The sequence below is a fragment of the Petromyzon marinus genome, unplaced genomic scaffold (assembly GCF_048934315.1).
Source record: "Petromyzon marinus isolate PM22_M1 ecotype Great Lakes invasive population unplaced genomic scaffold, UKy_Petmar_22M1.pri1.0 PM_Scaffold_22, whole genome shotgun sequence".
NCBI classification, from domain to species: domain Eukaryota; kingdom Metazoa; phylum Chordata; class Hyperoartia; order Petromyzontiformes; family Petromyzontidae; genus Petromyzon; species Petromyzon marinus.
This window is the reverse complement of record NW_027423191.1, coordinates 1,336,808-1,408,081: the sequence shown is the minus strand read 5'-3', so window position 1 is coordinate 1,408,081 and position 71,274 is coordinate 1,336,808. Positions and strand designations below refer to the sequence as shown.

The following is a 71,274-nucleotide window of genomic DNA, read 5'->3' as shown; positions in this document are numbered from 1 at the left end:
TGGTGAGTGAGTGAGTGGTGGTGATGGTGGTAGTGGTGATGGTGAGTGAGTGGTGGTGGTGCTGGTGGTGTGGTGGTAGTGGTGATGGTGAGTGAATCAGTGGTGTTGATGGCGGTAGTGGTGATGGTGAGTGAGTGGTGATGGTGGTGATGGTGAGTGAGTGGTGGTGGTGGTCATGGTGGTATTGGTGATGGTGAGTGAGTGAGTGGTGGTGGTGCTAGTGGTAGTGGTGATGGTGAGTGAGTTAGTGGTGGTGGTGATGGTGAGTGAGTGGTGGTGATGGCGGTAGTGGTAGTGGTGATGGTGAGTGAGTGAGTTGTGGTGGTGCTGGTGGTGTGGTGGTAGTGGTGATGGTGAGTGAGTGGTGGTGGTGCTGGTGGTGTGGTGGTAGTGGTGATAGTGAGTAAGTGAGTGGTGGTGATGGTGGTAGTGGTGATGGTGAGTGAGTGGTGGTGGTGATGGTGAGTGAGTGGTGATGGTGAGTGGTTGTGGTGTTGGTGGTAGTGGTGATGGTGAGTGAGTGGTGGTGGTGGTGATAGTGAGTGGTTGTGGTGGTGGTGATGGTGGTCTGGTGGCAGTGGTGATGGTGAGTGAGTGGTGGTGATGGTGGTAGTGGAGATGGTGAGTTAGTGGTGGTGGTGGTGCGGTGGTAGTGGTGATGGTGAGTGAGTGAGTGGTGGTGATGGTGGTAGTGGTGATGGTGAGTGAGTGGTGGTAGTGGTGATGGTGGTAGTGGTGATGGTGAGTGAGTGGTGGTGGTGGTGATGGTGGTGATGGTGAGTGAGTGGTGGTAGTGGTGATGGTGAGTGGTGGTGGTGATGGTGGTGATGGTGAGTGAGTGGTGGTGATGGTGATGGTGAGTGAGTGGTGATGGTGGTAGTGGTGATGGTGAGTGAGTGGTTGTGGTGATGGTGGTGTTGGTGAGTGAGTGGTGGTGGTGGTGGTAGTGATGGTGAGTGGTTGTGGTGGTGATGGTGGTGTGGTAGTAGTGGTGATGGTGAGTGAGTGGTTTTGGTGATGGTGGTGATGGTGGTAGTGGTGATGGTGAGTGAGTGAGTGAGTGGTGGTGATGGTGGTAGTGGCGATGGTGAGTGAGTGGTGGTGGTGATGGTGAGTGGTTGTGGTGGTGTTGATGGTGGTAGTGGTGATGGTGAGTGAGTGGTGTTGGTGCTGGTGGTGGTAGTGGTGATGGTGAGTGAGTGAGTGGTGGTGGTGCTGGTGGTAGTGGTGCTGGTGAGTGAGTGCGTGGTGGTGGTGATGGTGAGTGAGTGATGGTGATGGCGGTAGTGGTGATGGTGAGTGAGTGAGTGGTGGTGATGGTGGTAGTGGTGATGATGAGTGAGTGGTGGTGGTGCTGGTGGTGTGGTGGTAGTGGTGATAGCGAGTAAGTGAGTGGTGGTGATGGTGGTAGTGGTGATGGTGAGTGAGTGGTGGTGGTGATGGTGAGTGAGTGGTGATGGTGGTAGTGGTGATGGTGAGTGAGTGGTTGTGGTGATGGTGTTGATGGTGGTAGTGGTGATGGTGAGTGAGTGGTGGTGGTGGTGGTGATGGTGAGTTTTTGTGGTGGTGATGGTGGTCTGGTGGCAGTGGTGATGGTGAGTGAGTGGTGGTAGTGGTGATGGTGAGTGAGTGAGTGAGTGGTGGTCGATGGTGGTAGTGGTGATGGTGAGTGAGTGAGTGGTGGTGGTGCTGGTGGTGTGGTGGTAGTGGTGATGGTGAGTGAGTGAGTGAATGCTGGAGGTGATGGCGGTAGTGGTGATGGTGAGTGAGTGGTGGTGGTGGTGATGGTGGTGGTGAGTGAGTGAGTGGTGGTGGTGCTGGTGGTGATGGTGAGTGAGTGGTGGTGATGGTGGTAGTGGTGATGGTGAGTGAGTGGTGGTGGTGCTGGTGGTGTGGTGGTATTGGTGATAGTGAGTGAATGAGTGGTGGTGATGGTGGTAGTGGTGATGGTGAGTGAGTGGTGGTGGTGGTGATGGTGAGTGAGTGGTGATGGTGAGTGAGTGGTGGTGGTGGTCATGGTGGTATTGGTGATGGTGATTGAGTGAGTGGTGGTGGTGATGGTGAGTGAGTGGTGGTGATGGCGGTAGTGGTGATGGTGAGTGAGTGAGTTATGGTGGTGCTGGTGGTGTAGTGGTAGTGGTGATGGTGAGTGAGTGAGTGGTGGTGATGGTGGTAGTGGTGATGGTGAGTGAGTGGTGGTGGTGCTGGTGGTGGTGTGGTGGTAGTGGTGATAGTGAGTAAGTGAGTGGTGGTGATGGTGGTAGTGGTGATGGTGAGTGAGTGGTGGTGGTGATGGTGAGTGAGTGGTGATGGTGGTAGTGGTGATGGTGAGTGAGTGGTTGTGGTGATGGTGGTGTTGGTGGTAGTGGTGATGGTGAGTGAGTGGTGGTGGTGGTGGTGGTGATAGTGAGTGGTTGTGGTGGTGGTGTGGTGGTAGTGGTGATGGTGAGTGAGTGGTGGTGAGTTAGTGGTGGTGGTGGTGCTGGTGTGGTGGTAGTGGTGATGGTGAGTGAGTGAGTGGTGGTGATGGTGGTAGTGGTGATGGGGAGTGTGTGGTGGTGGTGCTGGTGGTGTGGTGGTAGTGGTGATAGTGAGTAAGTGAGTGGTGGTGATGGTGGTAGTGGTGATGGTGAGTGAGTGGTGGTGGTGGTGATGGTGAGTGAGTGGTGATGGTGGTAGTGGTGATGGTGAGTGAGTGGTTGTGGTGATGGTGGTGATGGTGGTAGTGGTGATGGTGATTGAGTGGTGGTGGTGGTGGTGATGGTGAGTTTTTGTGGTGGTGGTGATGGTGGTCTGTGCCAGTGGTGATGGTGAGTGAGTGGTGGTGATGGTGGTATTGGTGATGGTGAGTGAGTGGTGGTGGTGGTGCTGGTGTGGTGGTAGTGGTGATGGTGAGTGAGTGGTGGTGGTGATGGTGGTATTGGTGATGGTGAGTGAGTGGTGGTGGTGATGGTGAGTGAGTGAGTGAGTGGTGGTGATGGTGGTACTGGTGATGGTGAGTGAGTGGTGGTGGTGGTGGTAGTGGTGATGGTGAGTGAGTGAGTGTTGGTGATGGTGGTAGTGGTGAGTGAGTGGTGGTGGTGCTGGTGGGTGTGGTGTTTGTGGTGATAGTGAGTAAGTGAGTGGTGGTGATGGTGGTAGTGGTGATGGTGAGTGAGTGAGTGAGTGGTGGTGATGGTGGTAGTGGTGATGGTGAGTGAGTTGTGGTGGTGCTGGTGGTGTGGTGGTAGTGGTGATAGCGAGTAAGTGAGTGGTGGTGATGGTGGTAGTGGTGATGGTGAGTGAGTGGTGGTGGTGATGGTGAGTGAGTGGTGATGGTGGTAGTGGTGATGGTGAGTGAGTGGTTGTGGTGATGGTGTTGATGGTGGTAGTGGTGATGGTGAGTGAGTGGTGGTGGTGGTGGTGATGGTGAGTTTTTGTGGTGGTGGTGATGGTGGTCTGGTGGCAGTGGTGATGGTGAGTGAGTGGTGGTAGTGGTGATGGTGAGTGAGTGAGTGAGTGGTGGTCGATGGTGGTAGTGGTGATGGTGAGTGAGTGAGTGGTGGTGGTGCTGGTGGTGTGGTGGTAGTGGTGATGGTGAGTGAGTGAGTGAATGCTGGAGGTGATGGCGGTAGTGGTGATGGTGAGTGAGTGGTGGTGGTGGTGATGGTGGTGGTGAGTGAGTGAGTGGTGGTGGTGCTGGTGGTGATGGTGAGTGAGTGGTGGTGATGGTGGTAGTGGTGATGGTGAGTGAGTGGTGGTGGTGCTGGTGGTGTGGTGGTATTGGTGATAGTGAGTGAATGAGTGGTGGTGATGGTGGTAGTGGTGATGGTGAGTGAGTGGTGGTGGTGGTGATGGTGAGTGAGTGGTGATGGTGAGTGAGTGGTGGTGGTGGTCATGGTGGTATTGGTGATGGTGATTGAGTGAGTGGTGGTGGTGATGGTGAGTGAGTGGTGGTGATGGCGGTAGTGGTGATGGTGAGTGAGTGAGTTATGGTGGTGCTGGTGGTGTAGTGGTAGTGGTGATGGTGAGTGAGTGAGTGGTGGTGATGGTGGTAGTGGTGATGGTGAGTGAGTGGTGGTGGTGCTGGTGGTGGTGTGGTGGTAGTGGTGATAGTGAGTAAGTGAGTGGTGGTGATGGTGGTAGTGGTGATGGTGAGTGAGTGGTGGTGGTGATGGTGAGTGAGTGGTGATGGTGGTAGTGGTGATGGTGAGTGAGTGGTTGTGGTGATGGTGGTGTTGGTGGTAGTGGTGATGGTGAGTGAGTGGTGGTGGTGGTGGTGGTGATAGTGAGTGGTTGTGGTGGTGGTGTGGTGGTAGTGGTGATGGTGAGTGAGTGGTGGTGAGTTAGTGGTGGTGGTGGTGCTGGTGTGGTGGTAGTGGTGATGGTGAGTGAGTGAGTGGTGGTGATGGTGGTAGTGGTGATGGGGAGTGTGTGGTGGTGGTGCTGGTGGTGTGGTGGTAGTGGTGATAGTGAGTAAGTGAGTGGTGGTGATGGTGGTAGTGGTGATGGTGAGTGAGTGGTGGTGGTGGTGATGGTGAGTGAGTGGTGATGGTGGTAGTGGTGATGGTGAGTGAGTGGTTGTGGTGATGGTGGTGATGGTGGTAGTGGTGATGGTGATTGAGTGGTGGTGGTGGTGGTGATGGTGAGTTTTGTGGTGGTGGTGATGGTGGTCTGGTGCCAGTGGTGATGGTGAGTGAGTGGTGGTGATGGTGGTATTGGTGATGGTGAGTGAGTGGTGGTGGTGGTGCTGGTGTGGTGGTAGTGGTGATGGTGAGTGAGTGGTGGTGGTGATGGTGGTATTGGTGATGGTGAGTGAGTGGTGGTGGTGATGGTGAGTGAGTGAGTGAGTGGTGGTGATGGTGGTACTGGTGATGGTGAGTGAGTGGTGGTGGTGGTGGTAGTGGTGATGGTGAGTGAGTGAGTGTTGGTGATGGTGGTAGTGGTGAGTGAGTGGTGGTGGTGCTGGTGGTGTGGTGTTTGTGGTGATAGTGAGTAAGTGAGTGGTGGTGATGGTGGTAGTGGTGATGGTGAGTGAGTGGTGGTGATGGCGGTAGTGGTGATGGTGAGTGAGTGGTGGTGGTGGTGGTGGTAGTGGTGATGTTGAGTGAGTGAGTGAGTGGTGGTGGTTCTGGTTGTAGTGGTGATGGTGAGTGAGTGGTGGTGGTGATGGTGAGTGAGTGGTGGTGATGGCGGTAGTGTTGATGGTGAGTGAGTGAGTTGTGGTGGTGCTGGTGGTGTGGTGGTAGTGGTGATGGTGAGTGAGTGAGTGAGTGGTGGTGATGGTGGTAGTGGTGATGGTGAGTGTGTGAGTGAGTGGTGGTGGTGCTGGTGGTAGTGGTGATGGTGAGTGAGTGAGTGGTGGTGGTGAGTGAGTGGTGGTGATGGCGGGTAGTTGGTGATGGTGAGTGAGTGAGTTGTGGTGGTGCTGGTGGTGTGGTGGTAGTGGTGATGGTGAGTGAGTGAGTGGTGGTGATGGTGGTAGTGGTGATGGTGAGTGAGTGGTGGTGGTGCTGGTGGTGTGGTGGTAGTGGTGATAGTGAGTAAGTGAGTGGTGGTGATGGTGGTGATGGTGAGTGAGTGGTGGTGGTGATGGTGAGTGAGTGGTGATGGTGGTAGTGGTGATGGTGAGTGAGTGGTTGTGGTGATGGTGGTGATGGTGGTAGTGGTGATGGTGAGTGAGTGGTGGTGGTGGTGATGGTGAGTTTTTGTGGTGGTGGTGATGGTGGTCTGGTGGCAGTGGTGATGGTGAGTGAGTGGTGGTGATGGTGGTAGTGGTGATGGTGAGTGAGTGGTGGTGGTGGTGCTGGTGTGGTGGTAGTGGTGATGGTGAGTGAGTGAGTGGTGGTCGATGGTGGTAGTGGTGATGGTGAGTGAGTGGTGGTGGTGATGGTGGTATTGGTGATGGTGAGTGAGTGGTGGTGGTGGTGGTGATGGTGAGTGAGTGAGTGGTGGTGATGGTGAGTGTGTGGTGGTGGTGGTGGTAGTGGTGATGGTGAGTGAGTGGCTGGTGTTGCTGGTGGTGTGGTGGTGGTGGTGGTAGTGGTGATGGTGAGTGAGTGGTGGTGGTGGTGGTGATGGTGAGTGAGTGAGTGGTGGTGGTGCTGGTGGTGTGGTGGTAGTGGTGATGGTGAGTGAGTGAGTGAATGGTGGTGGTGGTGGTGGTGATGGCGGTAGTGGCGATGGTGAGTGAGTTGTGGTGGTGGTGATGGTGGTAGTGGTGATGGTTAGTGAGTGAGTTGTGGTGGTGCTGGTGGTGTGGTGGTAGTGGTGTTGGTGAGTGAGTGAGTGGTGGTGATGGTGGTAGTGGTGATGGTGAGTGAGTGGTGGTGGTGCTGGTGGTGTGGTGGTAGTGGTGATGGTGAGTGAATGATAGGTGGTGATGGTGGTAGTGGTGATGGTGAGTGAGTGGTGATGGTGGTGATGGTGAGTGAGTGGTGGTGGTGGTCATGGTGGTATTGGTGATGGTGAGTGAGTGAGTGGTGGTGATGATGGTAGTGGTGATGGTGAGTGAGTGGTGGTGATGGTGGTAGTGGTGATGGTGAGTGAGTGAGTGGTGGTGATGGTGGTAGTGGTGATGGTGAGTGAGTGGTGGTGGTGCTGGTGGTGTGGTGGTAGTGGTGATGGTGAGTGAATGAGTGGTGGTGATGGTGGTAGTGGTGATGGTGAGTGAGTGGTGATGGTGGTGATGGTGAGTGAGTGGTGGTGGTGGTCATGGTGGTATTGGTGATGGTGAGTGAGTGAGTGGTGGTGGTGATGGTGAGTGAGTGGTGGTGATGGCGGTAGTGGTGATGGTGAGTGAGTTGTGGTGGTTCTGGTGGTGTGGTGGTAGTGGTGATGGTGAGTGAGTGAGTGGTGGTGATGGTGGTAGTGGTGATGGTGAGTGAGTGGTGGTGGTGCTGGTGGTGTGGTGGTAGTGGTGATAGTGAGTAAGTGAGTGGTGGTGATGGTGGTGATGGTGAGTGAGTGGTGGTGGCGATGGTGAGTGAGTGGTGATGGTGGTAGTGGTGATGGTGAGTGAGGGGTTGTGGTGATGGTGGTGATGGTGGTAGTGGTGAAGGTGAGTGAGTGGTGGTGGTGGTGGTGATGGTGAGTTTTTGTGGTGGTGGTGATGGTGGTCTGGTGGCAGTGGTGATGGTGAGTGAGTGGTGGTGGTGGTGCTGGTGTGGTGGTAGTGGTGATGGTGAGTGAGTGAGTGGTGGTCGATGGTGGTAGTGGTGATGGTGAGTGAGTGGTGGTGGTGATGGTGGTATTGGTGATGGTGAGTGAGTGGTGGTGGTGGTGATGGTGGTGATGGTGAGTGAGTGAGTGAGTGGTGGTGATGGTGGTACTGGTGATGGTGAGTGTGTGGTGGTGGTGGTGGTAGTGGTGATGGTGAGTGAGTGGCTGGTGTTGCTGGTGGTGTGGTGGTGGTGGTAGTGGTGATGGTGAGTGAGTGAGTGGTGGTGGTGGTGGTGATGGTGAGTGAGTGAGTGGTGGTGGTGCTGGTGGTGTGGTGGTAGTGGTGATGGTGAGTGAGTGAGTGAATGGTGGTGGTGGTGGTGATGGCGGTAGTGGTGATGGTGAGTGAGTGGTGGTGGTGGTGATGGTGGTAGTGGTGATGGTGAGTGAGTGAGTGGTGGTGGTGCTGGTGGTAGTGATGATGGTGAGTGAGTGGTGGTGATGATGGTAGTGGTGATGGTTAGTGAGTGAGTTGTGGTGGTGCTGGTGGTGTGGTGGTAGTGGTGTTGGTGAGTGAGTGAGTGAGTTGTGGTGATGGTGGTAGTGGTGATGGTGAGTGAGTGAGTGGTGGTGATGGTGGTAGTGGTGATGGTGAGTGAGTGGTGGTGGTGCTGGTGGTGTGGTGGTAGTGGTGATGGTGAGTGAGTGAGTGAGTGGTGGTGATGGTGGTAGTGGTGATGGTGAGTGAGTTGTGGTGGTGCTGGTGGTGTGGTGGTAGTGGTGTTGGTGAGTGAGTGAGTGAGTTGTGGTGATGGTGGTATTGGTGATGGTGAGTGAGTGAGTGAGTGGTGGTGGTGCTAGTGGTAGTGGTGATGGTGAGTGAGTGAGTGGTGGTGGTGATGGTGAGTGAGTGGTGGTGATGGCGGTAGTGGTGATGGTGATAGTGAGTGAGTTGTGGTGGTTCTGGTGGTGTGGTGGTAGTGGTGATGGTGAGTGAGTGAGTGGTGGTGATGGTGGTAGTGGTGATGGTGAGTGAGTGGTGGTGGTTCTGGTGGTGTGGTGGTAGTGGTGATAGTGAGTAAGTGAGTGGTGGTGATGGTGGTAGTGGTGATGGTGAGTGAGTGGTGGTGGTGATGGTGAGTGAGTGGTGATGGTGGTAGTGGTGATGGTGAGTGAGTGGTTGTGGTGATGGTGGTGTTGGTGGTAGTGGTGATGGTGAGTGAGTGGTGGTGGTGGTGATAGTGAGTGGTTGTGGTGGTGGTGATGGTGGTCTGGTGGCAGTGGTGATGGTGAGTGAGTGGTGGTGATGGTGGTAGTGGTGATGGTGAGTTAGTGGTGTCGGTGGTGCTGGTGTGGTGGTAGTGGTGATGGTGAGTGAGTGAGTGGTGGTGATGGTGGTAGTGGTGATGGTGAGTGAGTGGTGGTGGTGATGGTGGTAGTGGTGATGGTGAGTGAGTGGTGGTGCTGATGGTGGTGATGGTGAGTGAGTGAGTGGTGGTGATGGTGGTACTGGTGATAGTGAGTGAGTGGTGGTAGTGGTGATGGTGAGTGGTTGTGGTGATGGTGAGTGAGTGGTGGTGATGGTGATGGTGAGTGAGTGGTGATGGTGTTAGTGGTGATGGTGAGTGAGTGGTTTTGGTGATGGTGGTGATGGTGAGTGAGTGGTGGTGGTGGTAGTGATGGTGAGTGGTTGTGGTGGTGATGGTGGTGTGGTAGTAGTGGTGATGGTGAGTGAGTGGTTGTGGTGCTGCTGGTGGTAGTGGTGATGGTGAGTGAGTGAGTGGTGCTGGTGGTAGTGGTGATGGTGAGTGAGTGAGTGGTGGTGGTGATGGTGAGTGAGTGGTGGTGATGGCGGTAGTGGTGATGGTGAGTGAGTGAGTTGTGGTGGTGCTGGTGGTGTGGTGGTAGTGGTGAGTGAGTGAGTGGTGGTGATGGTGGTAGTGGTGATGGTGAGTGTGTGGTGGTGGTGCTGGTGGTGTGGTGGTAGTGGTGATAGTGAGTAAGTGAGTGGTGGTGATGGTGGTAGTGGTGATGGTGAGTGAGTGGTGGTGGTGGTGCTGGTGGTAGTGGTGATGGTGAGTGAGTGGTGGTGATGGTGGTAGTGGTGATGGTGAGTGAGTGAGTGAGTGGTGGTGATGGTGGTAGTGGTGATGGTGAGTGAGTGGTGGTGGTGCTGGTGGTGTGGTGGTAGTGGTGATGGTGAGTGAATCAGTGGTGGTGATGGTGGTAGTGGTGATGGTGAGTGAGTGGTGATGGTGATTGAGTGGTGGTGGTGGTCATGGTGGTATTGGTGATGGTGAGTGAGTGAGTGAGTGGTGGTGGTGCTAGTGGTAGTGGTGATGGTGAGTGAGTTAGTGGTGGTGGTGATGGTGAGTGAGTGGTGGTGATGGCGGTAGTGGTAGTGGTGATGGTGAGTGAGTGAGTTGTGGTGGTGCTGGTGGTGTGGTGGTAGTGGTGATGGTGAGTGAGTGGTGGTGGTGCTGGTGGTGTGGTGGTAGTGGTGATAGTGAGTAAGTGAGTGGTGGTGATGGTGGTAGTGGTGGTGGTGATGGTGAGTGAGTGGTGATGGTGGTAGTGGTGATGGTGAGTGAGTGGTTGTGGTGATGGTGGTGTTGGTGGTAGTGGTGATGGTGAGTGAGTGGTGGTGGTGGTGGTGGTGATGATAGTGAGTGGTTGTGGTGGTGGTGGTGATGGTGGTCTGGTGGCAGTGGTGATGGTGAGTGAGTGAGTGGTGGTGATGGTGGTAGTGGTGATGGTGAGTTAGTGGTGGTGGTGGTGCGGTGGTAGTGGTGATGGTGAGTGAGTGAGTGGTGGTGATGGTGGTAGTGGTGATGGTGAGTGAGTGGTGGTGGTGATGGTGGTAGTGGTGATGGTGAGTGAGTGGTGGTGGTGATGGTGGTGATGGTGAGTGAGTGGTGGTAGTGGTGATGGTGAGTGGTTGTGGTGGTGGTGATGGTGGTGATGGTGAGTGAGTGGTGGTGATGGTGATGGTGAGTGAGTGGTGATGGTGGTAGTGGTGATGGTGAGTGAGTGGTTGTGGTGATGGTGGTGATGGTGGTAGTGGTGATGGTGAGTGAGTGAGTGAGTGGTGGTGATGGTGGTAGTGGCGATGGTGAGTGAGTGGTGGTGGTGATGGTGAGTGGTTGTGGTGGTGTTGATGGTGGTGGTGGTGATGGTGAGTGGTTGTGGTGGTGTTGATGGTGGTAGTGGTGATGGTGAGTGAGTGGTGGTGGTGCTGGTGGTAGTGGTGATGGTGAGTGAGTGTGTGGTGGTGGTGATGGTGAGTGAGTGGTGGTGATGGCGGTAGTGGTGATGGTGAGTGAGTGAGTTGTGGTGGTGCAGGTGGTGTGGTGGTAGTGGTGATGGTGAGTGAGTGAGTGGTGGTGATGGTGGTAGTGGTGATGGTGAGTGAGTGGTGGTGGTGCTGGTGGTGTGGTGGTAGTGGTGATAGTGAGTAAGTGAGTGGTGGTGATGGTGGTAGTGGTGATGGTGAGTGAGTGGTGGTGGTGATGGTGAGTGAGTGGTGATGGTGGTAGTGGTGATGGTGAGTGAGTGGTTGTGGTGATGGTGGTGATGGTGGTAGTGGTGATGGTGAGTGAGTGGTGGTGGTGGTGATGGTGAGTTTTTGTGGTGGTGGTGGTGATGGTGGTCTGGTGGCAGTGGTGATGGTGAGTGAGTGGTGGTGATGGTGGTATTGGTGATGGTGAGTGAGTGGTGGTGCTGGTGTGGTGGTAGTGGTGATGGTGAGTGAGTGAGTGGTGGTCGATGGTGGTAGTGGTGATGGTGAGTGAGTGGCTGGTGTTGCTGGTGGTGTGGTGGTGATGGTGAGTGAGTGAGTGAGTGGTGGTGGTGGTGGTAGTGGTGATGGTGAGTGAGTGGTGGTGGTGGTGATGGTGAGTGAGTGGTGATGGTGAGTGAGTGGTGGTCATGGTGGTATTGGTGTTGGTGATTGAGTGAGTGGTGGTGGTGATGGTGAGTGAGTGGTGGTGATGGCGGTAGTGGTGATGGTGAGTGAGTGAGTTATGGTGGTGTTGGTGGTGTAGTGGTAGTGGTGATGGTGAGTGAGTGAGTGGTGGTGATGGTGGTAGTGGTGATGGTGAGTGAGTGGTGGTGGTGGTGGTGGTGATAGTGAGTGGTTGTGGTGGTGGTGATGGTGGGCTGGTGGCAGTGGTGATGGTGAGTGAGTGGTGGTGATGGTGGTAGTGGTGATGGTGAGTTAGTGGTGGTGGTGGTGCTGGTGTGGTGGTAGTGGTGATGGTGAGTGAGTGAGTAAGTGGTGGTGATGGTGGTAGTGGTGATGGTGAGTGAGTGGTGGTGGTGATGGTGAGTGAGTGGTGATGGTGGTAGTGGTGGTAGTGGTGATGGTGAGTGAGTGAGTGAGTGGTGGTGATGGTGGTTGTGGTGATGGTGGTGATGGTGGTGGTAGTAGTGAGTGAGTGGTGGTGGTGGTGCTGGTGGTAGTGGTGATGGTGAGTGAGTGAGTGGTGGTGATGGTGGTATTGGTGATGGTGAGTGAGTGGTGGTGGTGATGGTGAGTGAGTGGTGGTGGTGGTGGTGATGGTGGTGATGGTGATTGAGTAAGTGAGTGGTGGTGATGGTGGTAATGGTGATGGTGAGTGAGTGGTGGTGCTGGTGGTGATGGTGAGTTAGTGGTGGTGGTGGTGCTGGTGTGGTGGTAGTGGTGATGGTGAGTGAGTGAGTAAGTGGTGGTGATGGTGGTAGTGGTGATGGTGAGTGAGTGGTGGTGGTGATGGTGAGTGAGTGGTGATGGTGGTAGTGGTGGTAGTGGTGATGGTGAGTGAGTGAGTGAGTGGTGGTGATGGTGGTTGTGGTGATGGTGGTGATGGTGGTGGTAGTAGTGAATGAGTGGTGGTGGTGGTGATGGTGGTAATGGTGATGGTGAGTGAGTGGTGGTGCTGGTGGTGATGGTGAGTGGTGGTGGTGATGGTGGTGGTGGTAGTGGTGATGGTGAGTGAGTGAGTGGTGGTGCTGGTGGTGGTCGTGGTGAATTTAATTGAGTGAGTGGTGGTGGTGATGGTGAGTGAGTGGTGGTGATGGTGGTACTGGTGACGGTGAGTGAGTGGTGGTGGTGATGTTGAGTGAGTGGTGGTGATGGTGGTAGTGGTGATGGTGAGTGAGTGAGTGGTGGTGGTGATGTTGAGTGAGTGGTGGTGATGGTGATAGTGGTGATGGTGAGTGAGTGAGTGGTGCTGGTGCTGGTGCTTTTCGTACCTCAACAGCTCCATGACGAGGCATTTGTGTCCTCGGAAGGAGAAAGTCTCCAGGACTCTGGCAACGTTGAAGTCCACGTCGCTACGGTGGCTCTGCAGCTCCATGGACATCTGCATCTCCCTCAGCTGGTTCTCCTCTTGCCTGGAGCTGCGAGCGAGTGAGCGAGTGCACAGAGAGAGACACAGAGACACAGAGACAGAGAGTTTAGACGTAACGTAGAGGAGGGATGGTGGTGATGGTGGGGAAGGGTGGTGGTAGGGAGGGGGTGGTGGTGGTAGTGTGGGGATGGTGGTGGTGGTGATGGTGGTGGTGGTGGTAGGGAGAGAGGGGTGGTGGTAGTGGTGGTGATGGTGGTGGTAGTGTGATGGTGATGGTGGTAGTGTGATGGTGATGGTGGTGGTAGTGGCCGTGATGGTGGTAGTGTGGGGGTGGTAGTGTGATGGTGGTGGTAGTGTGATGGTGGTGGTGGTAGTGTGATGGTGGTGGTGGTAGGGAGAGAGGGGTGATGGTGGTAGTGTGATGGTGGTGGTGGTAGTGGTCGTGGTGGTGGTGATGGCGGTGGTAGTGTGATGGTGGCGGTAGTGGTCGTGATGGTAGTGGTGGTAGTGTGATGGTGGTGGTAGTGTGATGGTGGTGATGGTGGTCGTAGGGAGAGAGGGGTGGTGGTAGTGGTTGTGATGGTAATGGCAGTGGTCGTGATGGTGGTGGTAGGGAGAGAGGGGTGGTGGTGGTGTGATGGTGGTAGTGTGGTGGTGGTAGTGAGAGAGGGGTGGTGGCAGTGGTCGTGATGGTGGTGGTGGTGGTGATAGGGAGAGAGGGGTGGTGGTAGTGTGATGGTGGTGATGGTGGTAGTGGCGATGTTGAGTGAGTGGTGGTGGTGATGGTGAGTGGTTGTGGTGGTGGTGTTGATGGTGGTAGTGATGATGGTGAGTGAGTGAGTGAGTGGTGGTGATGGTGGTAGTGGTGATGGTGAGTGAGTGGTGGTGGTGGTGGTGATGGTGAGTGAGTGGTGATGGTGGTAGTGGTGATGGTGAGTGAGTGGTTGTGGTGATAGTGGTGATGGTGAGTGGTTGTGGTGGTGGTGGTGATGGTGGTAGTGATGATGGTGAGTGAGTGAGTGAGTGGTGGTGATGGTGGTAGTGGTGATGGTGAGTGAGTGGTGGTGGTGGTGATGGTGAGTGAGTGGTAATGGTGGTAGTGGTGATGGTGAGTGAGTGGTTGTGGTGATAGTGGTGATGGTGGTAGTGGTGATGGTGAGTGAGTGGTGGTGGTAGTGCTGGTGTGGTGGTAGTGGTGATGGTGAGTGAGTGAGTGAGTGACTGGTGGTATTGGTGATGGTGAGTGAGTGGTGGTGCTGGTGGTGATGGTAAGTGGTTGTGGTGGTGGTGATGGTGGTGGTAGTGGTGATGGTGAGTGATTGAGTGGTGGTGGTGATGGTAAGTGAGTGGTGGTGATGGTGGTACTGGTAAAGGTGAGTGAGTGGTGGTGGTGATGTTGAGTGAGTGGTGGTGATGGTGGTACTGGTGATGGTAAGTGAGTGAGTGGTGGTGGTGATGTTGAGTGAGTGGTGGTGATGGTGGTAGTGGTGATGGTGAGTGAGTGAGTGAGTGGTGGTGGTGATGTTGAGTGAGTGGTGGTGATGGTGATAGTGGTGATGGTGAGTGAGTGAGTGGTGCTGGTGCTGGTGCTTTTCGTACCTCAACAGCTCCATGACGAGGCATTTGTGTCCTCGGAAGGAGAAAGTCTCCAGGACTCTGGCAACGTTGAAGTCCACGTCGCTACGGTGGCTCTGCAGCTCCATGGACATCTGCATCTCCCTCAGCTGGTTCTCCTCTTGCCTGGAGCTGCGAGCGAGTGAGCGAGTGCACAGAGAGAGACACAGAGACACAGAGACAGAGAGTTTAGACGTAACGTAGAGGAGGGATGGTGGTGATGGTGGGGAAGGGTGGTGGTAGGGAGGGGGTGGTGGTGGTAGTGTGGGGATGGTGGTGGTGGTGATGGTGGTGGTGGTGGTAGGGAGAGAGGGGTGGTGGTAGTGGTGGTTATGGTGGTGGTAGTGTGATGGTGATGGTGGTAGTGTGATGGTGATGGTGGTGGTAGTGGCCGTGATGGTGGTAGTGTGGGGGTGGTAGTGTGATGGTGGTGGTGGTAGTGTGATGGTGGTGGTGGTAGGGAGAGAGGGGTGATGGTGGTAGTGTGATGGTGGTGGTGGTAGTGGTCGTGATGGTGGTGGTGATGGCGGTGGTAGTGTGATGGTGGCGGTAGTGGTCGTGATGGTAGTGGTGGTAGTGTGATGGTGGTGGTGGTAGTGTGATGGTGGTGATGGTGGTGGTAGGGAGAGAGGGGTGGTGGTAGTGGTTGTGATGGTAATGGCAGTGGTCGTGATGGTGGTGGTAGGGAGAGAGGGGTGGTGGTGGTGTGATGGTGGTAGTGTGGTGGTGGTAGTGAGAGAGGGGTGGTGGCAGTGGTCGTGATGGTGGTGGTGGTGGTGGTGATAGGGAGAGAGGGGTGGTGGTAGTGTGATGGTGGTGATGGTGGTAGTGGCGATGTTGAGTGAGTGGTGGTGGTGATGGTGAGTGGTTGTGGTGGTGGTGGTGATGGTGGTAGTGATGATGGTGAGTGAGTGAGTGAGTGGTGGTGATGGTGGTAGTGGTGATGGTGAGTGAGTGGTGGTGGTGGTGATGGTGAGTGAGTGGTGATGGTGGTAGTGGTGATGGTGAGTGAGTGGTTGTGGTGATAGTGGTGATGGTGGTAGTGGTGATGGTGAGTGAGTGGTGGTGGTGGTGGTGATGGTGGTGATGGTGAGTGAGTGAGTGACTGGTGGTGATGGTGGTATTGGTGATGGTGAGTGAGTGGTGGTGCTGTTGGTGATGGTAAGTGGTTGTGGTGGTGGTGATGGTGGTGGTAGTGGTGATGGTGAGTGATTGAGTGGTGGTGGTGATGGTAAGTGAGTGGTGGTGATGGTGGTACTGGTAAAGGTGAGTGAGTGGTGGTGGTGATGTTGAGTGAGTGGTGGTGATGGTGGTACTGGTGATGGTAAGTGAGTGAGTGGTGGTGGTGATGTTGAGTGAGTGGTGGTGATGGTGGTAGTGGTGATGGTGAGTGAGTGAGTGGTGGTGGTGATGTTGAGTGAGTGGTGGTGATGGTGATAGTGGTGATGGTGAGTGAGTGAGTGGTGCTGGTGCTGGTGCTTTTCGTACCTCAACAGCTCCATGACGAGGCATTTGTGTCCTCGGAAGGAGAAAGTCTCCAGGACTCTGGCAACGTTGAAGTCCACGTCGCTACGGTGGCTCTGCAGCTCCATGGACATCTGCATCTCCCTCAGCTGGTTCTCCTCTTGCCTGGAGCTGCGAGCGAGTGAGCGAGTGCACAGAGAGAGACACAGAGACACAGAGACAGAGAGTTTAGACGTAACGTAGAGGAGGGATGGTGGTGATGGTGGGGAAGGGTGGTGGTAGGGAGGGGGTGGTGGTGGTAGTGTGGGGATGGTGGTGGTGGTGATGGTGGTGGTGGTAGGGAGAGAGGGGTGGTGGTAGTGGTGGTGATGGTGGTGGTAGTGTGATGGTGATGGTGGTAGTGTGATGGTGATGGTGGTGGTAGTGGCCGTGATGGTGGTAGTGTGGGGGTGGTAGTGTGATGGTGGTGGTAGTGTGATGGTGGTGGTGGTAGTGTGATGGTGGTGGTGGTAGGGAGAGAGGGGTGATGGTGGTAGTGTGATGGTGGTGGTGGTGGTAGTGGTCGTGATGGTGGTGGTGATGGTGGTGGTAGTGTGATGGTGGCAGTAGTGGTCGTGATGGTAGTGGTGGTAGTGTGATGGTGGTGGTGGTAGTGTGATGGTGGTGATGGTGGTGGTAGGGAGAGAGGGGTGGTGGTAGTGGTTGTGATGGTAATGGCAGTGATCGTGATGGTGGTGGTAGGGAGAGAGGGGTGGTGGTGGTGTGATGGTGATAGTGTGGTGGTGGTAGTGAGAGAGGGGTGGTGGCAGTGGTCGTGATGGTGGTGGTGGTGGTGATAGGGAGAGAGGGGTGGTGGTAGTGTGATGGTGGTGATGGTGGTAGTGGCGATGTTGAGTGAGTGGTGGTGGTGATGGTGAGTGGTTGTGGTGGTGGTGTTGATGGTGGTAGTGATGATGGTGAGTGAGTGAGTGAGTGGTGGTGATGGTGGTAGTGGTGATGGTGAGTGAGTGGTGGTGGTGGTGATGGTGAGTGAGTGGTGATGGTGGTAGTGGTGATGGTGAGTGAGTGGTTGTGGTGATAGTGGTGATGGTGGTAGTGGTGATGGTGAGTGAGTGGTGGTGGTAGTGCTGGTGTGGTGGTAGTGGTGATGGTGAGTGAGTGAGTGGTGGTGATGGCGGTATTGGTGATGGTGAGTGAGTGGTGGTGGTGATGGTGGTAGTGGTGATGGTGAGTGAGTGGTGGTGGTGGTGGTGGTGATGGTGGTGATGGTGAGTGAGTGAGTGGTGGTGATGGTGGTATTGGTGATGGTGAGTGAGTGGTGGTGCTGGTGGTGATGGTAAGTGGTTGTGGTGGTGGTGATGGTGGTGGTAGTGGTGATGGTGAGTGAGTGAGTGGTGGTGGTGATGGTAAGTGAGTGGTGGTGATGGTGGTACTGGTAAAGGTGAGTGAGTGGTGGTGGTGATGTTGAGTGAGTGGTGGTGATGGTGGTACTGGTGATGGTGAGTGAGTGAGTGGTGGTGGTGATGTTGAGTGAGTGGTGGTGGTAGTGGTGATGGTGAGTGAGTGAGTGGTGCTGGTGCTTTTCGTACCTCAACAGCTCCATGACGAGGCATTTGTGTCCTCGGAAGGAGAAAGTCTCCAGGACTCTGGCAACGTTGAAGTCCACGTCGCTACGGTGGCTCTGCAGCTCCATGGACATCTGCATCTCCCTCAGCTGGTTCTCCTCTTGCCTGGAGCTGCGAGCGAGTGAGCGAGTGCACAGAGAGAGACACAGAGACACAGAGACAGAGAGTTTAGACGTAACGTAGAGGAGGGATGGTGGTGATGGTGGGGAAGGGTGGTGGTAGGGAGGGGGTGGTGGTGGTAGTGTGGGGATGGTGGTGGTGGTGATGGTGGTGGTGGTGGTAGGGAGAGAGGGGTGGTGGTAGTGGTGGTGATGGTGGTGGTAGTGTGATGGTGATGGTGGTAGTGTGATGGTGATGGTGGTGGTAGTGGCCGTGATGGTGGTAGTGTGGGGGTGGTAGTGTGATGGTGGTGGTAGTGTGATGGTGGTGGTGGTAGTGTGATGGTGGTGGTGGTAGGGAGAGAGGGGTGATGGTGGTAGTGTGATGGTGGTGGTGGTAGTGGTCGTGATGGTGGTGGTGATGGTGGTGGTAGTGTGATGGTGGCGGTAGTGGTCGTGATGGTAGTGGTGGTAGTGTGATGGTGGTGGTGGTAGTGTGATGGTGGTGATGGTGGTCGTAGGGAGAGAGGGGTGGTGGTAGTGGTTGTGATGGTAATGGCAGTGGTCGTGATGGTGGTGGTAGGGAGAGAGGGGTGGTGGTGGTGTGATGGTGGTAGTGTGGTGGTGGTAGTGAGAGAGGGGTGGTGGCAGTGGTCGTGATGGTGGTGGTGGTGGTGATAGGGAGAGAGGGGTGGTGGTAGTGTGATGGTGGTGATGGTGGTAGTGGCGATGTTGAGTGAGTGGTGGTGGTGATGGTGAGTGGTTGTGGTGGTGGTGTTGATGGTGGTAGTGATGATGGTGAGTGAGTGAGTGAGTGGTGGTGATGGTGGTAGTGGTGATGGTGAGTGAGTGGTGGTGGTGGTGGTGATGGTGAGTGAGTGGTGATGGTGGTAGTGGTGATGGTGAGTGAGTGGTTGTGGTGATAGTGGTGATGGTGAGTGGTTGTGGTGGTGGTGGTGATGGTGGTAGTGATGATGGTGAGTGAGTGAGTGAGTGGTGGTGATGGTGGTAGTGGTGATGGTGAGTGAGTGGTGGTGGTGGTGATGGTGAGTGAGTGGTAATGGTGGTAGTGGTGATGGTGAGTGAGTGGTTGTGGTGATAGTGGTGATGGTGGTAGTGGTGATGGTGAGTGAGTGGTGGTGGTAGTGCTGGTGTGGTGGTAGTGGTGATGGTGAGTGAGTGAGTGAGTGACTGGTGGTGATGGTGGTATTGGTGATGGTGAGTGAGTGGTGGTGCTGGTGGTGATGGTAAGTGGTTGTGGTGGTGGTGATGGTGGTGGTAGTGGTGATGGTGAGTGATTGAGTGGTGGTGGTGATGGTAAGTGAGTGGTGGTGATGGTGGTACTGGTAAAGGTGAGTGAGTGGTGGTGGTGATGTTGAGTGAGTGGTGGTGATGGTGGTACTGGTGATGGTAAGTGAGTGAGTGGTGGTGGTGATGTTGAGTGAGTGGTGGTGATGGTGGTAGTGGTGATGGTGAGTGAGTGAGTGAGTGGTGGTGGTGATGTTGAGTGAGTGGTGGTGATGGTGATAGTGGTGATGGTGAGTGAGTGAGTGGTGCTGGTGCTTTTCGTACCTCAACAGCTCCATGACGAGGCATTTGTGTCCTCGGAAGGAGAAAGTCTCCAGGACTCTGGCAACGTTGAAGTCCACGTCGCTACGGTGGCTCTGCAGCTCCATGGACATCTGCATCTCCCTCAGCTGGTTCTCCTCTTGCCTGGAGCTGCGAGCGAGTGAGCGAGTCCACAGAGAGAGACACAGAGACACAGAGACAGAGAGTTTAGACGTAACGTAGAGGAGGGATGGTGGTGATGGTGGGGAAGGGTGGTGGTAGGGAGGGGGTGGTGGTGGTAGTGTGGGGATGGTGGTGGTGGTGATGGTGGTGGTGGTGGTAGGGAGAGAGGGGTGGTGGTAGTGGTGGTTATGGTGGTGGTAGTGTGATGGTGATGGTGGTAGTGTGATGGTGATGGTGGTGGTAGTGGCCGTGATGGTGGTAGTGTGGGGGTGGTAGTGTGATGGTGGTGGTGGTAGTGTGATGGTGGTGGTGGTAGGGAGAGAGGGGTGATGGTGGTAGTGTGATGGTGGTGGTGGTAGTGGTCGTGATGGTGGTGGTGATGGCGGTGGTAGTGTGATGGTGGCGGTAGTGGTCGTGATGGTAGTGGTGGTAGTGTGATGGTGGTGGTGGTAGTGTGATGGTGGTGATGGTGGTGGTAGGGAGAGAGGGGTGGTGGTAGTGGTTGTGATGGTAATGGCAGTGGTCGTGATGGTGGTGGTAGGGAGAGAGGGGTGGTGGTGGTGTGATGGTGGTAGTGTGGTGGTGGTAGTGAGAGAGGGGTGGTGGCAGTGGTCGTGATGGTGGTGGTGGTGGTGGTGATAGGGAGAGAGGGGTGGTGGTAGTGTGATGGTGGTGATGGTGGTAGTGGCGATGTTGAGTGAGTGGTGGTGGTGATGGTGAGTGGTTGTGGTGGTGGTGGTGATGGTGGTAGTGATGATGGTGAGTGAGTGAGTGAGTGGTGGTGATGGTGGTAGTGGTGATGGTGAGTGAGTGGTGGTGGTGGTGATGGTGAGTGAGTGGTGATGGTGGTAGTGGTGATGGTGAGTGAGTGGTTGTGGTGATAGTGGTGATGGTGGTAGTGGTGATGGTGAGTGAGTGGTGGTGGTGGTGGTGATGGTGGTGATGGTGAGTGAGTGAGTGACTGGTGGTGATGGTGGTATTGGTGATGGTGAGTGAGTGGTGGTGCTGGTGGTGATGGTAAGTGGTTGTGGTGGTGGTGATGGTGGTGGTAGTGGTGATGGTGAGTGATTGAGTGGTGGTGGTGATGGTAAGTGAGTGGTGGTGATGGTGGTACTGGTAAAGGTGAGTGAGTGGTGGTGGTGATGTTGAGTGAGTGGTGGTGATGGTGGTACTGGTGATGGTAAGTGAGTGAGTGGTGGTGGTGATGTTGAGTGAGTGGTGGTGATGGTGGTAGTGGTGATGGTGAGTGAGTGAGTGGTGGTGGTGATGTTGAGTGAGTGGTGGTGATGGTGATAGTGGTGATGGTGAGTGAGTGAGTGGTGCTGGTGCTGGTGCTTTTCGTACCTCAACAGCTCCATGACGAGGCATTTGTGTCCTCGGAAGGAGAAAGTCTCCAGGACTCTGGCAACGTTGAAGTCCACGTCGCTACGGTGGCTCTGCAGCTCCATGGACATCTGCATCTCCCTCAGCTGGTTCTCCTCTTGCCTGGAGCTGCGAGCGAGTGAGCGAGTGCACAGAGAGAGACACAGAGACACAGAGACAGAGAGTTTAGACGTAACGTAGAGGAGGGATGGTGGTGATGGTGGGGAAGGGTGGTGGTAGGGAGGGGGTGGTGGTGGTAGTGTGGGGATGGTGGTGGTGGTGATGGTGGTGGTGGTAGGGAGAGAGGGGTGGTGGTAGTGGTGGTGATGGTGGTGGTAGTGTGATGGTGATGGTGGTAGTGTGATGGTGATGGTGGTGGTAGTGGCCGTGATGGTGGTAGTGTGGGGGTGGTAGTGTGATGGTGGTGGTAGTGTGATGGTGGTGGTGGTAGTGTGATGGTGGTGGTGGTAGGGAGAGAGGGGTGATGGTGGTAGTGTGATGGTGGTGGTGGTAGTGGTCGTGATGGTGGTGGTGATGGTGGTGGTAGTGTGATGGTGGCAGTAGTGGTCGTGATGGTAGTGGTGGTAGTGTGATGGTGGTGGTGGTAGTGTGATGGTGGTGATGGTGGTGGTAGGGAGAGAGGGGTGGTGGTAGTGGTTGTGATGGTAATGGCAGTGATCGTGATGGTGGTGGTAGGGAGAGAGGGGTGGTGGTGGTGTGATGGTGATAGTGTGGTGGTGGTAGTGAGAGAGGGGTGGTGGCAGTGGTCGTGATGGTGGTGGTGGTGGTGATAGGGAGAGAGGGGTGGTGGTAGTGTGATGGTGGTGATGGTGGTAGTGGCGATGTTGAGTGAGTGGTGGTGGTGATGGTGAGTGGTTGTGGTGGTGGTGTTGATGGTGGTAGTGATGATGGTGAGTGAGTGAGTGAGTGGTGGTGATGGTGGTAGTGGTGATGGTGAGTGAGTGGTGGTGGTGGTGATGGTGAGTGAGTGGTGATGGTGGTAGTGGTGATGGTGAGTGAGTGGTTGTGGTGATAGTGGTGATGGTGGTAGTGGTGATGGTGAGTGAGTGGTGGTGGTAGTGCTGGTGTGGTGGTAGTGGTGATGGTGAGTGAGTGAGTGGTGGTGATGGCGGTATTGGTGATGGTGAGTGAGTGGTGGTGGTGATGGTGGTAGTGGTGATGGTGAGTGAGTGGTGGTGGTGGTGGTGGTGATGGTGGTGATGGTGAGTGAGTGAGTGAGTGGTGGTGATGGTGGTATTGGTGATGGTGAGTGAGTGGTGGTGCTGGTGGTGATGGTAAGTGGTTGTGGTGGTGGTGATGGTGGTGGTAGTGGTGATGGTGAGTGAGTGAGTGGTGGTGGTGATGGTAAGTGAGTGGTGGTGATGGTGGTACTGGTAAAGGTGAGTGAGTGGTGGTGGTGATGTTGAGTGAGTGGTGGTGATGGTGGTACTGGTGATGGTGAGTGAGTGAGTGGTGGTGGTGATGTTGAGTGAGTGGTGGTGGTAGTGGTGATGGTGAGTGAGTGAGTGGTGCTGGTGCTTTTCGTACCTCAACAGCTCCATGACGAGGCATTTGTGTCCTCGGAAGGAGAAAGTCTCCAGGACTCTGGCAACGTTGAAGTCCACGTCGCTACGGTGGCTCTGCAGCTCCATGGACATCTGCATCTCCCTCAGCTGGTTCTCCTCTTGCCTGGAGCTGCGAGCGAGTGAGCGAGTGCACAGAGAGAGACACAGAGACACAGAGACAGAGAGTTTAGACGTAACGTAGAGGAGGGATGGTGGTGATGGTGGGGAAGGGTGGTGGTAGGGAGGGGGTGGTGGTGGTAGTGTGGGGATGGTGGTGGTGGTGATGGTGGTGGTGGTGGTAGGGAGAGAGGGGTGGTGGTAGTGGTGGTGATGGTGGTGGTAGTGTGATGGTGATGGTGGTAGTGTGATGGTGATGGTGGTGGTAGTGGCCGTGATGGTGGTAGTGTGGGGGTGGTAGTGTGATGGTGGTGGTAGTGTGATGGTGGTGGTGGTAGTGTGATGGTGGTGGTGGTAGGGAGAGAGGGGTGATGGTGGTAGTGTGATGGTGGTGGTGGTAGTGGTCGTGATGGTGGTGGTGATGGTGGTGGTAGTGTGATGGTGGCGGTAGTGGTCGTGATGGTAGTGGTGGTAGTGTGATGGTGGTGGTGGTAGTGTGATGGTGGTGATGGTGGTGGTAGGGAGAGAGGGGTGGTGGTAGTGGTTGTGATGGTAATGGCAGTGATCGTGATGGTGGTGGTAGGGAGAGAGGGGTGGTGGTGGTGTGATGGTGGTAGTGTGGTGGTGGTAGTGAGAGAGGGGTGGTGGCAGTGGTCGTGATGGTGGTGGTGGTGGTGATAGGGAGAGAGGGGTGGTGGTAGTGTGATGGTGGTGATGGTGGTAGTGGCGATGTTGAGTGAGTGGTGGTGGTGATGGTGAGTGGTTGTGGTGGTGGTGTTGATGGTGGTAGTGATGATGGTGAGTGAGTGAGTGAGTGGTGGTGATGGTGGTAGTGGTGATGGTGAGTGAGTGGTGGTGGTGGTGATGGTGAGTGAGTGGTGATGGTGGTAGTGGTGATGGTGAGTGAGTGGTTGTGGTGATAGTGGTGATGGTGGTAGTGGTGATGGTGAGTGAGTGGTGGTGGTAGTGCTGGTGTGGTGGTAGTGGTGATGGTGAGTGAGTGAGTGAGTGGTGGTGATGGCGGTATTGGTGATGGTGAGTGAGTGGTGGTGGTGATGGTGGTAGTGGTGATGGTGAGTGAGTGGTGGTGGTGGTGGTGGTGATGGTGGTGATGGTGAGTGAGTGAGTGAGTGGTGGTGATGGTGGTATTGGTGATGGTGAGTGAGTGGTGGTGCTGGTGGTGATGGTAAGTGGTTGTGGTGGTGGTGATGGTGGTGGTAGTGGTGATGGTGAGTGAGTGAGTGGTGGTGGTGATGGTAAGTGAGTGGTGGTGATGGTGGTACTGGTAAAGGTGAGTGAGTGGTGGTGGTGATGTTGAGTGAGTGAGTGGTGCTGGTGCTTTTCGTACCTCAACAGCTCCATGACGAGGCATTTGTGTCCTCGGAAGGAGAAAGTCTCCAGGACTCTGGCAACGTTGAAGTCCACGTCGCTACGGTGGCTCTGCAGCTCCATGGACATCTGCATCTCCCTCAGCTGGTTCTCCTCTTGCCTGGAGCTGCGAGCGAGTGAGCGAGTGCACAGAGAGAGACACAGAGACACAGAGACAGAGAGTTTAGACGTAACGTAGAGGAGGGATGGTGGTGATGGTGGGGAAGGGTGGTGGTAGGGAGGGGGTGGTGGTGGTAGTGTGGGGATGGTGGTGGTGGTGATGGTGGTGGTGGTGGTAGGGAGAGAGGGGTGGTGGTAGTGGTGGTGATGGTGGTGGTAGTGTGATGGTGATGGTGGTAGTGTGATGGTGATGGTGGTGGTAGTGGCCGTGATGGTGGTAGTGTGGGGGTGGTAGTGTGATGGTGGTGGTAGTGTGATGGTGGTGGTGGTAGTGTGATGGTGGTGGTGGTAGGGAGAGAGGGGTGATGGTGGTAGTGTGATGGTGGTGGTGGTAGTGGTCGTGATGGTGGTGGTGATGGTGGTGGTAGTGTGATGGTGGCGGTAGTGGTCGTGATGGTAGTGGTGGTAGTGTGATGGTGGTGGTGGTAGTGTGATGGTGGTGATGGTGGTGGTAGGGAGAGAGGGGTGGTGGTAGTGGTTGTGATGGTAATGGCAGTGATCGTGATGGTGGTGGTAGGGAGAGAGGGGTGGTGGTGGTGTGATGGTGGTAGTGTGGTGGTGGTAGTGAGAGAGGGGTGGTGGCAGTGGTCGTGATGGTGGTGGTGGTGGTGATAGGGAGAGAGGGGTGGTGGTAGTGTGATGGTGGTGATGGTGGTAGTGGCGATGTTGAGTGAGTGGTGGTGGTGATGGTGAGTGGTTGTGGTGGTGGTGTTGATGGTGGTAGTGATGATGGTGAGTGAGTGAGTGAGTGGTGGTGATGGTGGTAGTGGTGATGGTGAGTGAGTGGTGGTGGTGGTGATGGTGAGTGAGTGGTGATGGTGGTAGTGGTGATGGTGAGTGAGTGGTTGTGGTGATAGTGGTGATGGTGGTAGTGGTGATGGTGAGTGAGTGGTGGTGGTAGTGCTGGTGTGGTGGTAGTGGTGATGGTGAGTGAGTGAGTGAGTGGTGGTGATGGCGGTATTGGTGATGGTGAGTGAGTGGTGGTGGTGATGGTGGTAGTGGTGATGGTGAGTGAGTGGTGGTGGTGGTGGTGGTGATGGTGGTGATGGTGAGTGAGTGAGTGAGTGGTGGTGATGGTGGTATTGGTGATGGTGAGTGAGTGGTGGTGCTGGTGGTGATGGTAAGTGGTTGTGGTGGTGGTGATGGTGGTGGTAGTGGTGATGGTGAGTGAGTGAGTGGTGGTGGTGATGGTAAGTGAGTGGTGGTGATGGTGGTACTGGTAAAGGTGAGTGAGTGGTGGTGGTGATGTTGAGTGAGTGAGTGGTGCTGGTGCTTTTCGTACCTCAACAGCTCCATGACGAGGCATTTGTGTCCTCGGAAGGAGAAAGTCTCCAGGACTCTGGCAACGTTGAAGTCCACGTCGCTACGGTGGCTCTGCAGCTCCATGGACATCTGCATCTCCCTCAGCTGGTTCTCCTCTTGCCTGGACCTGCGAGCGAGTGAGCAAGTGCACAGACTTTGACTTTTAGTCGCCTTTATTCAGGCTTCCTGCTGTACGTGCAGCGAAGCCTTGGTGTAGTAATACAAATCAGCCAGCGACTCATTGGGGGAAACCAAAAACCACACTGGGCTGCGGCACGCACGCCGTCACCCACAGCAAATCAGTGGAAAAGAAAAACCCCCGTATCCATCGTACGCAATCACGCTTCATCCACGCCAGGCGCGTGGTGGGGGGGGGTCAGAGGGGGCAGGGGGGGGGGGGTCGCGGGGGGGGGAGGGGGGGGGGAGGGTCGGGGAGGGGGTCAAACGTAATGACGAGCGCGCCGCGTTCAACTCGGCACAGGGCGGTCCTCGCGCGCTTCCACTTCGCCAGGAAATTTCCCTCCCCGCCGGTGTGCCTGTAATGTGCGAACTCGAGCCCGAGCCGCGCCTTCACCAGGGCCTGGGTTGCCGCCAGCACCCCACCGCCACCGCCGTCTCCCTCCAGCTTCCGTTTACGCGTGATGTATATTGCCAATTTGGCCTGAGCACACACGAAGTTCGCGACGTCTCGTTTGTCGCTCGTCTCCCCCGTCACCCCGTACACGAAACTGCTCTCCCGGAGCGGGATGCCCAGCCTCTCGAATGTCCGCGCTATAAAACGAAACAACGGCGCCAGCCTCTTGCATTGGAGGTACTGGTGAACGATGTCCTCCGTCTGTTCGCAAAATGCGCACTTGTCCGAGGCCCCCGGCGCGACCCGGCTCACCCACACCGCGGTTGGCAGAGTCTGGTGCACCAGCCTCCACTGTAGGTCTCCGCACCGCTTGGTCGTGGGGGGGCGGTAAAGGTCCCGCCATTGGGGGGGGGCTCGTCGCACAGCGCCGCGAAGTGCCCTCTCCACTTCGTGTCCGCCAGGTCGCCCAGGTCCGCGCTGAGCAGGGCCCTGACACAGACGGCGTAGACGCTCTTCTTGTGCGCGCCTTTCAACGGCACGCCCCTGCACCCCTCCAGCTTCAACAGTTTCCCGGCGTCCTCGCGGCCGGGGGGGGGCGCGGCAGGAGAGAGCCAGCGGGGGGAAGGAAGGGCCCTCCCCGCCGCCCGCGTCCTCCAGTCTCACCGCGAGTCCCCGCATCGTCCGCAGGACTACCCGGAGCACCCCGGCACCCGCGAGCACGGTGCGGAGCCCGGCCGCCTCCGCGATCGCCAGCGCCGTCCGCCACGACCGCCGGCCGGGGTTCAGCAGGTCGCCGCCCGTCCTGACGCCCCCCGCCACGAACCGCAGGGCCAGGGTGCGTTCCGCGCTCAGTCCCTGGAAAAGATGGTTGGCAAACAGCGGCTCCCTCACAAAGAGGGCCGCGCCGTACCCCTCGGGGAGCCTAGCCCACTCGATGCTGCGCCACGCATCGAGGAGGCTGCGGTAGTAGGTCGACAGCGGGCCTTGGTCGACGAGCCCCGCGTTGGTCAGGAAGAGCTCCTGGCCGTACCCCAGCCGCCCGGCCTGAGTCTTGTCGGCGCGCCGAGGGCCAGGGACCACCAGGGCTGCTCCCCCTCCCCGTACACCAGACGCTGTATATGTTGTATCCTGAAAGCCATCACTCGGCTGACGACACTGACAAGGCCCTGGCCACCCTCCTCCACCGGCAGACAGAGGACGCCCGGTCTCTGCCAGTGCCGCCCGTGCCAAACGAAGGAGGTGAAGGCGCTCTGCGCTCGAACCATCAGCCACTCCGGCGGGTGGAGCACTTTTGCTCTGTGCCATAACAGAGCCGCCGCCAGGTTGTTTACCACGAGGACTCTACCCCTATACGACATCTGTGGAGAGAGCCTGGCCCACGTTTTCAGTTTCTCCGCGATTTTGTCTGCTACCTCGGCCCCATTCTTCGCCTCGGTGGCGGGGTCGCCCAGGTGCACCCCGAGGTACTTGACGCCCCCCGTTCCCCACTCCACACCTCCCGGGAGCGCCAGGGCGCGCACCGCACCCCTCGGCCCCAGGGCCAGCGCCTCGCACTTGGCCCAGTTCAGCCTCGCAGAGGAGGCGCCTTCATAGAGGCGGACCGCCCCGCGGACCGCCTCCACGTCGCGCGCATCGTTAATGACAACACAGAGGTCGTCCGCGTACGCCGAGAGCCGGACCTCGGCGGTTCCCGACCCCGGGATCTGGAGGCCAGACAGGGTGCGCCTCAGCCTGCACAGGAGCGGCTCGATACAGAGCGCGTACAGCAGTCCCGAGAGTGGGCACCCTTGCCTGATCCCCCTCGTGACCGCCAGAGGGGCTCTGAGTTTATTGTTCACCTTCATCAGGCTCGACGCGTTCGTGTACAGGAGCCTTATGTATGCCACGAACTGTTCGCCAAACCCAAAGGCTTTGAGCACTGCGTACAGGTACCCGTGGTCCATCCGATCAAATGCCTTTTCCTGATCCAGGAAGAGGAGGCCCGTTTCTATCCCGTGTGCCGTCGCCAATTCCACCACGTCCCGTACCACGGCTATGTTGTCGTGGATGGAGCGTCCCGGAACGCAGTATGTCTGGTCAGATTGTACCACATTCCCGGCCGTGCTCTTCAGCCGGTTGACCAGCGCCCTGGCCACTATTTTGTAGTCCGTGCAGAGGACGGACACCGGCCGCCAGTTGGCGATGCAGCCGAGGTCCCCCTTCTTGGGCAGCAGCAGCGTCACCACTGCCCTCCTGCTGCTGTGCGGCATCTCTCCCGCCGCTAGGCTCGCGTTCAGGACCTCGCTCAGGGAGGGCCCGAGTTCGCTCCAGAAGACCTTAAAGAACTCGGCCGGCAGGCCGTCGATCCCCGGCGCCTTCCCCGCGGCGAGGCCCCTCACTGCCACCTCCAGCTCCCGGAGGGTGAGCGCTCCCTCCAGCTGCTCCCTCGCGGGGGGGGGTCAGTGTGGGGACGCCCTCCAGCAGTTCGTTCAGGGCTTCCCCTTGGACGCCCTCCGCGGTGGTCAGCGCCCCAAAGAAGCCCTGGACTACCCCTGCGATGCCCGCGTTGCTGGTGTGAGTCTCTCCGCCGGGGGCCTGTAACCTGGAGATGACGTTCCTGGTACTCGGCCGTCCCCCTTGCCTGAAGAAGAGTCTTGTCGGCGCGTCCATCTGGACGAGATGCTGCATTCTCTGCTTTACGAAAGCCTCATAGGCCGCCTGGTCCGATACTGCCCTGAGCAGCCGCTGCTGCTCCAGGAGTGCGTGGTGGGTTGCCCTGGCCTGGGGCCAGCCCAGCTCCGCCTCCAGCGCCAGCAGCTCGTTCCGCAGTCGGTCCTCCTCCTCCCGCCCGACCGCCGCGTGCTGGCTCGCGAAACGCCGGCACAGTGTCGCCACCTGGGCCTTCCCATTATCCCACCATTGTAGGGGGGATTCAAAGGCCCCCCTGCGCGTTTCCCACTCCCTCCAGAGGGCCCTGAAGGCCGCCTGGAAGTCAGCGTTCTCCAGTAGACGCAGGTCGAGTCGCCAGTACGGGCTGCGCCGCTCGACCAGGGGGGGGGTGCAGCCGTGCGGTGACCATGTGGTGGTCAGAGAAACCCGTCGGGACCACCCGACTCTCGCCGAGCAGGTTGGCCCCGTCCGGGCTGATGTAGAGTCGGTCGAGCCTCGCGAGGCTGATCCGCCCCTGAGCGCCGCACCTGCACCACGTGTATTGGCGCTGCGCGGGATGTTGGAGGCGCCACGCGTCAATTAACCGCTCTCTGTTCACAATTTCGGCCAGTGCCCTCGCGGCCTCCGGGTGGGGTTCAACGCCGTTACGGTCGAGGGCCGGGTTTAGGGTGCAGTTAAAATCCCCGCCCACGACGGTGATCACCCCGTCCACGGCGGCCTCCCCCAGTGCGTCCCGCAGTGCGCCCGCGAAGAACGACTCCCTGTCACGGCTCGCGCTCGGCGCGTACGCATTGACGAGCCTCAGCCTGGTGCCGGCGAGCGCGATGTCCGCCGTGACCAGGTGTCCTCTCACCGCTTCCGTAAAGGTCACGCTGTCCGGGTTCAACTTAGGGCTGCAGACTATCGCGACCCCCGCCCTGCCCGCCTCCCCGTGACTAAAAAACGTCCGGCCTCCCAAACGGTGCTGCCGTTGGGCCAGCAGCGCGGGGTCGAGATGGGTCTCCTGCAGCAGAGCCACGTCCACTTTCGTGTCTTGCAGGAACTGACACACGCGTCGCCACCGTGCATCGCTGCGGGCGCTGTTACAATTTAAGGTCGCGACACAGATACCCGTTGCCTTGGCGGTGGTTGTCGTGGCAGGCATCCGGTGTTCACTCCGGGATAGGGGGGAGGGGGGGGTACTGCTTTTTCAGCTGCCGTAGCATCACCCTCAGGCGGAAGACCTCCCTAGAGGTGTGACCGCACACCCGCGGCGCCTGGCAGACGCCCTGCGCCACCTTCATGAATTGCTTCACGTCCGGGAAGGTGTCCTCAACTTTAAACCCCCGTTTCCCAAACTTGGCCTGTAGGAAGCGGCGTATCGCGGCAGGGGTGTACTCCGTCGCCCCCTCGACCTCCCCGCGAACCCGCTCGCTGCCGTCGGCAACTTCGTCTCCGTCGCCGTCACCGTCGGTCCCCATTCGCTCCTTGCCGTCCGCGTCCTCGCGCGCGTCGCGGTCCTCGGCGGTCGCCCCGCTCCCCGGCTCGGGCTCGCCCGCTCCCCCCGCCTCCCGGCGGTCACGCGGCTCGCCCCTGCCTTTAACGCCGGCGAGCGCCGCCCGTTTGGGCCGTTCGCCCTCGCGCGTCGCCGCCGCGGGGCCGGCTCTGGCTCTGCGCTTCCGCGACACGACCAGGGTGTAGCCGTCCCCTTCCCCCTCCGGTGCCGCCTCCATGGGTTCGCCTCCGGAGTCGGCTTGGTCGGGCGCGTGCTGCTCCTGCTGCTCCTGCTGCTGCTGCGTCTGCTCCTGCTGCTGCTGCTGCTGCTGCTCCTGCTGCTGCTGTGGCTGCTCCTGCTGCTGCTGCGGCTGCTGCTGCGTCTGCTGCTGCTGCTCCTGCTGCTGCTGCTCCTGCTGCTGCTGCTGCTCCTGCTGCTCCTGCTGCTGCTGCTGCTGCGGGTGCTGCTGCTGCCGCTGCTGCAGCTGTTGTTGCTGCTGCTGCTGTCGCGGTGCCTGCTGCCGCGGGCGCTCTGCGCCCGCGGCCGCGGGTGGCGCGGCGGCAGCGTCCTCGTTTTTCTTGTCCGTGCAGTGCCTCCGGGTGTGGCCGGTAGCCCCACACCCGAAGCACCGCGGTGCAGCTGTCGAGACGTACACAGTATAGACGCACCCATCGATTGTGTATTTAAGGGTAACGTCCAGTTCTGTGTTGCCTCCCGTTAAGACCATGAACGTTTGGCGCTGGAGCGACATCACATGCGCCAACCTGGGGTCCCTCGTCCGTAGAGGGAGCATGGCGATCCTAGACACCGCCGTCCCGAAGCGCTGCAGATCCTTGCGCAGGACTTCGCTGCTCAGGAACGGCGGCGCTCCCGAGAGCACCACGCGGACGGCGGGCGTGGAGAGCGGCGTGCACGGCAGGAACAGGTCCCTGACAGTGAGCCCCGTCTCCACGAGGCTCGCCACCATCGCCTCCTCCGCCACGTAGATGGTGACGCCGCGGTTTTGGCGCTGGGCGGCGAGGACGTTGGCGTGGCCCACGCCCGTCGCCACCGCGGCGGCGACGGCGTCGACGGCGACCTCCGTCGGCGGAAAAACGACGACCCCATTCCGCCTCGTGAGGCTCTCCAACCTGGTGTGCTGTGCCATGATGATAGGCGGCCACAGCTCACCTGCGCGCGCGTCGTTGCTGTTGCTGCTGCTGATAACTTGTGTGCAACTCCTGGGTCGATCGAGGCGGATTTTCGCTCGAGTTTCACCGTGAGTAAAAATAAAAAATAAAAGGGACTAAGGGAAAATAAAATAAAAATAAAAAGGCCAAATGAAAGTGTGTATATTAAAAAAGCGATACGGTCTATGTGTCTCTGTGTGATGAGTCTGTGCGTCTCTGTGTGGTGAGTCTGTGGGTCTCTGTGTGGTGAGTCTATGGATCTCTTTGTGGTGAGTCTGTGGGTGTCTGTGTGGTGAGTCTGTGGGTCTCTGTGTGGTGAGTCTGTAGGTCTCTGTGTGGTGAGACTGGGTCTCTGTGGGGTGAGACTGGGTCTCTGTGGGGTGAGTCTGTGGGTCTCTGTGTGGTGAGTCTGTCGGTCTCTGTGTGGTGAGTCTGTGGGACTCTGTGTGGTGAGTCCTTGGGTCTCTGTGTGGTGACTCTGTGGGTCTCTGTGTGATGAGTCTATGGGTCTCTGTGTGGTGAGTCTGTGGGTCTCTGTGTTGAGTCTGTGGGTCTCTGTGTGGTGAGTCTGTGAGTTTCTGTGGTGAGTCAGTGGGTCTCCGTGTGGTGAGTCTGTGAGTCTCTGTGTGGTGAGTCTATGGATCTCTTTGTGGTGAGTCTGTGGGTGTCTGTGTGGTGAGTCTGTGGGTCTCTGTGTGGTGAGTCTGTGAGTCTCTGTGTGGTGAGTCTATGGATCTCTTTGTGGTGAGTCTGTGGGTGTCTGTGTGGTGAGTCTGTGGGTCTCTGTGTGGTGAGTCAGTGGGTCTCCGTGTGGTGAGTCTGTGGGTCTATGGATCTCTTTGTGGTGAGTCTGTGGGTCTCTGTGTGATGAATCTGTGGGTCTCTGTGTGGTGAGTCTGTAGGTCTCTGTGTGATGAGTCTATGGGTCTCTGTGTGGTGAGTCTGTGGGTCTCTGTGTGGTGAGTCTGTGGGTCTCTGTTTGGTGAGTCTGTGGGTCTCTGTGTGGTGAATCTGTGGGTCTCTGTGTGGTGAGTCTGTGGGTCTCTGTGTGATGAGTCTATGGGTCTCTGTGTAGTGAGTCTATGGGTCTCTGTGTGGTGAGTTTGTGGGTCTCTGTGTGGTGAGACTGTGGGTCTCTGTGTGGTGAGTCTGTGGGTCTCTGTGTGGTGAGTCTGTGGGTCTCTGTGTGGTGCGTCTGTGGGTCTCTGTGTGGTGCGTCTGTGGGTCTCTGTGTGGTGAGTCTGTGGGTCTCTGTGTGGTGAGTCTGTGGGTCTCTGTGTGATGAGTCTGTGGGTCTCTGTGTGGTGAGTCTGTGGGTGTCTGTGTGGTGAGTCTGTGGGTCTCTGTGTGCTGAGTCTGTGGGTCTCTGTGTGGTGAGTCTGTGGGTCTCTGTGTGGTGAGTCTGTGCGTCTCTGTGTGGTGAGTCTGTGGGTCTCTGTGTGGTGAGTCTGTGGGTACTCTTTGGTTCTATTGGGTAAAGTCAAGTAGGTAAAAAAATAAAATAACAAAAATCACGACGTTTCGGCCATAACACAAGCGGCCTTCATCAGGTGAAGGGACGAGACTGTCTGGAGGACAGCACTGGAGTGAAAAAAGCCACGCTCAGATCACGACCTTTAAGCTGTGTGAGAAGAAACAAAGCGCCTTGACAAAGGAATTAGCATATAATTTAGCATTAAAATGGCTGAGTGATTAGCTTGTGACTGGTCACAGAAATGGCTATGTTAAAGTTAAAGCATACACATCCGCAAAGGCACCCCTTGACAAAGGAATTAGCATAGATTTTAGCATTGCAATAGCTGAGTGATTAGCTTGTAACTGGTCGCAGAAATAGCTATGTTAAAGTCAGAGCATATACATTCACCGAGGCACCTAGTACAAATCAAACAGGAGAATTAAGCAACCATTGGAAAGATCTAAATCGAACAAAACATTAAACTAATTTCAATGGTACAGTATATTTTTCAAGTAGTAGTACCCCAAACTTTAGCAGCTCTTATAAATTCCCTTTTCACACCATCAATATGTAATCTCCCCCCCCCCCCCCGCGCCAAACGGCAAGTCCACCGGCACGTACACCACCTCTTTTCTATAATCGGCCAATCAAATGCTAATGTTTATGCTAATTTCTTTGTCAGGACACCTTGTTTGCTCGCACACAGCTTAAAGGTCCGCGGTCTGAGCGTGGTTGTGTTTCGCTAAATTCTCCTGTGTGATTTGTACTAGGTGCCTCGGTGAATGTATATGCTCTGACTTTAACATAGCTATTTCTGTGACCAGTTACAAGCTAATCACTCAGCTATTTCAATGCTAAATTCTATGCTAATTCTTTTGTCAAGGGGTGCCTCTGCGGATGTGTATACTTTAACTTAGCTATTTCAATGCTAAATTCTATGCTAATTCCTTTGTCAAGGGGTGCCTTTGCGGATGTGTATGCTTTAACTTTAACATAGCCATTTCTGTGACCAGTCACAAGCTAATCACTCAGCCATTTCAATGCAAAATTACATGATAATTCCTTTGTCAAGGCGCTTTGTTTCTTCTCACACAGCTTAAAGGTCGTGATCTGAGCGTGGCTTTTTTCACTCCAGCGCTGTCCTCCAAACAGTCTCGTCCCTTCACCTGATGAAGGCCGCTTGTGTTGTGGCCGAATCGTTATTTTTGTTTTTTTATATTTTACCTATGTGACTTTACCCAATAGAACCAAAGAGTATGGATCCTTGCAGTCACGAAAGCTTTAAATCTAGAATCTGTGGGTCTCTGTGTGGTGAGTCTGTGGGTCTGTGTGGTGAGTCTGTGGGTCTCTATGTGGTGAGTCTGTGGGTGTCTGTGTGGTGAGTCTGTGGGTCTCTGTGTGGTGAGTCTGTGGGTCTCTGTGTGGTGAGCCTGTGGGTCTCTGTGTGGTGAGTCTGTCGGTCTCTGTGTGGTGAGTCTGTGGGTCTCTGTGTGGTGAGTCTGTGGGTCTCTGTGTGGTGAGTCTGTGCGTCTCTGTGTGGTGAGTCTGTGGGTCTCTGTGTGGTGAGTCTGTGGGTCTCTGTGTGGTGAGTCTGTGGGTCTCTGTCTGGTGAGTCTGTGGGTCTCTGTGTGGTGAATCTGTGGGTCTCTCTGTGGTGAGTCTGTGGGTCTCTGTGTGGTGAGTCTGTGGGTCTCTGTGTGGTGAGTCTGTGGGTCTCTGGTGAGTCTGTGGGTCTCTGTGTGGTGAATCTGTGGATCTGTGTGTGGTGAGTCTGTGGGTCTGTGTGCTGAGTCTGTGGGTCTCTGTCTGGTGAGTGTGTGGGCAGTGGTGGTGCAGTGGTTAGCGCACTGTGTGTGGGGAGCGGTGGTGCAGTGGTTAGCGCACTGTGTGTGTGTGGGGAGCGGTGGTGCAGTGGTTAGCACACTGTGTGTGTAGAGGCTACACCGGGGATCTTTGTCTGTGTATAGGTGCTGCTACTCACTACTAACAGCACTTGTCCCTACAGCCTGCTAGAGGCTACACGGGGGATCTTTGTCCGTGTATAGGTGCTGCTACTCGCAAATAGCTCTTGCCTCTACAGCCTGCTAGAGGCTACACGGGGGATCTTTGTCTGCGTGTAGTTGCTGCTACTCGCTATTACTAACACCACTTGTCCCTACAGCCTGCTAGAGGCTACATGGGGGATCTTTGTCTGTATGTAGGTGCTGCTACTCACTACTAACAGCACTTGTCCCTTCAGCCTGCTAGAGGCTACATGGGGGATCTTTTTCTGTGTGTAGGTGCTGCTACTTGCTACTAACAGCACTTGCCCCTACAGCCTGCTAGAGGCTACACGGGGGATCATTGTCTGTGTGTAGGTGCTGCTACTTGCTACTACTAACGGCACTTGGCCCTACAGCCTGCTAGAGGCTACACGGGGGATCTTTGTCTTGTTTGTGCAGTCCCTTGGCTTACCGTTGTTGATTGTCGGTGGCTTGAAGAAGAAAATAAAAACATGAGTTTATACGTTTAAAGACGATTTTATTTGAACACAAAACGTTTTGGCTACAGATCAACAAGCGACACCCCCTCTGAGAGAGACTCGGAGAGAGAGAGACTCAGACACAGGGCTCGAACCCAGGCACTACGAGATCAGTGGCACGCTGCCACCCCCACCGTGGATTCCTTCACTTGCGCTCGATCCTGGCGCTGACCGACGTCTTGCCGCCTCCTCCTCCACCGCCTCGTCGCCCAGGTCTTGGCTGAGCGGGGTTCTTGCTTCGAGGAGGTGGTGGCGGCGGCGGCGGAGGCATCGATGAATCCGTTGAGTCGTCGCTGCTGCGGTCTTCCTGCTCCTCCTACGTGTAACGAGGTTGTGCTGTGGGCGACAGAGAAGAGGTGAAGGTGGTGGTGGTGGAGGCAGAAGAGGTGGCGGTGTAGGAGGCCGCTATGAACCACACAGCGTGACACGGCCACCGTGAGCCCGGCCATTACGAACCTCGGCCGTGATTAACCCGACCACTATGAACCCGGCCGTTACGAACCCGGGCATTGGGAACCACACAGCGTGACCCGGGGGCTTTGTGAACCCAACCGCTGTATGAGGAAATGAGAGGTTTTTGACCCCTTCCTGGCAATAAAACAACGGGACTCCGCACTAAGGCCCTTTGCAGGGGAATCGTGACTAACCACACGCACGACGCTTGTGGTGGACATGGAAGCAAAAACACGCTCCGTATTTTTATTAATGACAGTAACTTGATTCCTTGTAGTGAAACGGTTTATATTTGCCGTTTGAACACCTGCTGTTTTATTGCCAGAAAGGGTATGAAGCACCTTTTTCCATACTTTTGTAGTGTTGTAAGGACGAGCAGACTTCTTTAGGAGGCACACTGTTTATTGTATTATTTCCTTATACAACGCTTAACACACAGAGGGATATTCGGTCCCCTCACCCGATACCCTAGGGAGGTACAGCCTCCGGACCTGGCGGGACTCACACGTCTACCGCTAACCTCCTTGATACCTAAGGAGGTACAACCTCCGGACTTGGCGGGACTCACACGTCTACCGCTATCCTAGTCCTCCGGCTAGGACCTAGGGGAGGCTATCTGACCCACCGCTGGCCCGGTGGGTCCTGACCACTGGGTATGCCGAGCCTTAGCCCTTAGAAGGGCTGGGAGGCTGGTCCAGGGTCCTAGCTAGGCTTCAGCCCAGTCTTCTGTCTTCGTGCAGGGAGAGAACTCACGAGGTCCGTTGGGTCACCCGTCTTATACCCCTTCGTGGCCAGGCAGAACCAATCACACATTCCCACGTGGAACTGTCTGATTGGTTCGCCCCAAAACCCTGGCCACGATCCGTTTCACCTCGACTGACCCCAACCGTTGTACCCAGGGGTAATGCTGCACCGCCCTGGTGGCAACGCAGGTTACGCAACAGCGCGCAGTTAACACCTCTACATCACCCCCTCCTTCGGAAGCTCCAGCCGTCCCGGCTGCAACAATGGGAAACTTCCGAAATTACCAATGGTAGAAGAATTGTGAGTGTGCCTCACGAACAACAAGAACAATTAAACCCCTATAAATACCCCCCTTAACAACATAACGTATGTACAAGGCACTAGACATGCCAAAAAAACATTATTACAACCGGTGAGATTTCGCGCGCGTGCGTTTCGCGGGGCCATCGTAGGGGATGGCAGGCTTTGTCGGCGGCACAAGGGAAGGAGGAGGATGAGCCAGAGCATCCGGTGGGCCTTTAGGCATCTCCACGGGGACACCTGCTGCTCCACGGTCCATTGAGGCCGAACGTGGCCTGCATGGAGCCGTCACTCCCGCGTCATCTGCAGGAGGAATGACACGCCTGCGCTGTGGGTTAGGCACCAACGGGGCAACATCCGGCTCGTCGGACGCGTCGCACACTCGGCCCCCATGTCGTGTGTGTTGTGGAGGGACGCGTGGCGTGACGAAGGGTTTTAACCGAGAGGGGTGAACGCACCAGCGACGCCGTCCCCAGCTAATTTTAACACATTGGGGACGCAGGACTTCCACTACCTCAACCGGGCCTCGCCATGGTCTGAGGAGTTTGGCCGACGTGGACACCGGCACCTGGGGGCAGTGGAGCCATGCCCTGTCTCCCGGTGCCCACCGATGCGTGTACGACCGAGGGTCCCGCAGTCGCAAATTCGCCCGTTGGCGGGAAGCCGAATTTTCAATGGCGGCCTCCCGTGCCTCGGCCAACTTACGGAGGTTGAATCGCAAGTGGTCAACGAGCTTTGACTTTTGCGGTGGCTGTTCGATTTCCAGCCGAACGTCGGCGGGAGGAAAGGCATCCCTGCCGTACATTAGAAAGAACGGGGAAAATCCCGTCGCCGCGTGAGGTGCCATACGGTATGCGGCGAGGACCCCCGGAACCTGCAAGTCCCAATCGAGGTGGGATTCATCGACCTGATGGCATAACATAGCGGTGAGAGTTCTATGAAGGCGCTCCACCATGCCGTCGGTCTGGGGATGGTAGGGCGAAGTGCGCACTTTCTTAGTGCCCAACAGGCGGCACACATCAGTCAGCAAGGCTCCTGAAAAATTTCTTCCCTGATCGGTCAGCAACCGTTCTGGTGCGCCCTTGTCCAGGACGTAGCCTTGAACAAAGGCGTCCACAACGGCCGCCGCCGACTGGTTGGGGAGGGCCCAGGCCATAGGCCACCGTGTAAAATACTCTACCCCAACCAGAAGGTACTTATTACCCCGTGGCGTAGTAGGAAAAGGGCCCAAAATATCGAGAGCCACCAACTCATTTATACGAGAGACCGAAATGGGTTGCAGGGGTGGGCATGCCGGTTTAGCCGGCGGTTTACGTTGCGCACAATGGGTGCATCCCAGCAAAATGTCAGTGACGTCGCGCAGCATGCCCGGCCAGAAAAATTGCAACCGCAACAACCCAATGGTCTTATGAACACCCAGGTGCAATAAACGCTCATGCGCCGCCCATACGGCCTTGCATCGCAAGGCGGATGGCACAACGATTTTATGTTGACACGAGTCAGCATCCCAATGCATCAACAAGCCGCGCTTCATGACAAATGAATTAAATTTGCCCTGTCTTGGAACCGCATTATTCGCGTGGCGACGCAACCTCAATAACGACATGTCCTCGCCCTGGTGCCGACCCCATTCGGCCAAAGTTAGCCCCAGCAAATCGTCACTGGCCATTGGATCTGCATGATCCAACATCGGCGCTGAGGCGGCGGGAAGTGCGGCTGACACCGTTGTGAGAGGCGCGACCTGCGCAGGCAGTGGCGGCTTACAACGGCCCGAGCCCAAAAAACACGCACATTTTTGAGCCGGCGGAAGGCGAGACAACGCATCGGCATTCGTGTGTTGTGCACCCCTACGGTAAGTGACATTGAAATCGTAGTCCTGAAGGACTTCGAGCCACCGAGAAAGCTGCCCGGACGGTTGGTCAACCCGCAGAGCGTACTGTAAAGCCGAATGATCAGATCGCACGGTAAAATGCTGACCATACAGGTACGGCCTGTATTGCTGAATAAAAAAAACAATGGCCAGCAGCTCACGTCTGGTCACACAGTATCTTTGTTCAGCAAGAGACAAGACTCTGCTACCATAGGCAACAACCCTTTCAATGCCATCAACTTTTTGGGACAGAACACCCCCAATCCCCGTATTGCTAGCGTCGGTGTCCAACACGAATGGCACGGAAAAATCGGGGTACGCAAGGGACGGTGCCGTCACGAGCGCGTTCCGCAAGGAGTCGAACGCAGCCTGTTCTACGTCCCCCCAATGAAACGCCACCCCTTTTGACGTAAGGGCGTGGAGCGGCTTGGCAATCGTCGCGAAGCCAGCAACAAACCGCCGGTAGTACGACGCAAAACCAATAAAACTACGAACATCGCCCGCAGATGTAGGGGTCGGCCAATGTTGAACACATTTGGTTTTTTCAGGGTCGGTAGAGATGCCCGAGCGGCTAACTATGTGGCCCAGATAGCGCACAGACTCACGCAGAAGGTGACACTTCTGCGGCTTGAATTTCAAGTTAGCGGCCCGAATTTTCAAGAAGACAGCACGCAACCGTTCGATGTGTTCGCCGAACGTGCGGCTAAAGACGATGACATCGTCAAGATAAATGAGACATGAGTCCCACTGGAGCCCAGCGAGGACCAGCTCCATGAGCCTCTGGAACGTCGCTGGGGCCGAGTGGAGACCCATGGGCAATCTATTAAACTCGAAAAGGCCCTGTGGTGTCCGAAAAGCAGTCTTAGGTTTTGACGATTCGTCGAGGGGGAGTTGCCAAAACCCCGACAGAAGGTCCAAGGTGGAGAAATAGTGCGCCCCTGCCAGGGCATCCAATGACTCGTCCATACGAGGGAGAGGGTAGGCGTCCGCTACCGAGATTTTATTTAGGCGCCGAAAATCAACGCAAAAACGGAGACTGCCATCGTGCTTTTTGACCAGCACTATTGGAGCACCCCAGGGACTAGTGGAGGGAGAAATTATATCGGCCTTCAGCATGTCATCCACAGCCGATTTAACATGCTGTTTCTCCGCCGGGCTAAGCCGAAACGGGTTTTGTCGAATCGGGGCAGCGTCACCAGTATCAATGTGGTGACGCAGCAGCTTGGTGCAGCCAATATCAAATTTAGATTTACTAAAGACATCGGAAAATTCTCGCAGAAGAGCGCGCAATTGAAATCGCTGCGAATGAGACAGATCACCCGTGTCTTTGCAGAGCGCGTCCAACCATCTCTCATCCGATTCGGAAGGAGGTAGGACCTGCGGCGTGGCATGCACGTGTCCCGCGACTCCGGTCCCCAACGGCACCGGGGTCGCGTGAGCGAGCACAGTTCCTTGCGGAATGACGGTTGTGGACAATCCGACATTCAAAACCTGCAAGAACGGCTACCTGTCGGCTGCTACGAGGGTCTGTGCAGCCACCAAATCTAACCCCTTAGCAGCTGCGTTTGAAGGCCCCAGCAAAATGCCATGTGCCGAGGCCTCCGGGGCTAGCGGTTTTTTAAGTTGCAAGGGCACGACCATTTGTGTCCCTGGTGGAATGCGGACTGTGCTCGCAACAAACGCCTGCACCGAGGCACTAGCCATGCGTGGATGTGAGGGTGTGGGCAAGAACGCCATCCGTCGACCCGACGGGAGTTCGATGCAGCCTTGATCTACAAGGATCTTAATAGGCATTTTCGCGAGAAAATCAGTGCCTAACAAACACGGCACGGCGAGGGAAGAAGAGACCAAAATAGGCCCTGCCAATTTAATGTCTCTAATCGAAATTTGCGCCCGAATTTGCCCAATAATGCCAAGTGAACTGCCATTAGCGGCGAAACACGGGATAGAAACCCGTTCCAAGGGGCGGCATCGTACGGGCAGTATATTGTAAATCAGATCCGAAATGATCGTAGCCGACGCACCAGTATCGACCAACACGCGAAATTCCACACCCTCGATTGATCCGACAACCACGGACGAACCTGCCGTCGCCGCGACTACCCTATGGGCCAACTCAGACCACTGCCCAGGTTTGAGTGGCCGCGAACAAACGCCAGAATACCCCCCATCACACGCCGAATCGCGAGCCCTTCTTATGGTGCGTTGCAGTGTGTATGGTGTGAATGAGGGCCGAGCGTGAGAGGCGTCGCGACTTGCCTGGTTTCGCCGCGATGCCGTGGACGTCCTGTAGTCCTGGCCCCGGGATGCGGAGGGGCGTCGTCGAGGCGCACGGCAGTCAGAGGAGATGTGGCCTCGTCGGCCACAGTTGAAGCATGTCAAGTCGTCGCGTGGAGCAGGCCGTCCCCGCTGCTGGTCGTTGCGGCGACCAGCGTGGTCGGACGATCGCCGGCCCGTTGACCTGGTCGCCATGAAGGCCCGGTCGGGGGAGAACTCGGCGTCCCTGCTGGCAGGCTCCGACGTCGAAGCCGAGGCGGCGATGGTCGATTCCGTGTGGAGCAGCAGATGTGCGTGGATGCACCGAGCGGCTCGTAGCGAGCACATACCGTCGTCGTCCACCGCTTGGATGACGATGCGCAGCTCGCGCGCCAGCTCCAGCATCTTCTGGAGAACGATGGCATCGATGGTCTCGTCGTCCATGCGAGGGTAACCCGCTCTTGCCATCGCCAGTAGAGCGGTCCGGAATGCCAACGGAGACTCTTTAGGGCGGCGTCGCCTGTCGTAAAATCGGCTGCGGACGTCGGATGGAGGCCCGTACACGTCGGACATCCGTCGGAGGGCCGACTGAAGAGTCGCCCTTTGTTGCCTGGGGATGGTGAGGAGCGAGGCGAGAGCGTCGTCATCCAAAGTGGCCGGTAGTGCTCGGAGCGCCTGTGCGTCCGACCAGCCCACCATCTCTTGGTGGCTCAGGAAGCGACGCTGGAACGCCGCCCAGTCGCCCCCTTCAGATGTGAATTCTCGGAAGATGGGCAGGCGTTGTTGGAGGGCGGACGTCGTCTCCCCCTCAGCTTGTACCGTCTCGAGCCGGAGATCGGCGATTTCCCGGCCGATAGAGTCTACTGTACCGTGTCGGTACAGTGATGACGCGGCGTCCGCTGAGGAACTTGAATCCGCAGCGTCGCGTGCTGATGATGTTGCGGGTTGTGATTGGTCCCCCGCGTTCCCAGGATGCCCCTGGCTTCCACTTCCGGCGGAATCACGTGGTTCCCCGGCGGGAAAATCAAAATGTCTGCCCCGGCCGATGGCGGGAACGTCCGCCGGCGGCTGACTCGGCCCGCCCGCAACCTCCAAGTTGATCTCTTCGAGAATGGAGGCCGCGGCGTGTAGGAGTTGAGCGAGACGGCCGTGTGCTGCCCTGAGTCCGTCCCCCATGGCAGGGGGAGCAACCGGCTGCTCAACCGGTGGCTGGGCGGCCGTCAACACGGCAGCGTTTTCAGCGGAGCTGGCGGTGCTTGGAGGTGAGACAGCGTTATCTTCGTTCTGGCTCCGCGCGTGGGCTGAACTTCTGGTTTCCATTTCCAACCACTTCTGACTCCAGTTGGAATGTTGTAAGGACGAGCAGACTTCTTTAGGAGGCACACTGTTTATTGTATTATTTCCTTATACAACGCTTAACACACAGAGGGATATTCGGTCCCCTCACCCGATACCCTAGGGAGGTACAGCCTCCGGACCTGGCGGGACTCACACGTCTACCGCTAACCTCCTTGATACCTAAGGAGGTACAACCTCCGGACTTGGCGGGACTCACACGTCTACCGCTATCCTAGTCCTCCGGCTAGGACCTAGGGGAGGCTATCTGACCCACTGCTGGCCCGGTGGGTCCTGACCACTGGGTATGCCGAGCCTTAGCCCTTAGAAGGGCTGGGAGGCTGGTCCAGGGTCCTAGCTAGGCTTCAGCCCAGTCTTCTGTCTTCGTGCAGGGAGAGAACTCACGAGGTCCGTTGGGTCACCCGTCTTATACCCCTTCGTGGCCAGGCAGAACCAATCACACATTCCCACGTGGAACTGTCTGATTGGTTCGCCCCAAAACCCTGGCCACGATCCGTTTCACCTCGACTGACCCCAACCGTTGTACCCAGGGGTAATGCTGCACCGCCGTGGTGGCAACGCAGGTTACGCAACAGCGCGCAGTTAACACCTCTACACTTTTGTAATGACAGGGGAGTCAGCTGTGAGTGAAGGGACCGGTGGCCACGGGAGGTAATGACAGGGGGAGTCAGCTGTGAGTGTGAAGGGACCGGTGGCCACGGGAGGTAATGACAGGGGGAGTCAGCTGTGAGTGCGAAGGGACCGGTGGCCACGGGAGGTAATGACAGGGGGAGTCAGCTGTGAGTGTGAAGGGACCGGTGGCCACAGGCGGTAATGACAGGGGGATTCAGCTGTGAGTGTGAAGGGACCGGTGGCCATGGGAGGTAATGACAGGGGGAGTCAGCTGTGAGTGTGAAGGGACCGGTGGCCACGGGAGGTAATGACAGGGGGAGTCAGCTGTGGGTGTGAAGGGACCGGTGGCCACGGGAGGTAATGACAGGGGGAGTCAGCTGCGAGTGTGAAGGGACCGGTGGCCACGGGAGGTAATGACAGGGGGAGTCAACTGTGAGTGAAGGGACCGGTGGCCACGGGAGGTAATGACAGGGGGAGTCAGCTGTGAGTGTGAAGGGACTGGTGGCCACGGGAGGTAATGACAGGGGGAGTCAGCTGTGAGTGTGAAGGGACCGGTGGCCACGGGAGGTAATGACAGGGGGAGTCAGCTGTGAGTGTGAAGGGACCGGTGGCCACGGGATATAATGACAGGGGGAGTCAGCTGTGAGTGTGAAGGGACCGGTGGCCACGGGAGGTAATGACAGGGGGAGTCAGCTGTGAGTGAAGGGACCGCTGGCCACGGGAGGTAATGACAGGGGGAGTCAGCTGTGAGTGTGAAGGGACCGGTGGCCACGGGAGGTAATGACAGGGGGAGTCAGCTGTGAGTGTGAAGGGACTGGTGGCCACGGGAGGTAATGACAGGGGGAGTCAGCTGTGAGTGTGAAGGGACCGGTGGCCACGGGAGGTAATGACAGGGGGAGTCAGCTGTGAGTTTGAAGGGACTGGTGGCCACGGGAGGAAATGACAGGGGGAGTCAGCTGTGAGTGTGAAGGGACCGGTGGCCACAGGAGGAAATGACAGGGGGAGTCAGCTGTGAGTGTGAGTGGACCAGTGGCCACGGGAGGTAATGACAGGGGGAGTCAGCTGTGTGAGTGGACCAGTGGCCACGGGAGGTAATGACAGGGGGAGTCAGCTGTGAGTGAAGGGACCGGTGGCCACGGGATATAATGACAGGGGGAGTCAGCTGTGAGTGTGAAGGGACCGGTGGCCACGGGAGGTAATGACAGGGGGAGTCAGCTGTGAGTGAAGGGACCGGTGGCCACGGGAGGTAATGACAGGGGGAGTCAGCTGTGAGTGAAGGGACCGGTGGCCACGGGAGGTAATGACAGGGGGAGTCAGCTGTGAGTGTGAAGGGACCGGTGGCCATGAGAGGTAATGACAAGGGGAGTCAGCTGTGAGTGTGAAGGGACCGGTGGCCAAGGGAGGTAATGACAGGGGAGTCAGCTGTGAGTGTGAAGGGACCGGTGGCCACGGGAGGTAATGACAGGGGGAGTCAGCTGTGAGTGTGAAGGGACCGGTGGCCACGGGAGGTAATGACAGGGGGAGTCAGCTGTTAGTGTGAAGGGACCGGTGGCCATGGGAGGAAATGACAGGGGGAGTCAGCTGTGGGTGTGAAGAGACCGGTGGCCACGGGAGGTAATGACAGGGGGAGTCAGCTGTGAGTGCGAAGGGACCGGTGGCCACGGGAGGTAATGACAGGGGGAGTCAGCTGTGGGTTTGAAGGGACCGGTGGCCACGGGAATGTTCGCGATGTCAAGTGAACGGGTCTTCAATAAAGCGCCACATCGGGAGGAGTGTGTCAATGTCGTCGCTACACTTTCATGAGTGGCACGACTCATGAAAGTGTAGCGGGGCCGGAGGGGGTGGCCCCTCCCCCCGCGTCCTCAGCGGTGGGGTGTTCTCCAGGTCGCTGTCTCACTCCACCGCCGCGCGCCGTTGCCGAGGCTTGTGGGGGCGGGCACGGTGACCTGGCGGGAGGAGGGGGGGGGGCGATAGAGGGGAGCACTCAGCCACCCACCCACACTCACCCACTCACCCAACCACACACTCATCCACCCATCCACTCATCCACCCACCCACTCATCTACCAACTCAACCACTCATCCATCCACCCACACTCACCCACTCACCCAACCACCCACCCACACACTCATCCACCCATCCGCTCATCCACCCTCCCACCCACCCACTCATCCACCCATACGTTCATCCACCCACCCACTCATCTACCAACTCACCCACTCATCCATCCGCCCACACTCACCCACTCACCCAACCACCAACTTATCCACCCATCCGCTCATCCACCCACCCACCACACATTTCAGAAGTGTTAAATTTCGTGAGCTGCCGTTTTGTATGTGTAAGATGTGCGTGTTTGAGCTGTTGCCCTCGCTCTGGCCCCTCCCCCCCTCCAACCGTATTTCCTATTTAAGCTTCTGTTTATCCCTCCGGCTCCCCCCCCCCTCTCTCTGCCTCCCTGTCCGTCTTTCCTCCCTCCTTACCTCTTGGTAGACTTGTATATGTATTTCTACTGACCGTGTAACTCGTATTTTTCATTCTATGCTGGTATGTGCACTCCAAAGGTTGAACACGAAATTTAACACTCTTCCGAAATTCGTGGTCCCCCAGGAAGTGTCTGTGTTGTTGGCCTGACTGGATGTGCTTCACGTAATGTTTTTTCAGGTTTGTTGAATTCTCGTCTCTCATCTTTTTGTTGTATTTACCTCCATGATTTGTTCTTGACACCTGATGAAGATCGCTGCGTTGTGATCGAAACGTCGTGATTGTTTTTTGTTTTAATATAATTTTATTGTATTTCTACATACGTGACTTTACCCAAAAAAACAATGAGTAATTTTATGAAGTCACAAAAGCTTTATTACTTTATTATCACACTTCTACGGGGAAGTTACCGTTGTAATTAAGTGTAAGATGTGCCCTTTTTGAGCTGCCGTTTTGTATTCACAAGAGGTGGTCATTTTTTGAGCTGCCGTTTTGTATTTACAAGAGGTGGTCCTTTTTTGAGCTGCCGTTTTGTATGTGTAAGATGGACGTTTGAGCTGCCGCTCTCGCTCTGGCGCCTCCCCCCCTCCAACCGTATTTCCTATTTAAGCTTCTGTTCATCCCTCCGCCCCCCCCTCTCTCTCTGCCTCCCTGTCCGTCTTTCCTCCCTCCTTACCTCTTGGTGGACTTGTATACGTATTTCTACTGACCGTGTACCTCGTATTTTTCATTCTATCTATGCTGGTATATGCAATCCAAAGGTTGAACACGAAATTTAACACTCTTCTGAAATTCGTGGTCTGCCAGGAAGTGTCTGTGTTGTTGGCCTGACTGGATGTGCTTCACGTAATGTTTTTTCAGGTTTGTTGAATTCTCGTCTCTCATCTTTTTGTTGTATTTACCTCCATGATTTGTTCTTGACACCTGATGAAGATTGCTTGCGTTGTGATCGAAACGTCGTGATTGTTTTTTGTTTTAATATAATTTTATTGTATTTCTACATACGTGACTTTACCGAAAAAAACAATGAGTAATTTTATGCAGTCACGAAAGCTTTAATACATTATTAGGGCTCAGATTTTCCCGCCGCCGCCTCCACTAGCCCCGACCCGGAAGCGAAAGTCGAAGCGTGGGATGGGGGTCAAGGGCCCAGAGGAAGAGCTCAGGGGTGGGCGTGGTCGCATCGTGTTACGTCACTCAATGGGGCGTGGTTGCAGGAGGCGTGGTCACATCGCTCACGTTGTTACGTCACTGGTGACGTCACTTCACCACGTGCTTCCTCAGAGTTCGAGACGGGTGCGAAGGAGGCTGCTTCTTAATCTTCCAGCTGCTTCATCTTCGTCTTTCGAGCATCTTCTGCGGAAGCCATTCGATTAAAAATCTTGACGAGGTGAGTTGTGTGGGTTCGTGGCGAGTGTGTGGGTCCATATTGTGGGTTTTTGGTGAGGATGTGGGTTCGTGTTGTGGGTTCTTGGTGAGAATGTGGGTCCGTGTTGTGGGTTCTTGGTGAGGATGTGGGTCCGTATTGAGGGTTCTTGGTGAGGATGTGGGTCCGTGTTGTGGGTTCTTGGTGAGGATGTGGGTCCGTGTTGTGGGTTCTTGGTGAGGATGTGGGTCCATGTCGTGGGTTCTTGGTGAGGATGTGGGTCCGTGTCGTGGGTTCTTGGTGAGGATGTGGGTCCGTGTCGTGGGTTCTTGGTGAGGATGTGGGTCCATGGTGAGGATGTGGGATCGTCGTGAAGATGTAGTTTCTTAGTAAGGATGTGTATCCCTGTGGCGAATTCGTAGTGAGGGTTCATGGTGAGCATGCGAGTTCGAGTTGTGAGTCCGTGGTGAGAATGTGGGTCCGTGTTGTGGGTTCTTAGCGAGTGTGTGGGTTCGTGGTGAGGATGGTGGGTTTCTGGTTGGGATGTGGGTTAGTGGTGAGGATGTGAGTCTGTAGTGACTCTCTCCACCGTCCCCCCCTTCACCGCTCTCCACACAGAGACCCTGGGGACTACTGCATGAGAGACAGTGGGATCTGAGAATCAACGTCATTGAGGTAGGCGTGGCCCCCTCCACTCGACTTACGAACACCCTCACTTACGAACACCACCTCACTTACGAACACCACCCTCACTTTCGAACATGATCCACTCTTACCAACACTCGCACTTACGGACACCACCCACACTTACGAACCAGCTTCCATGAAATATATATTTAACATCGACTTAAAACGCAAACTCGCACTTGCAAACCAGCGGAGCGATCCTCAGTGAGATGTAGTGAGTCGGCCTCGCGCTGGGAGTGTTTGCAATGCCTGTACACTACTCTGTGGTGCCACAGTGACGAGATGTTAATGACCTCACTTGGTATACAGGAGGTTGTCGGTTCGATCCCGACCCTGACGCCTACTATTTGAAGTCTGTGTGTGTAGAGGAGCCTACTTCACCTTTGTTTTTGTGTGTTTATATATGTTTATATGTATGTGTGTATGTGTGTGTTTACGAGGCAAAACAACCCCCTACCTCCTCTCTGTGCCGGACGGGCAACTCTGTCGTGGACAGTGCTGTGGAGGGAGGGCCAATTCCAATTGGCCCCTTCCCTCATGGCGTCTGTGACCACCACAGTGGCTAAACGGGGGCTCTGGACAGGTGCGAGGGGCTGGTAACCCCTCCACCTTCAAAAATTTACCAAGAAACCACAATTAAAAATGTAACTAATAAGCTTGTGCCGGAGGCCCCGGGAAGACAGGCGTCCATGACGTCTCCTGGCCAAACCCCAATTGGCCGAGCCAGGAGATTGAATCTCTACCCTCAGGGCTCCTCCAGAAACAACGAAATGCCACTTCGTGCGGCCATGTGGAATGTTCGAATGCTCACTGCGGAGGAGAGACTGCCACTCCTGTCGGGAGCTAGACCGGCACCACCTGGATCTCTGTGGCATTCAGGAGGTCCGGTGGACCGGTTCTGGCTCCTGCCACCATGAAGGGTGGACAGTCCTCTACTCGGGGCAGCAGACTGCCAAACAACAGGGTGTGGCTCTTCTTTTGAACAAAAGAATGAAGGGGGCGTGGGAGCGTGGCGGTGAGGTGTGAGAAGTTGTAAGCCCCAGGCTACTTTGGGCTCGACTTCCCATCAACTGGAGGCGAGGAGTGGTGGTCGTGGTTACTTATGCCACCACCGAAGACGAACATCCGTGGAGGGATGCAGGCAAAGCCGATGAGTCAGATGCCTTCTATGACCTCCTGTCACAGGTGCTGGCTAAAGTGGTCCCTCGGGATAGAGTCATCTTGTTGGGTGACTTCAATGCCCGAGTTGGTCATGACGCTGGCATCTGGTCTGGAGTGATTGGAGGGCATGGGCCAGATCAGCTTAATAACAACGGTAGGAGGCTGCTAGATTTTTGTGCAGCCCATGGGCTTGTAATTACCAACACGCTGTTACGGCATCGGGGCATCCACACAACATCATGGATGCATGCCGGGTCCAAGCAAGAACATCTACTGGACTACATAGTGATGGATCAGCGGATGCAAGCCCATGTTCTTGACACCAGGACCTACCGTGGAGCTGATCTGCCCTCTGACCATCGACTAGTCATCTGTAAGATGCGCCTGCCATTCTTCCACTCCGGTGGTGGGTGTACACCCAGGACCCCATTCCAACCTAAACTGGCCTGGTCTCAGGTGATGAAAGTTGCAAGCAAGAATTTCATCATCGCTTGCGGCTGGGGTTGGCATCGTCCCCCACTCCTCCTGATTTCGAGGGTATATGGGCGAGTCACGTAGAATGAGAATAAAATAATAAATTGATAAAATAATATAACACAATATTCTAACGACGCTTCGGCCACAACACAAGCGGCCTTCATCAGGTGAAGGGACGAGACTGTCAGGAGGACAGCGCTGGAGTGAAAAAGCCACGCTCAGATCGCGACCTTTAAGCTGTGTGAGAAGAAACAAAGCACCTTGACAAAGGAATTAGCATAGAATTTAGCATTGAAATGGCTGAGTGATTAGCTTGTAACTGGTCACAGAAATAGCTATGTTAAAGTCAGAGCATACACATTCACAGAGGCACCTAGTACAAATCAAACAGGAGAATTTAGCATTGAAATAACTAGGCGAATTGAGCATTGAAATAACTGAGTGATTAGCTTGTGACTGGTCACAGAAATGGCTATGTTGAAGTCAAGGCCTACACATCCGAGCTATTCACAGTAACTGGGTATACACTACAATATATAATGAATACTATATAGTGAACTAATAAAAAACTAAAATATAAATTACCTCAATGTTATCAATGAACTCTATATATTCTCCAATCAGCTAAGCTACCAACAATAAGTCGTTATATATCACAATGCTATATGGCGAAAAAATGGGTGGATTCTTACCCTCAACTTTAGCAACATGGATAGCTACGGGCCCCGTTCAGACGGACGAGTTCATCCATGGTCGGAACAGAGGAGGGGGAGAGAGACAGCTGCGAGGCACTGTTATACTCCATGTTGTAAACCATACCATTAACCGTGGTGTGAGAGGTATTAAGAGTCAATGCCAGCGAAAGAGCTGCGGTCTGAAGGTCATCGTAAAATACAATTAATTAAGTGTAAATTTTATTTCCTTATTTTATTTTATCAATTTATTATTTTATTCTCACTCTACGTGACTTGACCGAAAGAACCAAAGAAGATGAATCCTTGCAGTCACGAAAGCTTTAAATCGAAATATATGGGCAAGGTTTAGGACTGACTCATGCAGCTGCAATGGCTTTGGGTACACGGTCCAGACCTCCCCAGAGACCCTGGCTGACAGAGGTGTTCAAGATAGTAGAGAAAAAGTGACAGGCCCACTGTCATCGGCTACAGAATCCCACGTCAGAGAATGAGCCTTACCGCAGCCTTCGCTCGGAAGTTTGGAGAGCCGTGAGGCGCTGCAAGGATGGGTGGTGGTCGCGGATTGCTGAGGAGATGGAGTCTGCTTCAGTGGCCCGCGATCACAAATCTCAATTTAACTCCATCAAAAAAAGTCACCTGCAGCGCCACATCTATTACCATCATTAGGGGAAAAAACGGTGATCCACTCTCCAACCCCCAGGAACAGATTTGCAGGTTTGCAGATTTGCTGAGCATTTCTGAAGTCCTGGAAAACATCGTGGCAAAAAGTGGGGATGACCCTGCTGAGGCAGCGGTGCCTCAAATATTGTAAGAAGTCACCCCCTGTGAGCAGCTGGCTGAGGTGCCATCTGTTAAAGAAGTACTGAAGGCGATCCGGAGTCTGAGACCAGGAAAGGCACCGGGCAGACATGATCTCCAAAGCGAAATGCTGAGGGAGGGTGGCGTTTGTGCACAGACTGCCCTATATGACATTATAACAGTCTGGATCACTGGACGGGTTCCGCAGGATTGGAAGGATGCCCTGGTGGTCCCCTTCTTTAAGAAGGGGGACCGCACAGACTGTAAAAACTACAGGGGCATCTCACTCCTCAGTGTGCCGGGAAAGGTTCTGGCAAGGATTATTCAACATCGCCTTGCCAGGCACGCTGAGGAGAGGCTTGAAGCCCCAATGCGGTTTCAGGAAAGGGCGGTCCTGCACAGATGCCATATTTTCTGTCCGTCTGCTACAGCAGAGATGTAGGGAATTCCAGCAAGACCTACACATCTCTGCTTTATTGAACTGGTCAAAACCTATGATACCATCAGTAGGCCTGGGCTCGGGGTTGTTCTTCGTGCTTTTGGAGTCCCTGACCCTCTGCTCACAATCATTAAGGACCTTCATGATGGTGAGCGGGCCTGGGTAAAACTACGTGGCCGGGAGTCAGAGCCATTCCATGTACACCTTGGGGTACGACAGGGATGTCCTCCGGCTCCCACATTGTTTAACATCTATTTTGACCACGTAGTTCGTGAAGCCTTCAATCGCTGTACCGGGGGAATCTCCATTTGGTACAGATATAATGGGAGGTTGATCGATGCCCGGGTGCGGTCAAGGGATGGCTCCCTATTGCTCAACCACGTTATGCATGCCGATGATTTGGTAATAGCTGCATATTCATAGGAGGAGTTGGAGATGCTGCTGCTGAGACTGGAGCGTGCCACTAAGAGATGGGGTCTTACCATCAGCCCCGCCAAAACTAAGCACCCGCCTGGGTATTTTGTACCATCGGACACTCCACTCCCACAACTCCCAATCGGTGATGGGGCAGTTGTGGAGAGAGTGGAGAGTTTCCCATACCTGGGCAGTGTGCTTATGACCGGCTCCAGTTTAACAGCAGAGGTCTCGCTCCGAATCAGTCGAGCGGCAATATCTTTTCATTGGTTGCGTAACGCTGTGTGGAAGCTACCTGGTCTGTCGCTCCGCACTAAGCTTCAGGTCTTCTCGGCCACGGTCATTCCCTCCCTTCTCTACGCTTGCGAAACGTGGACCCCCCTAATGGAACATCTTCGCCGGTTAGAACCATTTAGGCTAGCCTGCCTACGATCCATCCTGGGTTTAACCAGGCTGGATTGTGTGAGCTCACAAATCCTTGAAAGATCTGGACAAGGTTCATCGGTGAGCTCCTCTGGCAGGCAAGGCTGCGTTGCCTGGGTCATGTAGCCAATGCCCAGCCACCGCATGCCTAAACAGCTTTTGTTCGGCCGGATTGAGGGGGCTAAACGGGCACGGCACGGGCTAGAGAAGAGATGCAGTGATGTGGTACAGGACGTGGAGCCGAGTGGACATGCCGATGACTGGTACCAGCGGTGTCAAGGTCGGCCTCTGTGGAGGCTCGTGAAGGACGCTACTGGGCAGTTGGAGGCAGTCGCCCTCCAACAACAGAGGGCGGAGGAGCGATGCTCACAACAACGAGCGGAGCGCTGGGTGGCTAAAGCACAGCAGGTTGGCACAGTAGGGGGCACAGGTGGAGCATCAGCCAGTCATCTCAGTCAGCTCAGTCAGTCGCCCCGTGGCACTTGGGTCTGCCCCATGACCTCCTGCCAGCGGGCGTTCAACACTTCACGTGGCCTCCAGGTTCATATGGCCTGGCACAAGCGTCGTGGTGACGTCACCGCCACTTAGTGGCGAATGGCGGTTTTGTAGACAAGGAGAGCTGGAGCACGTGGGAGGGAGTTTCTGGCAACATGTGGAGTGCGCTGTCCGCAGCCGTCACTGGCTCTATCCGCAGCAAATCGCCTCAAGGTGAGAACAGCAGTGAGGGGAAGTGGCCAAGGTGAATGGGGGGATGTCACCACGGCCATGTTACGTGGGTGACTTCACGGTGGCCATGTTACGTGGGTGACTTCACGGTGGCCATGTTACGTGGGTGACTTCACAGTGGCCATGTTACTTGGGTATAGAGTACTTGGCTGCCACTATAAAGTTCCACGTGATGATGATGTTGATATCAGCCACTTTGGTGGGGCCTTACCTGGTCAAATAAAAAATAGTTTAGATTTAGTATGGGTCTCTATGGTTATGTAAGAGTATAGATCTCTGTAGGTCTCGGTGGTTCTATATGGGAAAGGGTCTCTATGAGTCTCTATTGGTCTCCTTGGGTCTCTATGAGAATGGGTCTCTGTGTGTCTCAGTGGATTGCCAAGTTTCCACATGATTATGATGACGGTGATGACGTAGCTCTAGCAGGGGTCTTACCTGGCATATACACAAAATAGAAATATAGTAATAGGTTTTTACCCTTTTAGCTGGCACAAAACTGCTTGTGTTGTGGTTATTGCAAATATGATCCCTTGTATAAAGGTGTCAGTTTTTGTGCCAGCTAAAAGGGTAAAAACCTATTGCTATATTTTGTTACTGGCAAAGGAGGTCTCATAAAATAGAAATAGTTTATAGTTCAAGTTGTTATTGTTGTCGTCACGCGTGCAGCGATTCTGGATCTCTTTTGGGCCTCAGCTGAGTCGTCGCCAGAAGTTGGAACTGGGCAGCCATGCAAGAGGTGTGGTTCTTCACGCTGGACGAGGACAAATCCTGGGGTGGCTACAAGAGCGGCGGCTACGACAACCACAGCAACATCCCTGAGGCTCACATCGACAGAGACGCCAATAGAGACCCATGTAGACCCAAAGAGAAACTGTTTGCAAAGAATCATGTCTCTGTTTCCAGATAAAAGGGTAAAAAAAAACAATTATCATATTTTGCTACTGACCAAGGAGGTTCCAATGGTGTAAATGCTTAGCACGAGCTCTCGTACTCTGATGGTGCATTGTGTTTGAGTTGTGCGCCTTGTGGCTTCATCTGGTCCAACACCAATGTGAGACGAGGCTCTAAGGAAAGAAGTCTCGGGTGTGGACCAATCAATTTCAAGGACAGTGCCAATACATTATCAAAGTCGTGTTTTCGTTTGCATTCCAACCGCAGGTATTGTGGGCAATACAAACATGGCTCCTTGTAAAAAAAAAAAGCTGTCAGTTTGTTGCCAGATAAAAGGGTAAAAAAAACAATTATCAATCATGTCTGCATTAACCACACACGGCACTTGTGGTGAACATGCAAACAAAAACACGCTCTGATAATGTGGCATTGTCTTTGAAACGGATTGGTCTACACCAGAGACAACAGCCTTCTTTAGGGCCGCGTCTCACTACCCCAGCGTCTCACTACCCCAGCGTCTCACTACCCCAGCGTCTCACTACCCCAGCGTCTCACTACCCCAGCGTCTCACTACCCCAGCGTCTCACTACCCCAGCGTCTCACTACCCAGCGTCTCACTACCCAGCGTCTCACTGCCCCAGCGTCTCACTGCCCCAGCGTCTCGCTACCCCAGCGTCTCGCTACCCCAGCGTCTCGCTACCCAGCGTCTCACTACCCCAGCGTCTCACTACCCCAGCGTCTCACTACCAGCGTCTCACTACCAGCGTCTCACTACCCCAGCGTCTCGCTACCCCAGCGTCTCACTACCCCAGCGTCTCACTACCCAGCGTCTCACTACCAGCGTCTCACTACCCCAGCGTCTCACTACCCAGCGTCTCACCACCCAGTGTCTCACTACCAGTGTCTCACCACCCAGTGTCTCACTACCCAGCGTCTCATTACCCAGCGTCTCACCACCCAGCGTCTCACTAGCAGTGTCTCACTACCCAGCGTCTCACTACCCAGTGTCTCACCACCCAGTGTCTCACTACCCAGCGTCTCACTACCCAGTTTCTCACCACCCAGTGTCTCACTACCCAGTGTCTCACTACCCAGTGTCTCACTACCCAGTGTCTCACTACCCAGTGTCTCATTACCCAGTTTCTCACCACCCAGTGTCTCACCACCCAGTCTCACTACCCAGCGTCTCACTACCCAGCGTCTCACTACCCAGCGTCTCACTACCCAGCGTCTCACTACCCAGCGTCTCACTACCCAGTGCCTCACTACCCAGCGTCTCATTACCCAGGTTCTCACCACCCAGTGTCTCACTACCCAGTGTCTCACTACCCAGCATCTCACTACCCAGTGTTAGACGAGAGAACGCCAAAAGGCAAACAGCCCCCCAAGTTTCACAGCGTTCAATAGTTTAACGACAATTATATATATTTTCGCGATCTAACCCCGACTGCTGCTGCCACCGAGCGTTAAACGTTCCGATTGCCATGACTGACCACCGGCCTCCGCCTCCCTCGATCCGCCAGGAACAGCTCCACTACCGCTATGAGGTGCGGAAGAAGATCGGCGAGGGAGGCCAGGGCCTGGTGCTGCCGTGCCTCCATCACAAAACCAACGCTCGCTCGTGGCCGTCAAGATGCTGGCGACGGCCTTGAGGCGAGCCGGAGGGGCCTTCCACGGCGGCCACGCTGGGAAATAATACACAAAAAAAATCGGACGTTGCTACTAAATATCAACTAATAAATCTATAACTGCCGTAAAACTACTGCCAACTATGAACTAAGAGAATAATAACTTCCGTGAAACTACTGAAAACTATGAACTAATTAACAATGTACTAGTCGCAATCAAGTTCATGCTAACTTTTAACTAAAACAGACCCACAGAGACCCACGGGGGGGGGGTGAGACACGTGGGGGTGAGACACGTGGGGGTGAGACACGGGGGGGTGAGACACGGGGGGGTGAGACACGGGGGGGTGAGACACGGGGGGGTGAGACACGGGGGGGTGAGACACGGGGGGGTGAGACACGGGGGGGTGAGACACGGGGGGGTGAGACACGGGGGGGTGAGACACGGGGGGGTGAGACACGGGGGGGTGAGACACGGGGGGGTGAGACACGGGGGGGTGAGACACGGGGGGTGAGACACGGGGGGGTGAGACACGGGGGGGTGAGACACGGGGGGGTGAGACACGGGGGGTGAGACACGGGGGGTGAGACACGGGGGGTGAGACACGGGGGGTGAGACACAGGTGGTGGTGGTGGGTAGCGAGTCCATACCTGCCAGAAGCTCGGTCTCACACACGTGCCGGATCAGCTCTCCTTCCACGTCCTCTGCAGAGGCCCCGCTGAGAACCAGATCATCTTCACCCATGGTCTCCTGTCGCTGGGATACACACACACAATCACACACACACAAAGATACAAACAGATACACACACACAGATACAGAGATACACAAACACGCGCACAGATACCAATAGAGATGAGCACACACAGACACAACAACCGCCACGTGCCCGCTAAGTGGCGGTGACGTCACCCTGCCCTCTCCTCCCTCACCTTGCCACCCTGCTGCCGCTGGCTGTGTCTCCAGCTGGCGCCCTTGCGCAGGCTGGCACTGACTTGCTGCTGATTTTCTCAGCCTGCTCCTCGCGTTGAACGCGACGTTGCACCAACTCCGTACATACCTGTTTCATCAACAGCAGCAGCAACCGACTAGCATCATCATCGTCACCAGCAGCTTCATCAGCATTGTCGTCAGCAGCGTCGTCGTCAGCAGCGTCGTCGTCAGCAGCATCGTCGTCAGCAGCATCGTCGTCAGCAGCATCGTCGTCAGCAGCATCGTCGTCAGCAGCATCGTCGTCAGCAGCATCGTCGTCAGCAGCATCGTCGTCAGCAGCATCGTCGTCAGCAGCATCGTCGTCAGCAGCATCGTCGTCAGCAGCATCGTCGTCAGCAGCATCGTCGTCAGCAGCATCGTCGTCAGCAGCATCGTCGTCAGCAGCATCGTCGTCAGCAGCATCGTCGTCAGCAGCATCGTCGTCAGCAGCATCGTCGTCAGCAGCATCGTCGTCAGCAGCATCGTCGTCAGCAGCATCGTCGTCAGCAGCATCGTCGTCAGCAGCATCGTCGTCAGCAGCATCGTCGTCAGCAGCATCGTCCTCAGCAGCATCGTCCTCAGCAGCATCGTCCTCAGCAGCATCGTCCTCAGCAGCATCGTCCTCAGCAGCATCGTCCTCAGCAGCATCGTCGTCGTCAGCAGCATCGTCGTCAGCAGCATCGTCGTCGTCAGCAGCATCGTCGTCGTCAGCAGCATCGTCGTCGTCAGCAGCATCGTCGTCAGCAGCATCGTCGTCAGCAGCATCGTCGTCGTCGGCAGCATCGTCGTCAGCAGCATCGTCGTCAGCAGCATCGTCGTCAGCAGCATGGACATCAACAGCATTGCCAACCGTAGCAGAGTAGCTTCATCAAAAGTAGCATCATCTGCGTTGTCAACATCATCATCGTCATCAGCATCGTAATCAGCAGCAATAGTAGAAATGTAGCATCATCAACAGTAGCAGCAATAGCAGCAGCATGAGTAGATGAGTGAGTGAATTGAGTGTATGGATGAGTGAGTGAATGAGTGTATGGATGAATGAGTGAGTGTAGGGATGAATGAGTGAGAGGATGGATGAGTGAGCGAGTGGGTGAGTGAATGAATGAGTGTACGGGTGAATGAGTGAGTGGATACTCGAGTGAGCAAGTGCCTGAAGGGGTGAGTGAGCAAACAGGCGAGCTGGCGGGTGCCGAGTGGGTGAGCGAGTGAGCGAGTGGGTGAGTGAGTGAGGTAGTGCTTGGAGGGATGAGTGGATGTGTGATCGAGTGGATGTGTGAGCGAGTGGGTGGGTGAGCGAGTGCTTGGAGGAGTGAGTGGGTGAGCGAGTGGGTGAGTTAGGTAGTGCTTGGAGGGATGAGTGGATGTGTGATCGAGTGGGTGGGTGAGCGAGTGCTTGGAGGAATGAGTGGGTGAGCGAGTGGGTGAGTGGGTGAGCGAGTGGGTGAGTGAGTGAGGCAGTGCTTGGAGGGATGAGTGAATGTGTGATCGAGTGGGTGGGTGAGTGAGTGCTTGGAGGAATGAGTGGGCGAGCGAGCGAGCAAATTTGCGAGCGCCGAGAGCGGCGCGCGAGTGAGCGGGCAAGCGGGTGAGTGAGTGGGCGAATGCTCAGAGGGGTGAGTGAGCGAGCGGGCGGGCCGATCGAGGCCGGGACTCACCGGCCCATCCAGGTGGACGAGCTGGCGGAGTGCCACCCCCTTCCTGCAAGCCACAAGCAGCAGGTGAACCAGCTGCTGATGCTGCTGCTGCTACACTCGGTACTTCAGCAGTCGGTGCTGCTTCTGCAACAACAGCACTGGAATCTGCTGCGCGACGAAAAATAAAACGCAACACAGGGTGACAGGGTTTTTGTGTGTGCGTGCGTGTTGAGCTCCTTTCGCACACCGTAAAGGAGCCAAACGTAGATAAGGGGGCGTCCATAAATGACGTCACGCGATTTTGGACAATTTTGACGCCCCCCCCCCTCAAATATGACGTCACAAAGCTCTGCGCCCCACGCCCCCCCCCCAAAACCATATTTCCATTTTGAAAATAAAACGTGCTTCAAACTATTGTAGTGCGTATTTAATGTGGCGCTGCACTCTGATGTTGTAGGAGTATAATTAGTGTTGATGTAACAATTCTATATTCATTTAAAATTGCGCATTTGGATGTGACGTCACGTTTCTCAAACCCCACCCCCCCTTCGTCACACATCGTCACAAATGTCTGAACCCCCCCCCCCCCCAGGTGCGTGACGTCATTCATGGACGGCCCCTAATCTATGGGTGTCTCCGTGGGTCTCTGGTTATGAATGTGGAACTTTATTGCAACAAATGCCAATCGCCCACACACCACTCGCTCTCACACACCCACCCACCACTCGCTCTCTCACACACACCCACCCACCACTCGCTCTCTCACACCCACCCACCCACCACTCGCTCTCTCACACCCACCCACCCACCACTCGCTCTCTCACACCCACCCACCCACCACTCGCTCTCTCACACCCACCCACCCACCACTCGCTCTCTCACACCCACCCACCACTCGCTCTCTCACACCCACCCACCACTCACTCTCTCACACCCACCCACCACTCACTCTCTCACACCCACCCACCACTCACTCTCACACCCACCCACCACTCACACCCACCCACCACTCACTCTCACACCCACCCACCACTCACTCTCACACCCACCCACCACTCACTCTCTCACACCCACCCACCACTCACTCTCTCACACCCACCCACCACTCACTCTCACACCCACCCACCACTCACACCCACCCACCACTCACTCTCACACCCACCCACCACTCACTCTCACACCCACCCACCACTCACTCACACCCACCCACCACTCACTCACACACACCCACCACTCACTCACACACACCCACCACTCACTCACACACACCCACCCCTCACTCACTCACACACACCCACCCCTCACTCACTCACTCACACCCACCCCTCACTCACTCACTCACACCCACCCCTCACTCACTCACTCACACCCACCCCTCACTCACTCACACCCACCCACCACTCACTCACACCCACCCACCACTCACTCACACCCACCCACCACTCACTCACACCCACCCACCACTCACTCACACCCACCCACCACTCACTCACACCCACCCACCACTCACTCACACCCACCCACCACTCACTCACTCCCACCACTCACTCACACCCACCCACCACTCACACCCACCCACCACTCACTCACTCTCACACCCACCACTCACTCTCACACCCATCCACCACTCACTCACACCCACACTCACCACTCACTCACACCCACCCACCACTCACTCTCACACCCACCCACCACTCACTCACTCTCACACCCACCACTCACTCTCACACCCACCCACCACTCACTCACTCTCACACCCACCCACCCACCCACCACTCACTCACTCTCACACCCACCCACCCACCACTCACTCACTCTCACACCCACCCACCCACCACTCACTCACTCTCACACCCACCCACCCACTCACTCTCACACCCACCCACCCACTCACTCTCACACCCACCCACCACTCACTCTCACACCCACCCACCACTCACTCTCACACCCACCCACCACTCACTCTCACACCCACCCACCACTCACTCTCACACCCACCCACCACTCACTCTCACACCCACCCACCACTCACTCTCACACCCACCCACCACTCACTCTCACACCCACCCACCACTCACTCTCACACCCACCCACCACTCACTCTCACACCCACCCACCACTCACTCTCTCACACCCACCCACCACTCACTCTCTCACACCCACCCACCACTCACTCTCTCACACCCACCCACCACTCACTCTCTCACACCCACCCACCACTCACTCTCTCACACCCACCCACCACTCACTCTCTCACACCCACCCACCACTCACTCTCTCACACCCACCCACCACTCACTCACTCTCTCACACCCACCCACCACTCACTCACTCTCTCACACCCACCCACCACTCACTCACTCTCTCACACCCACCCACCACTCACTCACTCTCTCACACCCACCCACCACTCACTCACTCTCTCACACCCACCCACCACTCACTCACTCTCTCACACCCACCCACCACTCACTCACTCACACCCACCCACCACTCACTCTCTCACACCCACCCACCACTCACTCTCTCACACCCACCCACCACTCACTCTCTCACACCCACCCACCACTCACTCACTCTCTCACACCCACCACTCACTCACTCTCTCACACCCACCCACCACTCACTCACTCTCTCACACCCACCCACCACTCACTCACTCTCTCACACCCACCCACCACTCACTCACTCACACCCACCCACCACTCACTCTCTCACACCCACCCACCACTCACTCTCTCACACCCACCCACCACTCACTCTCTCACACCCACCCACCACTCACTCACTCTCTCACACCCACCACTCACTCACTCTCTCACACCCACCCACCACTCACTCACTCTCTCACACCCACCCACCACTCACTCACTCTCTCACACCCACCCACCACTCACTCACTCTCTCACACCCACCCACCACTCACTCACTCACACCCACCCACCACTCACTCACTCACTCACACCCACCCACCACTCACTCACACCCACCCACACCCACTCACCACTCCCTCACACCCACCCACACCCACCCACCACTCACTCTCACACTCCCACACCCACCCACCACTCACTCTCACACTCTCACACCCACCCACCACTCACTCTCACACCCACCCACCACTCACTCTCACACCCACCCACCACTCACTCTCACACCCACCCACCACTCACTCTCACACCCACCCACCACTCACTCTCACACCCACCCACCACTCACTCTCACACCCACCCACCACTCACTCTCACACCCACCCACCACTCACTCTCACACCCACCCACCACTCACTCTCACACCCACCCACCACTCACTCACTCTCACACCCACCCACCACTCACTCACTCTCACACCCACCCACCACTCACTCACTCTCACACCCACCCACCACTCACTCACTCTCACACCCACCCACCACTCACTCACTCTCACACCCACCCACCACTCACTCACTCTCACACCCACCCACCACTCACTCACTCTCACACCCACCCACCACTCACTCACTCTCACACCCACCCACCACTCACTCACTCTCACACCCACCCACCACTCACTCACTCTCACACCCACCCACCACTCACTCACTCTCACACCCACCCACCACTCACTCACTCTCACACCCACCCACCACTCACTCACTCTCACACCCACCCACCACTCACTCACTCTCACACCCACCCACCACTCACTCACTCTCACACCCACCCACCACTCACTCACTCTCACACCCACCCACCACTCACTCACTCTCACACCCACCCACCACTCACTCACTCTGACACCCACCCACCACTCACTCTCACACCCACCCACCACTCACTCTCACACCCACCCACCACTCACTCACTCTCACACCCACCCACCACTCACTCACTCTCACACCCACCCACCACTCACTCACTCTCACACCCACCCACCACTCACTCTCTCACACCCACCCACCACTCACTCTCTCACACCCACCCACCACTCACTCACTCACACCCACCCACCACTCACTCACACCCATCCACACCCACTCACCACTCTCTCACACCCACCCACACCCACCCACCACTCACTCTCACACTCTCACACCCACCCACCACTCACTCTCACACCCACCCACTACTCACTCTCACACTCACACCCACCCACCACTCACTCTCACACCCACCCACCACTCACTCTCACACCCACCCACCACTCACTCACACCCACCCACCACTCACACCCACCCACCCCTCACACCCACCCACCACTCACTCTCACACCCACCCACCACTCACTCTCACACCCACCCCTCACTCTCACACCCACCCACCACTCACTCACTCTCACACCCACCCACCCACCACTCACTCTCACACCCACCCACCACTCACTCTCACACCCACCCACCACTCACTCTCACACCCACCCACCACTCACTCTCACACCCACCCACCACTCACTCTCACACCCACCCACCACTCACTCTCACACCCACCCACCACTCACTCACACACCCACCCACCACTCACTCACTCTCACACCCACCCACCACTCACTCACTCTCACACCCACCCACCACTCACTCCCTCACACCCACCCACCACTCACTCTCACACCCACCCACCACTCACTCACTCACCCACCCACCACTCACTCACTCACACCCACCCACCACTCACTCACTCACACCCACCCACCACTCACTCACTCACACCCACCCACCACTCACTCTCACACCCACCCCTCACTCACTCACTCTCACACCCACCCACCACTCACTCCCTCACACCCACCCACCACTCACTCTCACACCCACCCACCACTCACTCACTCACCCACCCACCACTCACTCACTCACACCCACCCACCACTCACTCACTCACACCCACCCACCACTCACTCACACCCACCCACACCCACTCACCACTCTCTCCCACCCACCCACACCCACCCACCACTCACTCTCACACTCTCACACCCACCCACTACTCACTCTCACACTCACACCCACCCACCACTCACCCTCACACCCACCCACCACTCTCACCCTCACACCCACCCACCACTCACTCTCACACCCACCCACCACTCACTCACTCTCACACCCACCCACCACTCACTCACTCTCACACCCACCCACCACTCACTCACTCTCACACCCACCCACCACTCACTCACTCTCACACCCACCCACCACTCACTCACTCTCACACCCACCCACCACTCACTCACTCTCACACCCACCCACCACTCACTCTCACACCCACCCACCACTCACTCACTCTCACACCCACCCACCACTCACTCACTCTCACACCCACCCACCACTCACTCACTCTCACACCCACCCACCACTCACTCACTCTCACACCCACCCACCACTCACTCACTCTCACACCCACCCACCACTCACTCACTCTCACACCCACCCACCACTCACTCACTCTCACACCCACCCACCACTCACTCACTCTCACACCCACCCACCACTCACTCACTCTCACACCCACCCACCACTCACTCACTCACACACCCACCCACCACTCACTCACTCTCACACTCACTCTCACACCCACCCACCACTCACTCACTCTCACACCCACCCACCACTCACTCACTCTCACACCCACCCACCACTCACTCACTCTCACACCCACCCACCACTCTCACTCACACCCACCCACCACTCACTCACACCCACCCACCACTCACTCTCACAGCCACCCACCACTCACTCTCACAGCCACCCACCACTCACTCACTCACACCCACCCACCACTCACTCACTCACACCCACCCACCACTCACTCACACCCATCCACACCCACTCCCCACTCTCTCACACCCACCCACACCCACCCACCACTCACTCTCACACTCTCACACCCACCACTCACTCTCACACCCACCCACCGCTCACTCTCACACTCACACCCACCCACCACTCACTCTCACACCCACCACTCACTCACACCCACCCACCACTCACTCACACCCACCCACCACTCACTCACTCACACCCACCACTCACACCCACCCACCACTCACACCCACCCACCACTCACTCTCACACCCACCCACCACTCACTCTCACACCCACCCACCACTCACTCTCACACCCACCCACCACTCACTCTCACACCCACCCACCACTCACTCACACCCACCCACCACTCACACCCACCCACCACTCACACCCACCCACCCACCACTCACACCCACCCACCACTCACTCACACCCACCACTCACTCTCACACCCACCCACCACTCACTCTCACACCCACCCACCACTCACTCTCACACCCACCCACCACTCACTCTCACACCCACCCACCACTCACTCTCACACCCACCCACCACTCACTCACACCCACCCACCACTCACACCCACCCACCACTCACACCCACCCACCACTCACTCACTCCCACCCACCACTCACTCTCACACCCATCCACCACTCACTCACACTCACCACTCACTCACACCCACCCACCACTCACTCTCACACCCACCCACCACTCACTCACTCTCACACCCACCACTCACTCACTCTCACACCCACCACTCACTCTCACACCCATCCACCCACCACTCACTCTCACACCCACCCACCCACCACTCTCAGCCACCCACCCACAACTCACTCTCTCACACCCACCCACCACTCACTCACTCTCACACCCACCCACCACTCACTCACTCTCACACCCACCCACCACTCACTCTCACACCCACCCACCACTCACTCACTCTCACACCCACCCACCACTCACTCACTCTCACACCCACCCACCACTCACTCACTCTCACACCCACCCACCACTCACTCACTCTCACACCCACCACTCACTCTCACACCCATCCACCCACCACTCACTCTCACACCCACCCACCCACCACTCTCAGCCACCCACCCACATCTCACTCTCTCACACCCACCCACCCACCACTCACTCACACTCTCACACCCACCCACCCACCACTCACTCACTCTCACACCCACCCACCACTCACTCTCACACCCACCACTCACTCTCACACCCATCCACCACTCACTCACACCCACACTCACTCACACCCACACTCACCACTCACTCACACCCACCCACCACTCACTCTCACACCCACCCACCACTCACTCACTCTCACACCCACCACTCACTCACTCTCACACCCACCACTCACTCTCACACCCATCCACCCACCACTCACTCTCACACCCACCCACCCACCACTCTCAGCCACCCACCCACAACTCACTCTCTCACACCCACCCACCACTCACTCACTCTCACACCCACCCACCACTCACTCACTCTCACACCCACCCACCCACCACTCACTCACTCTCACACCCACCCACCCACCACTCACTCACTCACTCTCACACCCACCCACCCACCACTCACTCACTCTCACACCCACCCACCCACCACTCACTCACACTCTCACACCCACCCACCCACCACTCACTCACTCTCACACCCACCCACCACTCACTCTCACACCCACCAACCCACCACTCACTCTCACACCCACCACTCACTCACTCTCACACCCACCCACCACTTACTCTCACACCCACCCACCCACCACTCACTCTCACACCCACCCACCACTCACTCACACCCACCCACCACTCACTCTCACACCCACCACTCACTCACACCCACCCACCACTCACTCACACCCACCCACCACTCACTCACTCACACCCACCACTCACACCCACCCACCACTCACACCCACCCACCACTCACACCCACCCACCACTCACTCTCACACCCACCCACCACTCACTCTCACACCCACCCACCACTCACTCTCACACCCACCCACCACTCACTCACACCCACCCACCACTCACTCACACCCACCCACCACTCACACCCACCCACCACTCACACCCACCCACCACTCACACCCACCCACCACTCACTCACACCCACTACTCACTCTCACACCCACCCACCACTCACTCTCACACCCACCCACCACTCACTCTCACACCCACCCACCACTCACTCTCACACCCACCCACCACTCACTCACACCCACCCACCACTCACTCACACCCACCCACCACTCACACCCACCCACCACTCACACCCACCCACCACTCACTCACTCCCACCCACCACTCACTCTCACACCCATCCACCACTCACTCACACCCACACTCACTCACACCCACACTCACTCACACCCACACTCACCACTCACTCACACCCACCCACCACTCACTCTCACACCCACCCACCACTCACTCACTCTCACACCCACCACTCACTCACTCTCACACCCACCACTCACTCTCACACCCATCCACCCACCACTCACTCTCACACCCACCCACCCACCACTCTCAGCCACCCACCCACAACTCACTCTCTCACACCCACCCACCACTCACTCACTCTCACACCCACCCACCACTCACTCACTCTCACACCCACCCATCACTCACTCTCACACCCACCCACCACTCACTCACTCTCACACCCACCCACCACTCACTCACTCTCACACCCACCCACCACTCACTCACTCTCACACCCACCCACCACTCACTCACTCTCACACCCACCACTCACTCTCACACCCATCCACCCACCACTCACTCTCACACCCACCCACCCACCACTCTCAGCCACCCACCCACAACTCACTCTCTCACACCCACCCACCCACCACTCACTCACACTCTCACACCCACCCACCCACCACTCACTCACTCTCACACCCACCCACCACTCACTCTCACACCCACCACTCACTCTCACACCCATCCACCACTCACTCACACCCACACTCACTCACACCCACACTCACCACTCACTCACACCCACCCACCACTCACTCTCACACCCACCCACCACTCACTCACTCTCACACCCACCACTCACTCACTCTCACACCCACCACTCACTCTCACACCCATCCACCCACCACTCACTCTCACACCCACCCACCCACCACTCTCAGCCACCCACCCACAACTCACTCTCTCACACCCACCCACCACTCACTCACTCTCACACCCACCCACCCACCACTCACTCACTCTCACACCCACCCACCCACCACTCACTCACTCACTCTCACACCCACCCACCCACCACTCACTCACTCTCACACCCACCCACCCACCACTCACTCACACTCTCACACCCACCCACCCACCACTCACTCACTCTCACACCCACCCACCACTCACTCTCACACCCACCAACCCACCACTCACTCTCACACCCACCACTCACTCACTCTCACACCCACCCACCACTTACTCTCACACCCACCCACCCACCACTCACTCTCACACCCACCCACCACTCACTCCCACCCACCCACCACTCACTCTCACCCACCCACCACTCACTCTCACACCCACCCACCACTCACTCTCACACCCACCCACCACTCACTCTCACACCCACCCACCACTCACTCTCACACCCACCCACCACTCACTCTCACACCCACCCACCATTCACTCTCACACCCACCCACCACTCACTCTCACACCCACCCACCACTCACTCACTCTCACACCCACCCACCACTCACTCTCACACCCACCCACCACTCACTCACTCTCACACCCACCCACCACTCACTCACTCTCACACCCACCCACCACTCACTCACTCTCACACCCACCCACCACTCACTCACTCTCACACCCACCCACCACTCACTCTCACACCCACCCACCACTCACTCACTCTCACACCCACCACTCACTCTCTCACACCCACCACTCACTCTCTCACACCCACCCACCACTCACTCTCCCACCCACCCACCACTCACTCACTCACTCACACCCACTTACCACTCACTCACTCACACCCACCCACCACTCACTCACACCCACCCACACCCACTCACCACTCTCTCACACCCACCCACACCCACCCACCACTCACTCTCACACTCTCACACCCACCCACCACTCACTCTCACACCCACCCACTACTCACTCTCACACTCACACCCACCCACCACTCACTCTCACACCCACCCACCACTCACTCTCACACTCTCACACCCACCCACCACTCACTCTCACACCCACCCACCACTCACTCTCACACCCACCCACCACTCACTCTCACACCCACCCACCACTCACTCTCACACCCACCCACCACTCACTCTCACACCCACCCACCACTCACTCTCACACCCACCCACCACTCACTCTCACACCCACCCACCACTCACTCTCACACCCACCCACCACTCACTCTCACACCCACCCACCACTCACTCTCACACCCACCCACCACTCACTCTCACACCCACCCACCACTCACTCTCACACCCACCCACCACTCACTCTCACACCCACCCACCACTCACTCTCACACCCACCCACCACTAACTCTCACACCCACCCACCACTCACTCTCACACCCACCCACCACTCTCACACCCACCCACCACTCACCCTCACGGGTGGGGAGAGACGAGGTGAGGCGATGGGTGAGGAGACGAGGTGATGGGTGAGGAGGTTGACGAGGTGATGGGTGAGGTTGACGAGGTGAGGTGATGCGTGAGAGTGCCGAGGTGAGGGGATGGGTGAGGAGAGAGACGAGGTGAGGTGATGGGTGAGGAGGGGGACGAGGTGAGGTGATGGGTGAGGAGGTTGACGAGGTGATGGGTGAGGAGAGAGACGAGGTGAGGTGATGGTTGAGGAGGTTGACGAGGTGATGGGTGAGGAGGTTGACGAGGTGATGGGTGAGGAGGTTGACGAGGTGATGGGTGAGGAGGTTGACGAGGTGGTGAGGAGGTGGTGAGGAGCAACGAGACGCACAGATTCCCCCCTCACCGATGTCGATCCGCGTGGCCCCCGCGGTGCTCGAGGAGCCATCAGACGAGGCCGCGAGGCCGCCTCAGAGACAGCCGCCATCGCTGGTGGCGAGGGGGTTGAGATGGAGGGGTTTCCCGCGCTTTTATAGACGCGCGACGTCACCCCATTTGCCCCCCCTCACCCCTCCCCTCAATTTGTCGCTAAGCGACTAATTGAGGGGAGGGGTGAAGGGGTTGAGGTGAGGGGGGTTGAGGGGAGGGGGTGGTGGTGAGGGGGAGGGGCGAGGGGGGTTGAGGGGAGGGGTGAGGGGGTTGAGGGGAGGGGGTTGAGGGGAGGGGCGATGGGGTTGAGGCGAGGGGGGTTGAGGGGAGGGGGTGGGTGATGTGAGGGGGAGGGTCGAGGGGGTTGAGGGGAGGGGCGAGGAGGTGAGTGGGTGGGTGAGTGAATGAGTGGATGGGTGAGTGAATGAGTGGGTGGGTGGGTGAGTGAATGAGTGGGTGGGTGAGTGAGTGGGTGGGTGGGTTAGTGATTGAGTGGGTGGGTGAGGGAATAAGTGGGTGGGTGAGTGAATGAGTGGGTGGGTGAGTGAATGAGTGGATGGGTGAGTGAATGAGTGGGTGGGTGGGTGAGTGAATGAATGGGTGGGTGAGTGGGTGGGTGGGTGGGTTAGTGAATGAACGGTTGGGTGAGTGAGTGGGTGGGTGGGTTAGTGAATGAGTGGGTGGGTGAGGGAATAAGTGGGTGGGTGAGTGAATGAGTGGGTGAGTAAGTTAATGAGTGGATGAGTGAGTGAATGAGCGGATGGGTGAATGAATGAGCGGGTAGGTGAGTGAATGAGTGGGTGGGTGAGTGAATGAGTGGGTGGGTGAGTGAATGAGTGGGTGAGTGAATGAGTGGGTGGGTGAGTGAATGAACGGGTGGGTAAGTGAATGAGTGGGTGGGTGAGTGAATGAATGAGTGGGTGAGTGAATGAGTGGGTGGGTGAGTGAATGAGTGGGTGAGTGAATGAGTGGGTGAGTGAATGAACGGGTGGGTGAGTGTATGAGTGGGTGGGTGAGTGAATGAATGAGTGGGTGAGTGAATGAGTGGGTGGGTGAGTGAATGACCAGGTGAGTAAATGAGTGGGTGGACAGATGAGTGAATGAGGGAGTGGGTGAGTGAACGAGTGGGTGGGTGAGTAAATGAGTGGGTGGACAGATGATTGAGTGTGGGCGAGTTAGTGGGTGGGTGAGTAAATAAGTGGGTGGGTAGGTAAATTAGTGGGTGGGTGAGTGAGGTGCCGGCTCCCAGCCGCCATCTTGCGTAAGGAGGGCACCCAACCGCCAGCTTAGGTCGGAATGGTGAAAATCTTCCATCTTAAATTTTGATTTAAAGCGTTCGTGACTGCAGGGATTCATATTCTTGGTTCTTTCGGTAAAGTCACCACGTAGAAGGGAAACAATAAAATAATAAAAATGTAAAACAATAAAATTATCACGACGTTTACGACCGCAACACAAGCAATCATCATCAGGTGTGAAAACCACAGCAAGAAAATTTGTAAAAAGTGGCGGTTTTTTTCAGATGGATTATGGCTTAGCAATCATTGGAAGGATTTGATACACCATTTCGGGTCTTAATCGATTGTTCACGCTTACGGTGGCTTTCAGACAGCATACATTAATTTTTCGTCTCCCCCCTCCTCTTTTCCGAACATAGATGGACTCGTCCATCTAAACTGTCAAATCGCTGTCCGTGGTGCTAATGTTTAAAAATAAATAAATACAAACCCCCACGTCTTTCAAATGTTTCTTGACGTTGGTTTTCACACCCGATGATGACTGCTTGTGTTGCAGTCGAAACGTCGTGAGAATTTTATTGGTTTATATATATTTAATTATTTTATTGTTTCTCTTCAGCATAATCTTGTTTGAAGGCAACCAACCGCCATATTCGGCAGGAAAGACGCCCAACCGCCATTTTAGGCAGTGAAGACTCCTGGTCGCCATTTTAGGTAGGGACGTTGCCCACCCGCCATCTTAGGTAGGGAAGCGCGCCGACAGAAGTCGCCCACTTCTAGGGGGAGCTCTCTGGGAAATCGGCACTCCCAAACATTCTCCACAAGTGCCACAACGGCCGCCTTTGGCTGATGGGGGTGCTCAATAAGGGGCCGTCCATAAATGACGTCACGCACCTAGAAGGGGGGGGTGGGGAGGGGTCAGAGATTTGTGACGATGTGTGACGAGGGAGGGGGCGGGGTTTGAGAAATGTGACGTCACATCAAAACTTTCAACAAATACAGACGACACTTTCTACTTAATTAAAAAGACTTTTTAATAAACGTTTTCTCCTACAACATCGGAGTGCAGCGCCACGTTAAACACGCACTACAGTGACAATAATTTTAAGCGATTTGAAGCATGTTTTATTTTCAAAATGGAAATATGTTTTTTTTTGGGGAGGGTGGGAGTGTGTGGGGGGGGGGGCAGAGCTTTGTGACGTCATATTTGAGGGGGGGGTGTTAAAAATCGTCAAAAATCGCGTGACGTCATTTATGGACGGCCCCAAAGAGATAAAAAAAGTATTACACACGGAACTTTTATTTCCGATGTCAAAGAAGAAGTCGACGTGACGGGGAGTAAGGGAATAATCGAGGCGACTTTGTTTGGTGCCGTTGCGGTTTGGGGAAGGCGAGGGGGTGGACAGGCGCCTGCAAACCAGGCGAGGGTTGGTGGATCACCGCAGGCACAGGCAGATGCCGGGAAATGGCGACAGAGGCCCGGGGCCCCACCTGTTCCCGCCTCCACGGGGCGAGGCGATTCCCCCGTCGCATCGCCGAACGTTGCACCGCGGACTCGGCTCGCGTGCAGGGCGCGAAAGGAGATTCGACGTAGCATGGGGGACCGGCAGACTTACACAGGCACTCGCCCACAGACTCGCAACGGACACCCGCAGACTCACAATGGACACCCGCAGACTCACAACGGACACCCACAGACTCACAATGGACACCCACAGACTTACACAGCCACTCGCCCACAGACTCACAACGGACACCCGCAGACTCACAATGGACACCCACAGACTCACAATGGACACCCGCAGACTCACAACGGACACCCGCAGACTCACAACGGACACCCACAGACTCACAACGGACACCCACAGACTCACAATGGACACCCACAGACTCACAACGGATACCCACAGACTCACAATGGACACCCGCAGACTCACAACAGACACCCACAGACTCGCAACGGACACCCACAGACTCACAATGGACACCCACAGACTTACACAGGCACTCGCCCACAGACTCACAACGGACACCCACAGACTCGCAATGGACACCCGCAGACTCACAATGGACAC

At 56.2% G+C, this 71,274-nt stretch overlaps 2 long non-coding RNA genes across 3 annotated transcripts; both read right to left on the bottom strand.

The window, feature by feature from the left end:
• Positions 1-34,717: 34,717 nt before the first annotated feature.
• On the bottom strand, positions 34,718-36,343 carry LOC142922925 (uncharacterized). The gene is made up of 2 exons (XR_012940426.1): positions 35,546-36,343; positions 34,718-35,075 (listed from the first exon to the last, which is right to left on the bottom strand). It is a non-coding gene; the product is annotated as an uncharacterized LOC142922925 (long non-coding RNA).
• A 9,131-nt stretch (positions 36,344-45,474) lies between these two features.
• Positions 45,475-68,119, bottom strand: LOC142922928 (uncharacterized). Of its 2 annotated transcripts, none has more exons than XR_012940429.1 (5): positions 67,939-68,116; positions 57,148-57,291; positions 55,453-55,580; positions 55,171-55,276; positions 45,475-46,170 (listed from the first exon to the last, which is right to left on the bottom strand). It is a non-coding gene; the product is annotated as an uncharacterized LOC142922928 (long non-coding RNA). The 2 variants fall into 2 exon arrangements; XR_012940428.1 differs by lacking the exon at positions 45,475-46,170 and adding an exon at positions 47,000-54,576 and having other exon boundaries at positions 67,939-68,119.
• Positions 68,120-71,274: the final 3,155 nt, after the last annotated feature.